Consider the following 72089-nt stretch of genomic DNA (forward strand, 5'->3'; position numbering starts at 1 on the left):
TCTCTCCCCCTCCCCCGCTCTCTCTCTCCCCCTCCCCCGCTCTCTCTCTCCCCCTCCCCCGCTCTCTCTCCCCCTCCCCCGCTCTCTCTCCCCCTCCCCGCTCTCTCTCCCCCTCCCCGCTCTCTCTCCTCCTCCCCCGCTCTCTCTCCCCCTCCCCCCGCTCTCTCTCCCCCTCCCCCCGCTCTCTCTCCCCCTCCCCCAGCTCCCGCTCCCCCTCCCCCCGCTCCCGCTCCCTCTCCCCCCGCTCCGGCTCCCACTCCCCCCGCTCCGGCTCCCTCTCCCCCCGCTCCCGCTCCCTCTCCTCCCGTTCCCTCTCCCCCCGCTCCCGCTCCCTCTCCCCCCGCTCCCGCTCCCTCTCCTCCCGCTCCCTCTCCTCCCGCTCCCTCTCCCCCCGCTCCCGCTCCCTCTCCCCCCCGCTCCCGCTCCCTCTCCCCCCGCTCCCTCTCCCCCTGCTCCCGCTCCCTCTCCCCCCGCTCCCGCTCCCTCTCCCCCCGCTCCCTCTCCTCCCGCTCCCGCTCCCCCCGCTCCCGCTCCCGCTCCCCCCGCTCCCGCTCCCTCTCCCCCCGCTCCCGCTCCCTCTCCCCCCGCTCCCGCTCCCTCTCCCCCGCTCCCGCTCCCTCTCCCCCCCGCTCCCGCTCCCTCTCCCCCCGCTCCCGCTCCCTCTCCATCTCCCACCCCCGCTCTCGCTCCCGCCCTCTCCCGCCCCCGCTCTCTCTTTCACTCTCCCCCCCCCGCTCTCTCCCGCCCTCTCCCTCTCCCCCCCCCGCTCTCTCTCTCCCTCTCCCTCTCCCCCCCCGCTCTCTCTCTCCCTACCCCCACTCTCTCTCCCTCTCTCTCTCTCTCCTCCCCCCCTCTCCCTCTCCCCCCCGCTCTCTCTCTCCCTACCCCCCACTCTCTCTCTCTCCCTTTCCCCACCCCAATCTCTCTCTCCCTCCCACCCCACTCTCCTGTCCCTCTCCCTCCCCCCGACTCTCTCTCCCTCCCCCTCTCCCCCACACTCACTCTCTGTCCCTCTCCCGCCCCCCCACACACTATCTCCCTCTCTCTCCACCCCCACTCTCTTCTTTCCCCCTTCCCCTCCCCTCCAAACTCTCGCTATCTCTATCTCTCCTTCTCCTTCTCTCCCTCCCCCTCGCCCCCACTCTTTCTCCCCCTCACTCCGTCCTCTCTTTCCAACCTCTCACATCTTTTATCTCCTCGTGCTTGTACGCAGACTTTTCCCCCCTATCCTCACTCTCATAAATACAGAATGTTTCTCCCCATTATGTCCCATAGTCTCTCTTTCTCCTTCTCACCCTGATGCAGACATCATCCCTCCCCCTACCTCCCTTTCGGATATATGATAATATCCTATAATTATCTCCATATATGAGCAATAGGTATACATGACCCATGCTATATCATCACCACACAAGGGCTTATTGGGATTGGTGACCATAATCAACAGTACTTCGATAAGGGAATAGCGATATGACAATAGCGTATATCAGCTCCACATAAGTGAGATAGGAATATATGACAATCTCTTACAGCCAAGGACAAAGTGACTCAGCATGGAGAGAAGTTTGAGTTGATTAGAGAGAGGCAATATGGATGTGTAGAGGGCAGGTCATGTCTAACGAAACTCATTGAATTTTGAGGAATTAGCTGAATTAGTAGACAGGGGAATGTCTGTGGATGTTTTGTATATGGACTTCCAGAAGGGATTCCATGAGGTTCCGTATAAGAGAATTTTAACTAAAATTAAAGGTCCTGGAATTGGAGGCAAATTATTGGCCTGGTTAGGAGATTGGTTAGGCGGTAGAAGGCAGAGAGTAGGGGTAATGGGAATGTACTCGAATTTGAAGGAAGTGACTTGTGTCCCACAAGAATCTGTGCTGGGGGTCAACTATTCACTATATTTATTAATGACAGGGATAACATAATAGAGAGCCATATATCCAGGTGTGCCGATGACACAAAGATAGGTGGCACAGTAAGTAGTGTTGAGGGGAGCATAAAATTACAAAGAGACATTGATAGATTAACTGAGTGGGCAAAACTGTGGCAGGTGGATTTCAACACAGTTAAATGTGAGGTCATCCATTCTGGACCAAAGAAAGACAGATGTGAGTATTGTTTAAATGGTGGAAAGCTGGGAGCAGTGAAGGTCCAAAGACATTTAGGGGTTTGTGTAAAGAGATCACTAAAATATAGTGATCAGGTACAAAAAATAATCAACAAAGCCAATGGAATCTGAGCCTTTATATCGAGAGGGCCAGAATACAAGGGGGATTGCTCGAGCTATACAAAGCCCTGGTTAGATCACATCTGGAGCACTGTGTACAGTCCTGGGCACCGCACCTTGTAAAGGATATCCTGGCCTTGGAGAATGTTACCAGGGCCCAAGGGTTAAATTATAAGGAGAGATTACATAAACCTGGCTTCTATTCCTGGAATATAGAAGGTTAAGGGGTGAGTTGATTGAGGTTTCCAGGATTCTGAAAGGGATTGATCGGATAGATAGAGAAAACCTTTTTCCACTGATGGAGGAGTCTCAGACAAGGGGACATAACCTTAAAATCAGAGCCAGGCCATTCAGGAGAGAATTTAGGAAACACTTCTTCACACAAAGGGTGGTAGAAGTGTGGAACCCTCTCCCACAAAAAACAGTCGATGTCAGCTCAAATAATAATTTCATATCTGAGGTCGAGAGATTGATCGTCGCCAAGAGTATTAAGGGATCTGGAGCTAAGTCGGGTGGATGGGGTAAGGACACAGATCAGCCTCAATCTCATTGAATGGAGGGACAGGCTCGATGGGCTGAAGGGCCTCTTCCTGTTTCTATGTCCTGTGTTTCTCATACCTCCACATCAGGGCAATAGGGATATATGACAATATCCTCCAATACCTCAATAAGGGCAACAGGGATATATGACTATCCTCCAATACCTCAATAAGGGCAATGGGGATATATGACAATATCCTCCAATACATCAATAAGGGCAATGGGGATATATGACAATATCCTACAAAGCTTCAACATGAGGGCAATAGGGATATATGATATATAAATGGAGGCACTGTTGTAATGTGGGAAATGTGGCAGCCAATTTGTGCTAAGCAAGGTCCCAAAAGCAGCAATATGATAATGAGCAGATAATCTGTTTTTTTATGCTGGTTGAGGGATAATATTGGTCAGGACACTGGGAGAACTCCCCTGTTCTTCTTCGAAATAGTGCATTGGGAGATTTCACATCCACCTGAGAGCAGACGGGACCTCGGTTTAACGTCTCATCTGAAAGACGGCACCTCCGACAGTGCAGCACTACCTCCGCACTACACTGGAATGTCAGCCTGGATTATGCACTCAAGTCTCTGGAGTGGGACTTGAACCCACAACCTTCTGACTCAGAAGCGACTGCGCTGCCCACTGAGCCACAGCTGACACCTCAAATTAAGGACAATTGGGATATATGAAAGATCCGATATACATCCAACATTAATTGACGACTGCGGCAATACTTGTTACATTCAAACAACTACATGTCTTAAGAGTCTGTGTTTACAACAGGAAAGATAGTTTGTGTGAGAGAGAAATGGGAAGACATTTTTTGAGAGGGGAGGACAGAAAAAGGGACAGAGTCAGGGTCTATGCAAGAGATGGTAGAGATAATCTCTGTCTACAGGAGGGGATGGAGGGCCTCATAGAGCGAGATTGAGGCAGTCTTTGTGAGAGAATGTGTAAGAGTGTGAGTAAGTCTGAGAGAGACTGTGTGTGTGAGAGTAAGTCTGAGACAGTGTGTCTGAGTGAGTGAGACAGAGAGAGAGTGAGTCTGAGAGAATGTGTGAGAGTCTGTGTGTGAGTGAGACTGTGTGGGAGAGTGAGTTTGAGAGACAGTGTGAGACAGTCATCGTCGTACGTGTCTTCACACTGTTCCCTTTGGGGAACTGTATGAAGTGGTGGAAGGATTTCTGGCCGCGATTAACGCTCCTTCTTTGACCGTAACCATCTTTGGACCAGCCACTAGGTTGGTTAGTCCTATGGCAGGAGGGTTTTACGGGCTCCCACAACCCATACGAGGCGGGGGGGGTGCGCACCCACACCCACACCCACACCCACAGACGCAAGTATCCCGCTGCATGTCAACCCAGAATTTAGAGCCAGAGCTCCGACTCCACTTGCCGGGACTGTCTGGAGCGGGGTTCAAAACCCTACGCCTTCTGACCCAGCGGTGGGGATGCTACCGCTACGCCAAAGGCCCACTCCTGTGAGACAGTGAGTCTGAGAGACAGCGTGTGTGAGTGAGTGTGAGAGAGTGAGTCTGAGAGAGACATTGTGTGAGAGTCTGAGAGAAAGACAGTGAGTCTGAGAGAGTGAATCAGAGAGAGAAAGTGTGAGAGAGTGAGTCTGAGCGAGAAAGTGTGTGAGAGAGTGAGACTCGGAGGCAGACGACGAAGTCCAACACCACCTTCAGTGTGCCAGTGCAGCCTTCAGTCGCCAGAGGAAGAGTGTGTTTGAAGACCAGGACCTCAACCCAGGCACTAAGCTCATGGTCTACAGAGCAGTAGTGATACCCCCCCCTGCTGTATGCCTCAGAGACATGGACCATGTAGAACAGGCCAATCAAACCACTGGCGATGTACCACCAATGCTGCCTCCGCAACATCCTGCAAATCCATTGGCAGGATAGGTGCCCCAACGTTCTCGCTCAGGCCAACATCCCCAGCATCGATGCTTTGACCATGGTCAATCAGCTCCAATGGACGGTCCACATGGCCGATACGAGACTCCCAAAACAAGTGCTCTACTTGGAGCTCCGACACGGCATGAGAGCCCAAGGTGGGTAAAGGATACATTTCAAGGGCACCCTCAAAGTCTCCCTGAAAACGTGCAACCTCCCCACATGGGAATCCCTGGCCCAAGACCGCACAAAGTGGGGGAGAAGTATCTGGGAAGGGGCCGAACACGTCGACTCTCTTCCATGGGAGCAAGCGGAAGCCAAGCGGAAGAAGCGCACGTCAACACAAGCACCCCACCAACCTGCCCCTTCAACCATCGTCTGCCCAACCTGTGACAGAGTCTGTAGGTCCCACATTGGAATCATCAGTCACCTCAGAACTCATTTTTATTTTGGAAGCAAGTCCTCCTCAGTTCCGAGGGACTGACTAAGAAGAAAAAGAGGTGAGAGTGAGTCTGAGAGAGACTGTGTGTGAGAGAGCGAGTCTGAGGGAGACAGTGTGTGAGAGCGAGTCTGAGAGAGACTGTGTGAGAGAGCGAGTCTGAGAGAGACAGTGGGAGTGCGAGTCTGAGAGAGATAATTTGTGAGAGCGAGTCTGAGAGAGACGGTGTGTGAGAGAGCGAGTCTGAGAGAGACCGTGTGTGAGAGAGTGAGTCTGAGAGAGACAGTGTGTGAGAGAGTGAGTCTGAGAGAGACAGTGTGTGAGAGAGTGAGTCTGAGAGAGACAGTGTGTGAGAGAGTGAGTCTGAGAGAGACAGTGTGTGAGAGAGTGAGTCTGAGAGAGACAGTGTGTGAGAGAGTGAGTCTGAGAGAGACAGTGTGTGAGAGAGTGAGTCTGAGAGAGACAGTGTGTGAGAGAGTGAGTCTGAGAGAGACAGTGTGTGAGAGAGTGAGTCTGAGAGAGACAGTGTGTGAGAGAGTGAGTCTGAGAGAGACCGTGTGTGAGAGAGTGAATCTGAGAGAGACAGTGTGTGAGAGAGTGAGTCTGAGAGAGACCGTGTGTGAGAGAGTGAATCTGAGAGAGACAGTGTGAGAGGGACGGGGTGTGAGAGGGACGAGGTGTGAGAGAGTGAGCCTGAGCAAGACGGGGTGCGAGAGAGTGAGTCTGAGAGACAGTATGTGAGAGAGTGAGTCTGAGAAAGTGTGTGAGAGAGTGAGCCTGAGGGATCCAGTGTGTGAGCGAGTGGGTCTGAGGGAGACAGTGTGTGAGCGAGTGGGTCTGAGGGAGACAGTGTGTGAGATAGTGAGTCTGAGGGAAACAGTGGGGTCGATTTTCCTGGAGCAGTCAGGCAGCGTTTCAAGCGTGTGCGGGGGGGGGGGGATAAATCGTAAAAATAGGGGGTCGCCTGATTCCCCGCCTCGTCTGACTTTCACCCCAGCGTTTCAATCCGACCCGAATCAGTCCTGCCCGCAGCTGGCGGCACTGATCATCGGGTGCCTAATCACAAATAATTGCCATCTATAATGCCATTTTAAGGGGCCCTTGCTATTTTTAGTCTTTTCCCACGCTAAACACGCCTGGTGGGAACCCTGCTGATGAAATCTGGCGTGAACAATATCGGCTCACTTTCTTTCAGCTGCAGGTCAATCAGGAAAAAAGCGATTTACTCAGACAGCATTTGTAGGTTGCAGGAACTTCTTGTTTCAGGCTTGGGGCAACTTGTTCAAGGCTTAGGCACAGCTGTGGAAGGTTGGATCCTCACGCACTTCTCCAGTGTGAGTTCCTGGGAAGCCCCTCTCACCACCCTCACTCAGCGCTTCCTCCACTGAGGCACCTACCAGAAGCATGGGAGCCCTATTTTCCTTCCCCTTTTGGCATTAGAGGACCTCCAGCCCCATTCACAAAATGACACACGCCTCAACTGCAGAAGTTGCCATCAGAAATTTTATTTAAATAACCAACTGATGGCATTTTTTAATTAACACAACATTTCACCCAAGTGACTACCCTTGTGATTAGTGGTGCTTTATTTTTCTCTTATGCGTGCTCCTACGTAGTGGTTCTCCTGTGGCTTCAGCAGATGTGGAGGCCCCTTGCTCACTTTCCTGCAGCTCCTGTCTCGACACCTTTGGCGGGCATCCTCTGGGGTGGCGAGACTGTGAGGGCTCGCCAGCTGTCTGCTGCTCCTGCATCTGTGCATAGAGATCCATCACCTCTTCTCTTGCTGATGGACCTAGAGGCAGAGGGTCGACATGCAGCAGAGCTGAGCTGGCAGAGTCCTGCGCCCTCCGACGAGGACTCTCCACTGCTGTCCCTGTCTCCACATTCTGCTGATGCTCACTTTTGAGCTGTGATACACCAGTTGACAACACTACTCTATCTCGCAAAGGTCCCACCGAGGTGTGAGTGTCTGCGCTGGTGCTGGGTGCGCTGAATTTTGCTGACGCTGTGCCCTCAGAACCTGGAGCTTCCTCTGAGGTGTCTGGCTGCTGATCCTCTTCCTCCTCCACAATGGGGATGCGGGCTTTGGATGGTCCTGTGGGGGAGTAAAGGAAAGAGTTAGAGATGTGCTGCCAAGGCTACATGCACATTGGATTTTGCAGATGCTCATAAGTCCAAATGATGTAGCTTCAGAATCATAACAGCGACTCATGCTATGTCAATGAGATGGAAACCTATTCTGTCACCAGCTTGCGGGCCTGCCCCTGTCTCACCTTCCCCAGCGTCCGCAACCACATCAGCCCCGACAATTTCCAGCACTCCTTCCTCCCAGGGGGTCGGGTGGGCCTCCTCCAGTCCTGGCTCGCTCTCTCCTATTGTGAGCTCTCTTTTCCTGCAATGAGGGAGACAAGTGGAGTTTGAGTGAGAATGAAGGAGTGAGTGTAGTGATTGCATAGCATAGATACTTAGAGGGAGACAAAGATGGTGTGAGGCTGCATGACCAAGGGCCCTCCCTGTGTGTTGTCAGTTGTGCTCAAAGCATCAGTGAGAGGGAGTGTGAGGGCTGCATGGTGGAATAGTTATGTGAACGTGAGGAGAGAGAGAGTGGGTAAGGGTGCATGGATGTGATTGTGAAGTGGGATGTGGAGGAAGAGAGTGCTAAAGCTGAGTGCTGGTGGGGAAAGGCAATGGGGATCAGTTTGAGGGTGATGGAAACTTCATACTTACTTTTCCTGTACGGTGAAGCTCATGGAATCGCTTCCGACACTGTATCCAGGTTCTTCTGGTGACTCCCAGCGAGTTGACATCTGCTGCTAGCTGCATCCATGCAGCCTTGGTCTCAGTGGGAGGCCTTTTCCTCCCTGACCTAGGGAAGAGGACCTCCCTGTGGGCCCTAAAACCATCCAATAATACCTGCAGTGAAGCCTCGTCGAATTTGACGGCAGCTCGGGGTCTGGCACTGACCGCAGCTGCTGCAGGCTCCTCTGCCATCCTGTGTGGTTCATATGGAAGCCTGCAGAGGTTGCAATGCTTGCTATAGACTTTTAAAGCACCACGAATGATGACATCATACTGTAGGGCTTTCTGACTGGAAATAGTCAATTAGCATGGGTGCCCACACGGTGGAAAGGAATTGGCCAATTGAGGGAAAATTGCATCAATCTGGCAGACCCATTTAGATTTGTGTGGGAACACCGACATTCGGGGAACCTGACAATTCCCCGCACTTGTGGGAAAATCGACCCCGGTGTGTGCGACAGTGAGTCTGAGAGAGACGGTGTGTGAGAGAGACAGTGATTGTGTGAGAGAGACATTGAGTGTGTGAGAGAGACAGTGTGTGTGTGAGAGAGACAGTGTGTGTGTGAGAGAGACAGTGTGTGTGTGTGAGAGAGACAGTGTGTGTGTGAGAGAGAGACAGTGTGTGTGTGAGAGAGAGACAGTGTGTGTGAGAGAGTGCGAGTTTGAATCTGAGACAGAGTGTGTGAGAGTGAGTCTGAGTGAGACAGTGTGAGAGAGAGTGTGTCAGAGAGTGAGTCTCAGAGAGACAGTGTGTGGGAGCGACTCTGAAAGAGACTGAGAGTCTGAGACAGAGAGAGATTCTGTGCGTGAGACGGAGCCTTTGCGTGAGATGATGGAGTCTGTGCGCGTGGGACGACGGCGTCTGCGCGTGAGAGGGTGGCGTGTGCGTGTGAGAGGGCGGCGTCCGTGCGTGAGACGACGGAGTCCGTGCGTCAGATGGAGCACGTGAATGAGGGACGGTTGGAAAGGGAGGGTGGGGGAGAGATGGTGTTAATACAAGAGTGAGAAGGCAAGAGACTACGGGGGACAAAGGGAAGAAACAATTTTTATTGAGGAGAGAGAAAAGGGGAAAAGTGTTTGTTTTTGTCTGAGAATTAAGGGATAAAGAACGTGAGAGGTTGGAAAGGAGAGGGAAAGAGAGAAATAGGATGGGTAAATAACAAAAAACTGAAAGTTGTTGTCAACAGCTGTTTTTTGGCACTGGAAGGATTTAAACAGTGGCTATCCCCTGGGGTCAGTGTGGGCACCATTGCTTTTCTCAATATATTTGGATATGTTTGACCTGAATTTGGGTGTTGGGAGCACAATATCAAACTTTGCAGCTGTCACAATGATAAGGAGTGAGTTTAACCATGAAGAGGACTGTAGACAACTTCAGGAGGAGAGAGACAGGTGAGCAGATTGAACAGGTAAATGTCAGATGGAAATTAATGTGGAGAGATGTGAGGTGAGAAGAATGAGAGGAAATAGACACTATACGGTAAAACTGTAAAAGGAGTGGAGGAGCAGAGAGATTCAAGGATTCAGATACACGAATCTTTAAAAGTGGGAGGCAAGTTGATAAAGCTGTTTTACAAAATTCCACATGGAATACAAGGAATTATAAATAAGGGCACAGAGTATAAATGGAGAGTTAATGCTACACCTGGACAAATCATTGGGTGGGCCACAATCAGAATATTGTCGCCAGTTTTTGGTGCATTACTTTAGTAAGAATGCCGAGGCCATGGAGAGGTGCAGAAGAGATTCACTGAGATGATCCCAAGGACGGGAGACTTAACATAACTTTTCTTAAGAATAGATAAGTTGAAAAGCTGATCAGTTCAAAATTTTGAGTTTTTTAAAATCAAGTAGCTGATAAAAAAAAAACTATCCCCACTTGTTAATGAGTCGGTAACCAGAGGATATCAATTTAAGACCAAAATAATTAAGTGACAGGTTGATTTTTCCTTTTATACACAATGTCTTCCTGAACACATTTACAGTCTCATTACTGCTTTTCAAACCTCCTACTTTTGTGCAATCAGCAAATGTTGAGATTGTGAAAATCCGAACAGTCTCTGTATAGGGAGAAGAAAAGTGGGCCCAGCACTGAGCCCTGGGGTAACCATTTCCAACACTTCATCAATCTGAGCAACTCCCATTAACACTAAGCCTCTGTTTCCGATCCTCAGCCAACTTTCTCCACGCACTGTTCCACTTCCTTTTAAACTGCCCACCTGGACAGAGTGGCCATTACCCCGGGGATCCCCAGTCACCTGAACAGAGTGGCCATTACCCCGGGGATCCCCAGTTACGTGAACACCGTTGGTCGCCATGTCCCTGATTTCACTCTACGTCCTTCACAGTCTCATCGAATTGTCTCGGTGCCTACCGGCCATGTGATCATCCAAAGCAGTTTCTAGTGCTAATGAAGTTTTCTCCGGAACATTTCTTCAACCCCGGGGCTGCCCTCCCTCGAATCTTAGCGCCCGCCCGCTCTCTCTGGCCGCAGACTGGAGCCGCCCCCTCACCCCTGACCCTCGGCCCCGGGGCAAACCGCCAATCAGCGGCCCTCTGACGTCAACGAGCATTGCGGCGTCACCCGCCGCCCGGCCACCTACTTGGTGCGTCCCAGCTCACTGCGCATGCGCGCTGTTAATGGCTATAAAATCGCGTAAGTAAAAGGAAAATTGACTTAAGTTTCCAACAAAATTACCGCTCGCTCCTAACCGAGAGACTGAAAGTTTGTCCCGCGCCGCAGAGAGAAAGCGGCGGCTCATCGGGTGGATGAGGGGTTGATGAGGTGCGCATGTGTGAACTCTGCTCCCAGATTGCCGCGCGGCCTGTGTCAGAGATAGGGGCCTTTCACTGGCGCACTGCATTGTGGGAGCTGCCATCTGCCATTGCGCCCTGGCTACAAATCCAATCGAGTGCGTTAGACTGAAGATCCAAAGGTTCCTGGTTCAATCCCGGATCTCGCCAATTTTGTTTAATTTATTTCTCCTTCACTTTCAGGGGAGTGAATCAGGAGAGATTTTCCGATTTGAACCCGCGACTCCCAGACCAATAGGAGTTAATTTCGTCCCCTCATCTATGATTTGGATGAGTAGTCCAAATATAATATATCCACGTTTGCTGATGATACAAACATGAGTGGGAATGTAAGTTGTGAGGAGGATGCAAGTGGGCTTCAAGGGGACAGAGAGGCTAAGTGGGTGGGCAAGTGCATGGCAAATGAAATATAATGTAGAGAAATGTGACGTTATCCACTTTGGTAGGAAAAACAGAAAATCAGTTTATTTTTGAATTGTTGAGAGATTGGGAAATGTTGGTGTTCAGAGGGTCCTGGGTGTCCTTGTACACGAATCATTGAAAGTTAACATGCAGGTACAGAAAGCAATTAGGAAAGCAAATGGCATGTTGCCCTTTATTACAAGAGGATTGGTGTATAAGAGTAAAGATTTCTTACTGCAATTATATAAGGCCCTGGTGAGACCACACCTGGAGTATTGTGTACAGCTTTGGTCTCCTTACCTAAGGAAGGATATACTTGCCATAGAGGGACTGCAACGAAGGTTCACCAGACTGGTTCCTGGGCTGGGTTGATTGTCCTATGAGGAGAGATTGAGTAGACTAGGCCTATATTCTCCAGAATTTATAAGAATGAGAGGTGATCTCATTGAAACATACACAATTCTTACAGGGCTTGAGAGGTTGGATGCAGGGAGGATGTTTACCCTGGCTGGGGGAGTCTAGAATGATGGGTAACATTCTCAGAATAAGGGGTTGGACATTTAGGACTGAGATGAGGAGAAATGTCTTCACTCAGAGGGTGGTGAATCTTTGGAATTCTCTACCCCAGGGGGCTGTGGAAGCTCAGTCGTTGACTATATTCATGTTAGAGTTTTGAATATTAAATTATTCAATTATGTTCGTATGATATGGGGATATTGCAGGAAAGTGGAGATGGGGTAGAAGAGCAGCCATGATCTTATTGAATGACAGAGCAGGTTTGAAGGGCCAAATGAACTATTCCTGCTCCAATTTCTTATGTTCTTGTGTTCTTATATGCAAACCACATCCGACCCTCTGGATCCGGCTCCAGGTTGCGTGTTCGAGTCCGGTTGTGGTGACAGCGGCTCAGGGTTGCGCCAGCTGGTTTTATATCAGGACAGTGTTTGAGGGAGGAGCTGTTCAGCGGTTGTGCAATAATAATTTTCAGAATGAAGTTTTCTAGATTAAAGAGCACTTTTTCTGCTACTTTTGATTTACGCTGTGCCCAGTTGTATATATGAACCTTTAACAATGTTTAAGAGATGTGCTTTGTTCAATGTTTGTGCAGTAACTCTCTCACCAAGTGTGAGCCTGAAAGACAATCCCCAGTCTGGGCTCAACCTTATCCAAGAAGCACTTTGTGGCCGGTTACCTCAGTTGGTGAGAGGGTGGTGCTAATAATGTGAAGGTCGCGGGTTCGATCCCTGTACGGGCTATCAGAATATTTTCATCATTTTTCGGTTTTTCATAACATTTGAAATACAAACTTTATAAGGGAACAAATCCATACCGAATCTCACAGGGGTTATTTGGATGAACATCGATTGCACCTTTGACACCGGGCTGGAGAGACACATTGATTATACTATCATAGATTGATATGGCACAGAAGGAGGCCATTCGGCCCATCAAGTCTGCACTGGCACATTGAAAGAACTCTCCAATTAGTCCCACTCCCCTGCTCTTTCCCCACAGCCCTTCACATTTCTCCTTTTCAATATTCCCTTTTTGAAAGATACTGTTGAATCTGCTTCCACCGCCCATTCAGGCAGCACATTCCCAATCACAACTCGCAGCATAAAAAAATTCTCCTCCTCTCCTCTCTGGTTCTTTTGCTGGTTATCTTCAATCAGTGTCCTCTTGTTACCGACCCTCCTGACACTGGAAATAGTTTCTCCTTATTCACTCTAGCAAAACCCCTTGTCATTTTGAAAACCTCGATTAAATTTCCTCTTAGCCTTCTGAGGAAACCAATCCCAGCCTCTCCAGTCTCTCCACATAACTGAAGTCCCTCATCCCTGGGAAAACTCTGTGAGGTGTCAAACCGAGGTTGTCACTCTGTGTTTCTCTGTCTCTCTCTCTGTCTCTATCTGTCTCACTCTTTGTCTCTTTCTCTCCCTCTATGGCCATATCTTCTGACTCTTTCTCACTCTGTTCACAGCTGGACTATTGCTCTGACAGACTCTGTATCTGTTAGTTCCTCGTTAGAATGGTGGTGAGTATCCTTGCCTGTCAAGCAGGGGACTGGGGTTCAATTCACCGACGGGGCGAATGCTTTTAAACATCCCCAATTTTAAACCTTTGGGCTCCTTTTTGAAGAGGAAAAAAAATTAATTAAATTAATTTTAAATGATGTAGTAGCATATGAAGAAATGTATAACAACTTTCTGCAACATTTCCTTCTTTGTATAGTTTGCCTCTCCCTTTTGTGTGGGACACGGAGGAGGGAGAGAGTGACGGAGAAAAAAGAATAACAAGGTTACGCACAAGAAGCTGGGGTTTGGGACTTAGCACGATGGCTCTGTCAGTGAGACTGCACAGGAACGACGGGCCGAATGGCCTCCCACTGTGCTGCAAGCCTCCATCATTCCATGAAACTCAGATGGATATCTGAGATATACAGACACAAAGAGAGCACCCACAGATGTCTGTGTCTGTGTGTGTTCGAGCATTTGTCTCAAGCACTGCATAACTACTTCCTCTACCAGGTCCTCGATAGTATGGCGGTGAGTGTTGAATTCCTCGATGGCTTCCTCTGTCTGTGTGTCTCTGACTCTCCCTCTCTGTCTCTGTGGTCCCTTAGTTCCTCACTCAGTGGCCTACTGAGCAGTAAGGAATAGGGCACACAGATTTAAGATTTTGGGCAAGAGATACAGGGGGATGTGAGGAAAAACCCTTTTACGCAGTGAGTGGTGAGGACCTGGAATTTGCTGCCGATGGAAGTGTTGGAAGCGGAGACACTCAGTGTTAAGTGGATAGTGGATAGGCACTTGAGGGAAATAAACTTGCAGGACTACGGGGATAGAGCGGGGGAATGGGACTGACTGGATTGCTCCACAGAGAACCGGCATGGACTTGATGGGCCGAATGCCCTCCTTCTGTGTTGTGCAACTCTATGAATCTATGACCTGCATTTGTAGACCGCTGTTCTCTTCTGTGATGTTCTTACTACAGCTCATGGAGCAGAGTTTCCGTAGTGTAGTGGTTATCATGTTCGCCTAACACGCGAAAGGTCCCCTGTTAGATACCGGGCGGAAACATTTTATAAAACATTCCCCATTAAAATTGAATTAATATGAAAAAGTTGTATTAATTGTGTGGTTAAATATGAATAAAATAATATATCTCATAAAACACGTGTATTTTCTCTGTGCAACTCTGGACCATCAGCAGCAGCAGAATTGAATTCAACCACAATCTGTAGCCTCCTAGCCCGGCAGGTCCCTCACTCTACCATTATCATCAAACCAGGGGACGAAACCTCGGGCAATGAGATGTGTAGAAAAGCAGGCCAGGAGCGGCACCAGGCACACCTAAAAATGAAACCATTCCAAACTGGTGAAGCTCGATATGGAACCAAGGCGGGCCAATGCAGTTGAGATACAGTTTATCCAGAATCTAATTGAATGAAGGAACAGGGCTGAGGGGCTGAATGGACTCCTCATGTTCCTATTAGTCTCTCAACATTAAGAAAATGTTACGAAATGTCTTTCTTGGATCCCAATGGATGTTGTCATACTCACCGACATTGTACCCAATGTTACAGTTTATCCCATCAACTTGGAGCCAAAATACACATTTTGAAAATGTGAAGCGCCATCTCTGGGTGGGCTCGAACCACCCACCCTTCAGTTAATAGCATAACGTGCTAACCATTGCGCCACAAAGACATGCTAAACAAATGATTACAACATATACTAAAGCCGGAGTTTTCTTCGATAAAACCTCAGGTCACAAAGAGCAAGATAAGAACTGTCCAGACTCTGTTTACTTGTCCATAATTAAAGAAGTGTAACATTCATTATCGGAACATGGAAATAGTCGCTGAAACAAAATCCACTAAACAAATTGATTTGATAATCTGCTTTGGGCCATTAGATCGGTGCATCAACCAATGGTGATGGTGAGATATTAACATGGTGTCTGGGTTTCTCACAACTGTTGGAATCTTCCCACGAGTTCTTTTGCTGTTGTATTTGTTCATCAATGTGGAGATCAGATATACACGTGGTCGCTTCACTGTGTGCCCCGGGGATCAGATACACCAGAGCACAGGCCAATGATGGGACTCTGCCCTTTCTGCTTTTTATGGGGGGCAGTAACACACCGAATGAGAGCAACGAATCTACCACAGGCCAGCAATGGAGCCTTGGGCCATCCATCTGTGTGGGGCTCAGTACGATTCTGGGTGAGATCAGCAAACTGAGTGCAGTCCGGGAACGGATCCTGATCACACCCTGCTATGAATGCCTCTACTGGGTGAGAACATCAGCACAGGCTGGATATGAAGTCTGGGCCCTTCCTACCCTGTGGGGCTCAGTGACACACTGCTTGAGATGGAGTAACACACCACAGGCTGGGGATGGAGCCTGGGCCCTTCCTACTCTGTGGGGCTCAGTAACGCAGTGCTTGAGATGGTGTAACACACCACAGGCTGGGGATGGAGCCTGGGCCCTTCCTACTCTGTGGGGCTCAGTAACACACTGCTTGAGATGGAGTAACACACCACAGACCGGGGATGGTGCCTGGGCCCTTCCTACTCTGTGGGGCTCAGTAATACACTGCCTGCAATAAACTAACAGGCCTAAGACCGAGCGGAGCCCCTGGGACGGAGCCATCAGCTGCCTTCCTGCAACAACAGACAGAGAGGAGGGACTGAGGCTGTTGTCTCAATTTTTTAAAGCTGATTTCACAGGCGATCCCCAGCTTTGTGTCCCCCAGCAGAGAATTCAAGGAGAGTTTGATATAAATGAGATTCAACATCAGTGTCTGAAGTAACCAAATTACATTTATACATACATTTTTATGTTAGAATATGTATAATGTAGCATCAATGTACAAGGTGGAGGTAATGTGTTAATTCATACCCTGAGTTAAACGATATATGGGTCTGTATATTGCATTTACCCAGCTAAGTTTTTAAAACATGATTAAGTGACTTCAAATGCTGAGAAATTAAACTGCAGAGCAACTCGTGGGAAGATTGGGGAGGATGTCTCCTCGGCCAGGCGAGGCAGCACATATACAAGATAACATACCTAAGAATTCATTCGTTCATAAACTCACAACAGGGTTCCATTACATCAAAGTATGGTGGGACTAATCAGAATGTTCTTGCTTTGCAGAAGTAACCTGAGAGAAGGTCAGAGTCTGTGCTTTGCAGATATTGAACGAGGACTGTTATCTTAAGAAAACATGTAACGAGCAAACCACCGGCCAGAGACAAATGGACGGTTGTAAAGCAATAGATTAAAATTAGGCCACAGTCATAGAAGGCCACGGGACCAACTGATAATAGGCCTGTGAATTTGTAGGCGGTATGAAGGATTAAATGTCATGGTTTATAATTGCCATTTAGCAATTAATCTGTATATGCTGATAAGCTTTGCACCTGCCCCTAGGGCAGGGGTTTGATTTTTATACAATTGTGAACGTTGCTTGGTATCAGTGGAGTCAGATTCAGAAAGTGACCTGAAAGGTTCTCCCCAGGCCTGCGAGTAAAGACCGTTTTGAAACATAACTCCAATTTTGTCATCTTTTCCGGGGATGGTGTGAGCATCGACCTTGCATATTACTTGGTCTGCAGAACACCTACAACAATTGGCGTAGTCGGCAGGATCACCAAACCTCTCCAAGTCGCAGTATCGTTCGGCTGAGAAGGGTGAGTACATTTTACCTTGCCACCCCATGGTAGGATTCAGATATGCTGTAAGATTCAGAAAGTCAGTGAAATAAGAACTAAAAGAAACAGACTAGGAGGAACTGGTGCGGTCTTGAGAAAAGGCCGGTGGGGGCGGCAAAATCCCCTAACACAGAGGGCGGGAAAATCCTCTTAAGCCGGGAGGTGGAACAACCTCAGTAAAGGAATGAATCTATGTGGGGAGGTGGCAAAATCCTCTAAATAAGCTGGGAAGGCGGCAAATCCTCTAAGCCGTGGAGGCAGCAAAATCCTCTGTGCCAGGAAGGCAGCAAATATTGGATCCTTGGGAGTCACGGGGTGATCGACACGGACAAGGGTGGTGGACTATTTCAAACACCTAGCCTGAGCCTGAGTTAAGAGGATGTAGTCCCACGTAGCGGCCAGGATCAAGTAGGTGTAGGGAACTATCAACACCACAGGATCATGATCCCGTGTCGAGTGAGTGTGCGCAAAGTAAGTGTGTGTGGGTGAATGATAGGGTAACATAAGAACTATTGTGAAGTAAGTCAGAAACTATATAGAATGCCTAAAAAGGATGCACAGATAAAGGAGGAGGGACCATCCCTTTGGTGAGATCCCGACTCCGTCACTCGCTATGTAGCAGACAAAGATCAAAAACTTATCAAAACTATGAAAAAGAAAGGGTGGGATCCCGAAGACAGTGCATTGAGCCAAAGGGCTTGGTGGAGGGGACAAAGCAAAGATTATGAGGGAAAAGGGGCAATGGCAATCTTAGCTTGTTACCAGAAACAATGTAAGGAATCGAAACAAAATGGAGAGATAAAGAAGGAAAAAGATCTAATTTGCAGGCTAACCAATTTCAAAAGTCAGCAAAGGAAGGAAAAAAAAACAGGGATTTGGAAAGCCAGGGAAAGTTGCTGAGTCACCAATTTAAAATGGAAATAAAAGATAAACTTAAAGCTTTACCAACGTGGAAGTTATTAACATCTGTACCGAGACAAATAAAACACAAGATTTGCTGAGTGAAAGGAACCTTAACAATATGCTGGAATTTTAGTTTGTGTTAAAGTGTGAAAGTTTTCCTGACTATGGAGGTTTAAGAAGTTACAATATTCCTTTGTCTGAAAGTTTGTTCTTAAAAAAAAAAGAAAAATGTCTGTTGTGTGTTTTATGTCCACCCACTTCTCTGTGTTTAAAAAAAAGCATTTAACCCTTTTGTCTTGTCTTGGATTTTGGAAGTTTCCAGAATGTGTGAATAAGATTGTGCCCCCAGAATTGGAACAAAAACTTTGAACTAATTTAAGTTAAGCTGGTGTGTAAAAAAAATGAGAAGAACAAAAAGTTTGTTTAACAAAAGATTAAGTTTCAATCTAAGATTTAACCTTGGAGTTATGCGGTAAATTAACCCATTAAACCCAGACTTTCATTGTGGCCACGGTGAAATTCTGGTTGGTGTAAATTGGTTTTGTCCAAATTGAAGAAGATAACTCCACTCTGCAAGAACATCCAATAGTGGCAGGTCCTCTACAACATTTGATTGACTATGGTACTGGGAGCCCTACAGAATGCGGGATTTAATTTAAACCCTAGAAAGTTACACGTAGGGAAGGACGAAGAAATCTACCTAGGATACATAATAACACAAGAGAAGAGACAAATGCCGAAAGACAGATGGGAGGCGCACTAGGACCAAGGTGAGCAGCACGCAATCACTGGCTGCGTTCTTTGATTTTTCACAGTCCCGTACTTACAAGCAGCTAGAGATGGCAGCAGGAAGGGACTGCACCAGAGAGGGGAGGGGGTCAAGCAAATATTAGGGTTATTTAATTATTGCCGGAACATTTTCCTAGAATATGCAGAAATGGCCCAGCCTATACAGGATTTGATCAAAGGGGGGAAAACATCCGATGAGCTGGTGGACTGGGGCCCCGACCAAGAAACAGCTTTTGTAAAGTGAAACAAGCCCTCATAAGTGCTCCTGCCCTGGGATTACCAGACCAGAATAGGCCATTCCACATCTATAACTGCCACAGTGAGAATCATTACAATGGCAACGGACAGGTTAAAAGGGAATGTTGGCTAGAAGGAAACCTATCGGCTCAGTTAGCAGACTTGCTGGCTCTCACCGAAGCCCTGAGGTTAGCCAAAGGAAAAAGTGTAAACATATACAGATAGTCGGTATGCCTTTGGGGTTGTGCCTGATTACATGGTAGCCTGGAGTAGGCGAGGAATTATGACATCAGGAGGAGGACCCATAAGACACGAGAATATAATCAAGGAATTAGTAGGAGCCTCTCTCCTACCCCAAAAGTGCACAATAATATATTAAAGCACACAAGAAGATTACTGACTGACACCAACAGAGCAATGGATGTGCAGACGAGGCAGCTAAGTGGACAACTGAGAAAGGGAATCTGACCAATGAAGCCCAAGTGTTCATGTTTAGTTAAAGTGTGAAAACCCAACTGTCTGTTTCGATTGGGAATGTTTTTTTTTAAGTTACGTGAAGTGACGCAATAATGTTTTGCTCCACCTTCAAAAGCCTGGAAAGAAGTTAACCCTTTCCACTGACAGCTGTTTAAGTTCACCAAGCAATAACTTCAGTATTACTGAATAAAATTTAAAGATATTGGACATTATTAAATTTAAGTTTCTTAATGTTAAGTTAATATTTCCCCACAGTAATAAAAGGAAAATTATGATTAGATAAATGGAAGTTATCTTGTAAACTAATTGCAGCACCACCTCAAACGTCCGGAAGGCTGCTTGGGAGGCTGTCTTGTTACCCAAAGATAAATCTATACAGATAGTTAGAGACATGAGCCAGAACCCCGCAGCTATGATGGGAATGGAAGGAGAGAATCACTGTTGCACCAGTGAAGAGGAATTAGAGTATGTAGACAGGACCAGGGAATTATCTTTGACAGAGGCAAACTTAGAGCTATATGTGGACGGGTCCCGTAAATATGTTAATGGTACACCACGAACAGGTTGGGCTGTGGTGAAGGGAGACGGCACCGTCCAGAGGGAAGGAAGATTACCGGGGATAGTTCAGCACAAGTTACCAAGCTAACAGCATTGAAAGAGGCATTAACATTGGCAGAAGGTAAATGGGTAAACATTTATACCGATAGCCGCTATGCTTTTGGCATAGTACATGATTATATGGCATCCTGGAGTAGAAGGGGGTACATCACTGCGGGGGGCAAACCCATACAGCATGAAGACTTAGTAAAGAATTTGGTAGCCGCTTCAGGGTTAATCACTGAAACAGCAGTAGTAAAGGTAAAAGCCCATCAGCGAGGGAATTCCCCCACAGCAAAGGGAAATAGAGCCGCAGATCATGCAGCCAGAAACGTGATAGAGCAACAGATTGCAGCGCCAAGCAGGAGCAACACATAACCAGAAACACAGATAGACAAAGCTGCTATAATTGCATTGCCAGAGAATATAGACATATCCAAAATACATAAGGACATATCCCAGGAGGAGAAGCAGCTATGGGAGCGAGGGGCGCAAGAGAAATGGCGGGGAGAATATGGAGGAAAGAGCAGCAAATATGTGCACCAAGCTGTATAAAAGAAGAATTAATGAAAATGTACCATGGTAGACACATACAGGTATATCCAATATGTCGAACAGCCTCCAGCGATGCTGGTGGTGGCCCAGAATGAAACAAGCTGTGGACAGATTCTGTAGACATTGCCCCATATGTGCAGAGTATAACATCGGAAAACCCATCAAGGTAAAGTGGGGACATCAGCCGAGACCAAGAGGCCCATGGGAGAAGTTGCAGATAGACTTTACTGGACCTCTACCTACTTTCTGGCTATTCCTGCCCAGGCACCTTTCCCGTGTAAAGCGAACGTGATAATCACTACACTACAGTAACCACTATGTACAAATCATCAACTGAGGGGAACTGACTCTGTGCTGATTGGTTCACCTTAAGCAGCATCACTCAATGGCCCAGAAATTCGGGTCGGGGGGCTTCCCGCGGGTTTAAGCCCCTGATCTGCACTTACCTTGTGGGCCCCCGTGGAATTCTGATCCTGGGCCTCCTCCAACTGCTGGCGCACAGTTCTTGCGTATCCCAGGGGTGCAGTTAGTTCGATGCAGCCCCCAGGATCACGTGGGCCATGGGGAGCCAATCGGAGCAGGGAATGCTCCATTCATAAGATTGACAGGAAGAGCTGTCAAAACTTATAAATACTACGGCCCCAAAACATCACTAAATCTTCAAATAAATTTTTTTTAAAGCACATTTTTTAAATAAACTATAAATTACATGAAATAACTATTTTAAACAATAATTTAAATTTAAAAAAAATGAATTACATTTTCTAACGGGGCTAAATATTACCTTTCCTTTCTTTAAAGTATTTATAAATAATAAACCTGTGGAAAAAATGTTTTAATTTTAATTAATTCAGCACTTACCTTGTAAAAAGCAGGCCTTGCGATTGCTTTTTAAATGTGTAACTTCTGGAGACTTGGCCTCCTGGGAAAACCTGTTTGATGCGCACGCACAGCCTCTCCCGCACACGTGTTTGACCTCTGAACTCCTTCTTTCAAGGGACCGGAAGTGCCGGTTTCCCGCGCATACGCAGTGCATGCATGAATCCGGCACTTCCATTGGGCTTACGGGTGAGCACCCCGTGCGTACACACCCGCGGAGACCCGAATTTCTGGGGCAATATAAAGGGTGAGCGCCCAAATATCAGGTGCAGTCTGGTCAAGGTCAAACCCTCTTTTCCTATTCAACACAGGAAGAAGAGACATGAACGGGAATCAGACGCCACAAACGTTAATAAAGGCACAAATACGAGTAACACATACTTCCAAATCGTTTCACTGAAAAATTATTTCACTTGGTGTAAAAGCTGACTGCGTTCAATCTGAAAATGAGCAACATGGGATATTTTGTTCACGATTGATTCTATGCTCTGTGAGCAGCGATGGAGAGGTTTCTGTTGTGTAGCGATTATCACGTTTCCCCTACACAAGAAAGGTCTCCGGTTCGAGCCCGGTGGAAACATTCCCTTTCTTAGGATTTTATTCTGTGCATTGACCAGTCCTGTTAATTTTAACAAAAGTTGCCCCAGATTTCTGCTTTCATAAGCAATGAACATTTTAAACAAGACTACTAAAATAAGTTGTGTAAAATGAGATATGGGTAACAGATCATATACAAAGGGCAAAATGCGTATTGAAGTGTGTTTCGCCTTTCTTTCACTCTGTAAATTATGGTAATCGTTTATTTAATGGTGATTCTAAAAAATTCAACTGCAAGTCCAATAGTGGTGGCAAAATGAGGACTCGTTTGTGATTTGAACTGCGGATTTCTCAGAAATTTAAACAACCACCGAAGCGAAAATCGGACGCCGAGAACGCCAGTTCAAACCTAGCCGAGTGAGGAGGTAACCATTGTAAAACCATCTAGTATGTGGCTATTCTAAATGAGCTGTTAGGACGTTAATGTATCCTGGCTACAGGAGGCCACCCCAGGCGCAGCAGAGGAGTCTCTGCATTAGTTCTGCGAGCAAACAGTATTTTCCCCTTCTCTCATCCTCTTCTCTATATCCTTGTGTTTTGATTTCTATAGTTATTCCCACTGCCTCAGTTTCCTGAATCATAACATGGTGCTGTCATTTTTGGAGACGCACTTTCTTTGTTACTTATTGAAAGGACACCCAGACGGACCGATTGAAACTGCAATTTGAATCCTGTCGCTGACCGAGTTTTCCGATTAATCTGTGTTGTTCTGCTTCCACATTCTCAATGAGAAAGTTCCGAGCCTCAATTTTTAAGTAAAGTAAGGCCCACCTCAACAAATAGTGACACGCAAGCGGGAGATTCCCTAAATAAGCGACACATTTCCCCAATTCCTCCTTACAGTGCCGCAAGCCAAACTGTGTCCTATATGGGAAATATCATTGAGAATTACTTCACTCACTGTAACACTGCCATTTGAATGCCATAATTCGCCTGATAATGCCCATTTTATTTATACTTAAACAAACATGCAAATTATTCCAGTTTTCATATTTACAAATCTTCAATGGGTAAAAGGCATTAAATTGCCTCTACCCACTTTCGAACCGTTGAGTTTTTGTGTGTTGGCGGAATGCGATAACCACTACAGCACTCGGGTGCATTGCATTGCATCGACTCCATAGGAACAGGAGGAGGCCATTCATCAACTCGAGCCTGCTCCGGCATTCAATTAGATCAGGTCTGGTCTGTTTCTTTACTCCATCTACGCACTTTGTATCCGTAACCCATAATCACCTTACCCAATAAAAATCTATCGACACCAGCGGCAATCTTGAGCCTGAAACCAGCTGCACTCCTGGATCCAGAGAGAAAAGGCTTGTTAGTAACGGTACCCCGGCAGGTTAATGGATTACATTTCTGATCTTCAGGGATTCAGAGATTCCATGTTATAAAAGGGAACAAAAGATGAAATGGGCCTCACTGTGGGTCAGTTTTCGCTCACTCAAAGGTATCTGATTAGTGAAGTGAAATAAAGAAAAATTAAAGAATAAGAGAGAAGCCGCTTAGCCCTATTGACAAGAGAATAATCTCACCATACATCTCTCCCATTCCCAGTTCTAACGATGGTTAATTGATCTGAAAGGTTCACTCTGTATTTTTATCCACAGATACTGCCTGACCTCTTGATAATTTCCAGCATTTTCCGTTTCTATTTCAGATTGACAGCAATTTTCTTTTGTCATTCGGAACAAACCCGCTGGCTGTTCATCCACAGCAAGTTTAAACATAATGTTCCTGCCCGGGCTCGAACCGGAAATTTTCGCGTGTAAAGCGAACGTGATAACCACTACACTACGGGAACGGCTGTACACAAGGCTACAACAGAGGGGAACTGACCAGTGAACTCCCACTGTGCTGATTGGTTCACCTTAAATAGCATCACTCAATATAAAGGATGTGCTCACAAAATCAGCCGCAGTGCAGTCTGGTCAACGACAGCCCTCCTTTCTTTATCAACAGAGGAAGAACAGACATGAACGGGAGTCAGACGCCACAACATTTAATTAGAGGCACAAATACGAGTAACACATACTTCCACATCATTTCACTAAAAAGTTATTTCACTGGATGTAAACATTGACTGCATTGTATCTAAAAATGAGCACCGTGTGATATTTTGTTCACTGTTGATTCTATTCTCTGCAAGTCGTGACGCATAGCTTTTCGTAGTGTAGCGGTTATCACGTTCACGTCAGAAGCGACAAGTACCCGGTTCGACTGCTGGCGGAAAAGTTACATTCGCCAGCAGTTTATGCTGTGCATTTACCAATCCTGTTCATTTAAAAAAAAAGTTGCCCCAGATTTCTGCTTTCATAAGCAATGAATATTTTAAACGAGGCTCCTTAAATGCAAAGTGCAAAATGAAATATGGTAAACGGTTCATTACTTACAAAGGGCAAAATGCGTTATTGAAGTGTGTTTCGCCTTTCTTTCATTCTGTAAATTGTGGTAATCGGTTATTTAATGGTGATTGCAAAAGATTCAACTTCCAATAGTGGCGGCAAAACGAGCGCTCCTTTGTGATTTGAACCGCGGACTTCTCGGAAATTTAAACAACCACCGAAGTGAAAATCGGACCCCGAGAACGCTGGTTCAAACCTAGCCGAGTGAGGAGCTAACCATTGATAAAATAATTTGTGTGTGTGGCTATTCTTCATGATCAGAGCATTTAGACGAGAAAGTGTCTTTGCCTTTTCGACCTGTCTTCTGAAGCGCCGCCCGGTCCCACTCCTACAGTTAATGAGCTGTTAGGGCGTTAATGTATCCGGGCTGCAGAGGAGTCCCGGCATTAGTTCTGCGTGGAAACAGTATTTTCCCCTTCCTCTTCTCTATATCCATGTGCTTTTATTTCTCTATTTCTATCCCCGTCTCAGTTTCCTGAATCATAACATGGTGCGGACATTTTTACAGATGCGCTTTTTTTATTACTTAATGAAAGGACACCCAGATGGTCCGAGTTAAACTGCAATTTGAATCCTGTCGCTGACCTTGTGTTATCCTATTAATCACTGTTGTTCTGCTTCCACATTCTCAATGAGAAAGTTCCCAGCCTCAATTTTTAAATAAAATAAGACCCACATCTTATGTTAGCAACACGCGAGGGGAGAATCCCTAAATCAACGGCAACATTCCCCAAATCCTCCTTACAGCACCGCAACCGAAACTGTGTCCTTCATGGGAAATATCTTTGAGAATTACTTCACTCACTGTGACGCTGCCATTTTGAATGGCATAATTCGCCTGTCAATGCCTATTTTATTTATACTGAACCAAACATGCAAATGATTCCAGTTTCATATTTACTAAACTTGAATGGAGAAAAGGCATTAAATTGCCTCTACCCACTTTCGAACCGTTGATTTTTCGTGTGTTAGCGGAATGCGATAACCACTACACACCGGAAACACTCCAGCACTCGGGTGCATTGCATTGCATCGACTCCATAGGAACAGGAGGAGGCCATTCAGCCCCTCGAGCCTGCTGCTCCATTCATTTAGATCAGGACTGTCTGTATCTTCACTCCATCTACCCGTTTTATTACAGTGAACCTTAATACCCTTACCCAATAAAAATCTATCGACAGTGGCGACAATCTTTAGCCTGAAACCAGCTGCACTCCCGGATCCAGACAGAAAAGGCTTCTTACTGACGGCCACCCTGCAGATTAATGAATTACATTTCTGAACTTCAGGGCATCGGAGATTCCAGGGATTAAAAGGGAATAAAAGATGAAATGGGCCTCACTGTGGGTCAGTTTTCTTTCACTCAAAGCTATCTGATTAGTGAAGTGAAATAAACTACAATTAAAAAGCCTCTTTAGCCCAATTGAGAGGAGAATAAACTCGCCGTACATCTCCCTCGTTTCCCAGCTCTAGCGAAGGGTAATCGACCTGAAACGATCACTCTCTTTTTTTATCCATAGATACTGCCTGACCTCTTGCGAATTTCAAGGATTTTTCCGTTTCTATTTCAGATTTACAGCAGTTTTCTTTATTCATTTGGAATAAACCCGCTGGTTGTTCATCCACAGCAAGTTTAATCATAATGCTCCCGGCCGGACACCAACCGGGGACCTTTTGCTTGTAAAGCAAACGTGATAACCACTACCTTATGGGAACCGCTGTATGCAGATCTTTAAGAAAGGGGAACTGAGCAGTGAACTCCCTCTGTGCTGATTGGTTCACCTTAAACAGCATCGCTCAATATAAAGAATGAGCTCACAAATATCAGGCGCAGTGCAGTCTGGTCAACGTCGGCCCCTCCTTTCTTATTCAACAGAGGAAGAAGAGACATGAACGGGAGTCAGACGCCACAATCTTTAATTAAAGGCACTAATACGAGTAACACATACTTCCAAATCTTTTCACAGAAAAATTGTTTCACTTGATGTAAAAGCTTACTTCTTTGAATCTGAAAATGAGCACCGTGGGAAATGTTGTTCACTACTGATTCTATTCTCTTTAGCCAATGCAGCAGAGGTTTTTGTAGTGTAGCGGTTGTCACGTTCGGCTCACACGCGAAAAGTCCTCGGTTCAACCCCGAGCAGCAACATTGCATTTACCAGGATTTTATTCTGTGCAGTGACCAATCCTGTTACTTTTAACAAAAGTTGCCCCGGATTTCTGTTTTCATAATCAATGAACATTTTAAACCAGACTCCTAAAATACATTGTGTAAAATGAGATATGGGTAACAGTTCATTATTATAAAGGGCAAAATTGCGTTATTGAAGTGTGTTTCGCCTTTCTTTCATTCTATAAATTATGGTAATCGGTTATTTAATGGCGATTGCAAAAGATGCAACTGCAAGTTAAAATGACGTGCAAAAGGAGCGCTCGTTTGGGATTTGAAAAGCGAAATTCTCGGAAATCTAAACAACTACCGAAGCGAAAATCTGACCCCGAGAGCGCCGGTTGAAACTTAGCCGAATGAGGAGCTCTCCATTGTAAAACCATTTTGTGTGTGTGGCTATTCTTAATGATCAGAGCACTTGAGACCGAGACAGTTTCTTTGCCTTTTCGACCTGTCTTCTGAAGCGCCGCCCGGTCCCACTCCTCCAGTTAATGAGCTGCAAAGCTGCAGAAGCCCACCCCAGGCGCAACAGAGGGGTCCCGGCATTAGTTCTCCGTGGAGACAGTATTTTTCCCTCCTCTCTTCCTCTTCTCTATATCCATGTGCTTTTATTTCTCTATTTCTACCCCCTTCTCAGTTTCCTGCATCATAACATGGTGGGGATATTTTTAGAGAACGCTTTTTTTATTACTTGTTGCAAGGACACCCAGACGGACCGATTGAAACTTCAATTTGAATCCTGTCGCTGACGTTGTGTTTTACTAATAATCTGTGTTGTTCTGCTTCCACATTCTCAATGAGAAAGTTCCCAGCCTCAATTTTTAAATAAAATTATGCCCACCTCTTATGTTATTGACACGCGAGTGGAGATTCCCTAAATCAACGCCAACTTTCCCAAAATCCTCCTTAAAGGACCGCAACAAAAACTGTGTCCTATATGGGAAATATCATTGAGAATTACTCCACTCACTGTAACGTTACCATTTGAATGGCAAAATTCACCTGTCAATGCCTATTTTATTTATACTGAACCAAACATGCAAATTATTCCAGTTTTCATATTTACTAAACTTGAATGGAGAAAAGGCATTAAATTGGCTTTTTAGCGAAATACTGCGGTTGCTGGAATTCCGAACTAACAACTGAAAATGCTGGAAAAATTCCGCAGGCCAGGCAGCATCCGTGGAGAAAGAAACAGAGTCGAAGACCTTTCATCAGAACTGGAAAAAAAACAAGAAATTGAATAGATTTTAAAGCAAGCTTAGGGGCTGGGAAAAGGCGGAGGGTATGAAAGAACAACAGGGAAGGTCAGTGATAGGATAGAAGGCGGGAGACAATAAGAGACATTGAGAGACATTGAGAGATATTCAAGGCAAGAGGAGGTGGTAATGGGTGAGGTTAAGGAAGAAAGGATGGATTTAGTTGAAGTGTGAATTGCCAGAATGATGGACAGCTGCCATGTGGGAGGGGAGAATAAAAGGCCAAACAAAGTGTGGATAAAATATATATATATATGATAGGGGCCGAGGTAATGATCTGAAGTTGTTGAACTCGATATTGAGTCCGGAAGGCTGTAAAGTGCCTAATCGAAAGATGAGGTGCTGTTCCTCGAGCTTACGCTGAGCTTCAGTGGAACAAAGCAAGAGGCCGAGGACAGCGAAGTCTGAGTGAGAGTGGAGTGGTGAATTAAAGTGACAGGCGACCGGAAGCTTGGGGTCTCCTTACGGAATGAACAGAGGTGTTCCGCAGACACGGTGGCATAGTGGTTAGCACTGTTGCCTCACAGCACCAGGGACCCGGGTTCGAATCCGGCCTCAGGCGACTGTCTGTGTGGAGTTTGCACATTCTCCCTGTGTTTGCGTGGGTTTTCTCCGGGTGCTCCGGTTTCCTCCCACAGTCCAAAGATGTGCGGGTTAGGTTGATTGGCTATGATAAATTTACCCTTAGTGTTAGGGGGATTAAATATGTGGGGTTATGGGAATAGGGTGGGATATGTGTTGGTGTTGGTGTAGGGGTTATGGGGATCGCGTGGGATATGTGTCGGTGCAGGCTCGATGGGCCGAAATGGCCTCTATCTGCACTGTGTGATTTCTGTGAAATTGCTTCTACTCACTTTGAAAAGGTTGATTTTTCGTGTGTTAGCGGAATGCGATAACCACTACACACTGGAAACCCTCCAGCATTGCATTGCAGCGACTCCATAGGAACAGGAGGAGGCCATTCAGCCCCTCGAGTCTGTTGCACCATTCAATTAGATCAGGACTGGTCTGTATCTTCACTCCATCTACCCGCTTTGTTTCCGTAACCCCTAATACCCTTAACCAACAAAAAGCTATCAACGTTAGCGGCAATCTTGAGCCTGAAACCAGCTGCACTCCCGGATCCAGACACAAAACGCTTTTTACTGACGGCCATCCTGGAGATTAAAGAATTACATTTCTGAACTTTAGGGCTTCAGAGATTCAAGTGTTTAGAAGTGATCAAAATATGAAATGGGCCTCTCTCTAGCACAGTTTTCTCTCACTCAACGGTGTCTAGTGAAATAAAGGACAATTGAGAAGCCGCTGCAGCCCTATTGACAAGAGAATAAACTAGCCATACACCTCTCACGTGTCCCAGTTAAAACGCAGTTTAATCAACTTGAAATGTTAACTCTATATACTTACCCACAGATACTGCCCAATCTCCTGAGAATTCCCAACATTTTCCCTTTCCAATCAGTCATTAATTATACAGAATAAACACGCTGGTTATTCATTCACAGCAATTATTAGACATATCGTTCCCCACCCAGGCTCGAACTGGGGACGTTGTGCATGTAAAGCGAACGTGATAACCACTACACTACGGGAACCGCTGTATGCATATGTTTAACAGAAGTAAACTGACTAGTGAACTTCCTCTGTGTTAATTGGTTCACCTTAAACAGCATCACTCAATATAAAGGATGAGCTCACAAAATCAGCCGCAGTGCAGTCTGGTCAACATCAGCCCTCCTTTCTTTATCAACAGAGGAAGAAGAGACATGAACGGGAGTCAGACGGTACAAACGTTAATTAAAGGCACTAATACGAGTAACACATAATATTTAAAATCAGGCTGCGTCGAATCTGAAAATGAGCACCGTGGGATATTTTGTTCACTATTTATTCTATTCTCTGTGAATAGTGAAGCAGAGGTTTCTGTGGTGTAGCGGTTATCACGTTCGCTTCAAACGCGAAAGGGCAAAATGTGTTATTGAAGTGTGATTCGCCTTTCTTTCATTCTGCAAATTATGGTCATCTGTTCTTCATTGGTGATTGCAAAAGAAGCCTTCTAATTTGGAGTCAGATGAGCTACCATTGCGTCATGAGGTCTAAACAACTTTCTACACATATTCAGGTTGATATATATACATAAATATCATAGCTGGTCCCTGATGTTCGACTGGCTCTCGCCCGATTTCAATTCCCATTCAAGGAACTCCTCGTGACAAAAAATTTGGGAACAGTTCATTGCATAACTATAATTCAAGACTGAGAGCCGACTAATAATTGCTTTAATCACAGTTAATGAACCCATTAGAATCTGTTACAGATTTAACTTACAGACTCTCTTTGAGGGACACTTGTTCCCGGTTTAATTTTACAAACTGGGTTTGATCGCTGATCGCGGGGAGACACGAGGAGACTCAGTAGCCCCACTGTGAGGGTGTGGAAGAGAACACGTTAGGGGTGTGAGAGGGAATCTGTGACATTTTTTTGTAAAGGGCAGCGGAGGAGAAGGACTGAGAGCATTCAGTGTGGGACAGAAGTTGTTTAAAGTGGGGCAACACATTACCGATCAGCACAGAGGGAGTTCACTAAGTCAGTTTCCTCTCTGCTAATAATATAGAGCCGGCGGTTCCCTCAGTGTAGCGGTTATCACGTTCGAGCCCGGGTGTAAACATAAATTGTGAAACTTGCTGTGGCAAACAATCAGAGGAGAGTTTAATCTCCTGGAAAAGTGCTACAGCTGCTTCTCCCTTATTCTTTAATTGTTCTTTATTTCACTTCGCTAATCAGATAACTTTGAGTGAGAGAAAACTGATCCACACTGAGGCCCATTTCATCTTTTGTTCCATTTTAAATCCCTGAAGTTCACAAATGTAAATCATTAATCTGCAGGGTGGCCGTCAGTAAGAAGCCTTGTCTGTCTGGATCCGGGAGTGGAGCTTGTTTCAGGCTCAAGATTGCCGCTACTGTCGATCGAGTTTTATTGGGTAAGGGTATTAAGGGTTATGGAAGCAACGCGGGTGGATGGAGTGAAGATACAGACCAGACTGATTGAATAGTGGACCAGTCGCAAGGGGCTGAACAGCCTCCTCCTGTTCCTATGTATAAGGCTTGAGGGGCTGAATGGCATCGTCCTTTTCCTATTGAGTTGTTACAATGCAATGCACGGAGTGCTGGAGGGATTCCGATGTGCAGTGGGAGACACACGAAAACTCAACGGTTCGAAAGTGGCGACAGGCAATTTAATGCATTTTCCCCATTCAAATTTAGTAAATATGAAAAGTGGAATAATTTACATGTTTGCTTAAGTATAAATAAAAAACGCATTGAGAGGCGAATTATGCCATTCAAATGGCAGCGTTACAGTGAGTGAAATAATTCTCATTTATATATCCCATATAGGACACAGTTTGGGTTGCGGTACTGTAAGGAGGATTTGGGGAAATTTGGCGCTGATTTAGGGAATGACCCCCTCGCGTGTCGCTACTTGAAGAGGTGGGACTTATTTTATTTAAAAATTGAGGCTCGGAATTTTCACACTGAGAATGTGGAAGCAGAACAACACAGATTAATAGAAAAACACATGGTCAGAGACATGATTAAAATTACAGTTTCAATCGGTCCGGCTGGGTGTTCTTTCAATTAATAACAAAAAAAGCTCGTCTCCAAAAATGTCCCCCACCATGTTATGGTTCAGGAAACTGAGACAGGGGAAATAAATAGATAAATAAATGAACAGGGATATTGACAAGAGGAAGAGAGAAGGGGAAAGGTACTGTTTCCACATATAACTAATGCCGGGACTCCTCTGCTGCGCCTGGCGTGGCCTCCTGCATCCCGGATATCTTAACGTCCTAACAGCTCATTAACTGTAGGAGTGGGACCGGGCAGCGCTTCAGAAGACAGGTCAAAAAGGCAAAGACACTGTAGCGGTCTCAAATGCTCTGCTCATGAAGAATAGCCACACACAATAAGTGTTTTTACAATGGTAATCTCTTATCTCCACTAATACTAGCCAACCGCTCGGGTAATGATTCTCGCTTCGGGGTTATTGGTTGAAATTTGTGAGAGACCCCGGACGAGCCTTAATTTTGCCCGTGGATTTTGAAATGTAGTTGAAACTGTTGCAATGAAAGCTTTGCTGTAATAAGCACTTTTCACGAACTCAGGACATCCCAAAGCGCTTTACAACTATTGAAGTAACTGTGAAGTGTTGTAATGTGGGGAAAGATTTGCCCAAAACGCCCTCAAATGAATCTGAACTCTTTGTGAAGGAGTTCGGTGCAAAGAATCAGACGCCTCAATGACTTGGACTTTGTTTCAATGAGTTCTGCTTGTAACTGCACTCGAGTTTGAAACAGCACCTGGGCTTCCATCTCACAGGAGCAGAGTTTGGTTGCTTTGCAGCGGTTACCGAGTCGGTGACGAGCTTGGGGTAGAGACGCACCACGTTCAATCAATGAAATTTCACCAAGGGCCAGAGAAAAAGATATGCTGAATGGAACTGTCCCTGTGAGCGATGGATTTAAGGGAACGGTGCTCCAAGCAAAGCTGGAAAATGCGCAGTGCACTAAAAGGGTTCCCAACATTAAATGTCAGAGTTATTAAGCATGCAATAAATAGTCATATAATTAACAACAGCATTTAGACAAATCATTGCGAATTTTGGCCGGAGAATTCAAATACATTATATTTTCAAGTTCGATATACAAGTTTGTCAAACATTTATTGGATTCTAAAGTATCTGTTGCAAACGTCACTTTTATATCTTTTCCTCACCTCTTCTACGTGATAATGTGCACGTTTAATAGTGTTACCTAACGCAACAGCAAACTTCTGATGGAAGGTCATCGACCAGAAATGTTAACTCTGTTTCTCTCTCCACAGATGCTGCCTGACCTGCTGAGTGTTTCCAGCATTTTCTCTTCTTATTACCCGACTTTGTTACCAGAGTATCAATTCCCTTATCTCCTAACGACACTCCTTCCTTACATGTTGCCTTGTCAGAAAAACTGGTTCCTTTCGCTCAACATGATTTCCTGCCCCAGATATTAACTGGAACAGTAAATTCTTATGGATAACAGTAACAAATTGCAACATCTCAAATGGATGTAGCTTCTCAAACTAATACAACACATCAAACTTACAAAGAATCTGAAACTGATAAAATACCTAAAACTAATTCAGCACCTCAAACGAATACAGCCCCTCCAAAAATGACAGCTGCTCAAACTAAGTCACCAACTCATAGAGTCATTCAGTTTTGCAGCACAGAAAGAGGCCCTTCGGCACATCGTGGCCACGCCAGCCATCAAGCCCTCTCTATTCTAATCCCATTTTCCAGCAGTTAGTCTGTATCCTTGTATGCTATGGGGATTCAAGTGCTCATCTAAATGCTTCTTGAATGTTGTGAGGGCTCCTGCCTCTACCACACCTTTATGCAGTGAGTTCCAGATTCCAACCACCCTCTGGGTGAAAAAGTTTTTCTCAAATCCCCTCTAAATCTCCTGCCCCTTACCTTGAAACTATGCCCCCTGGTTACTGACCCCTCAACTAAGGGGAAAAGTTCATTTCTATCTACCCTATCTATGCTCCAAGTAATTTTGTATACCTCAATCAGGTCCTCCCTCAGCCTACTCTGCTCTAAGGAAAACAACCCCAGCCTGTCCAGTCTCTCTTCATAGCTGACGCACTCCAGCCCAGGTAACATCCTGGGGAATCTCCTCTGCACCCTCTCCAATACAATTACATCCTTCCTATAGTGTGGCGACCAGAACTGCACACAATATTCCAGCAGTGGCTTAACAAGCGTTTTGTACAGCTCCATCATAACCTCGCTGCTCTTATATTCTATGCCTTGGCTAATGACGGCAAGCATCCCATATGCCTTTTAACCACCTTATCTACCTGTCCTGCTGCCTTCCGGGATCTATGTACGTGCACAGAAAGGATCCTCTGATCTTTTGACCTTCCTAGAGTCCTACCATTCATTGTGTATTCCCTTGCCATGTTACTCCTCCCAAAAAGCATCACCTCACATTTTGCAGGGTTAAATCCCGTTTGCCACTGTTCTGCCCATCTGACCAACCCTTCTATAACGTCCTGCAGCCTCAGGTTTCCCTCCTCGCTTTTTTACCACTCCACCAATTTTCGTGTCATCTGTGAACTTACTGATCATACCTCCTACATTCGTGTCTAAATCATTAATGCACACTACAAAGAGCATAGGACCCAGCAGCGATCCCTGCGGTACACCACTGGACACAGGCTTCCAGTCACAAAAGCAACCGTCGACCATCACCCTCTGCCTCCTGCCACGAAGCCAAATTTGGACTGGACATGCCAAATTTCCCGGGAAGCCATGGGCTCTTACCTTCTTGACCAGTCGCCCATGCGGGACATTGTCAAAACTCTAACTGAAGTACATTTAGACTTCATCAACTGCACTACCCTCATCCACAAACCCAGTCACCCCCTCGAAAAATTCAATCAGATTGGTTAGACATGATCTCCCCCTGACAAAGCAATGCTGACTATCCTTGATTAATCCTTGCCTCTCCAATTGGAGACAAATTCTGTCCCTCAGAATTTTTTCCAATAACTTCACTACGACTGATGTTAGGCTCACTGGCATGTAATTCCCTGGTTTAACCCTACTATGCTTCCTGAATAAAGATACTACTTTGGTTGTCCTCCAGGTCTCTGGCGCCTCCCCTGTGGCCAGAGAGGATCTGAAGAATTTGTGTCAGAGCCCCTGCAATCTCCCCCTTGCCTCACAGAGCAGCCTGGGATACATCTCGTCAGGGCCTGGGGATTTATCCAATTTTGAGCCAGTTAAAACCGCTAGTACCTCCCCCCTCTCAATATTAATTTGTTCAAGTATATCACAATCCCCCTGCCTGCTTTCTATGCCTACATGGTCCTTCTCCATAATGAACACATATGCAAAATATTCATTTAAAGCCTCAACTACATCTTGTGGCTTTACACACAGATTGCCACTTTGGTCCCTAATGGGCCCTACTGTTTCACTGTTTATCCTCTTGCCTTTAATATACTTATAAAGCACCTTGGGATTTTCCTTTATTTTGCCCACCAGTGTTTTTTCAAGCTGACTCTTCGCTCTCACAATTTATTTTTTTAATTACCCCCCCTGCACTTTCTGTACTCCTCCAGGGCTTCCACTGTATTTAGTCCTTTGTAGCTGCCAAAATACTCACTTTTTTTTCCAATTCCATTCTTGTATATCCCTTGACATCCAGGATTCCCTCGCCTTGTTGCTCCCACTCTTGACCTTTACATGTTGGCGTTGTACTTGCTCTAATTACTTTCTGAAAAACTCCCATTGCTCTGATGTGGATTTTCCTGCAAGTAGCTGATCCCAGTCCACTTTGACCAGATCCTGCCTTATCATATTAAAATCGGCCTGCCCCCAATTTAAAACCTTTATTTCCAGTCCAACTTTGTCCTTTTCCATGACTACATTAAATCTCACTGAATTATGGTCACTGTCACAAAAATGCTCTCCTACTGGCACTTATATCACTTGCCCAGCAACATTCCCTGGAATTAGGACCAGTACTGCCCCCTCTCTAGTAGAACTTTCTACATGCTGTCTCAAAAAGTCTCCTGGATGCACTTTAAGAATTCCGCACCCTCTAAGCCTTTCAAACTCTGACTATCCCAGTTAATATTGGGGAAGTTGAATTCCCCTACTATTATTACCTTATTATTTCTACGCTTCTCTGAGATTTTCCTACATATCTATTCCTCTATCTCCCCCTGACAGTTTGAAGACCTATAGTACACTCACAGCAAAGTGGTTGCCCCCTTTTTGTTTTTAAGTTCCACACATATAGCTTCATTAGAGGAACCTGCTAAATATCATCCCTCCTTACAGCAGTAATTGACTCCTTGATTAATATTGCGACTCCCCCTTCTATTTTAGTCCCCCCTCTGTCTCGCCTGAAGATTCTATACACCGGAATATTGAGCTGCCAGTCCTGCCCCTCCCTCAACCATGTCTCTGTGATAGCAAAAATATCATAGTCCCATGTGTTCATCAACACCTTCAATTCATCTGCCTTACTTGCAAGACTCCTTGCATTAACATAAATGACATCCAGCCTTGCCATACTTCCTTGTGAAGTTACATATTTGCCCTGTCTTCCAGGCTGACCTGTTTTTCCTTTATATTTGGCTGTGCATCGCCCTCTACTATATCTCCACTCCGTATCCCATCCCCCTGCCAAGTTAGTTTAATCCCCCCCCCAACAGTACTAGCAAGCCTCACCACAAGGATGTTGGTCCCATTCCTGTTCAGGTGCAACCTTTCCGACTTGTGCAGGTCCCAACTTCCACAGAAACAGACCCAATTATCCAGGAAACTATAGCCCTCCAGCCTGCACCAACTCTTTTGCCATGCATTCATCTGCTCTATCCTCCTATTCCTATATTCACTAGCACGTGGCACCGGGAGTAATCCAGATATTACAACCTTTGAGGTCCTGCTTTTTAATCTGCTACCTAGCTCTCTATATTCTTGTTGCAGGACCTCATCCCTCTTTCTAACCATGTCGTTGGTATCAATGTGAACCACGACCTCTGACTGTTCGCCCTTCCCCTTCAGAATGCCCTGTAGCCGTTCAGTGACATGCTTGACCCTGGCAGCAGGGAGGCAACATACCATCCTGGAGTCATGCCTGCGGCCGCAGAAACGCCTGTCTGCACCCCTCACTATTGTGTCTCCTATCACAATTGCCCTTCCACTCTTACTACTCCCGCCTTGTGCAGCTGAGCCACCCACAGTGCTGTGAACTTGGCTCTGGCTGCACTCCCCAGAGGAACCGTCACTTTCACCGTTTTCCAACACAGAAAAACGGTTGTTCAATGAGATGCACTCTGGGGCTTTCCTGACTACCTGCCTGCCCCTTTCTTCAGACTGGTGGTCACCCATTCCCTCTCTGACTGCACTTTCTTAAGCTGCGGGGTGACCACGTCTAAAATCGTGCTATACACATAATTGTCAGCCTCGCGGATACACAGCAGTGGCTCCAGCTGACGCTCGAGCTACGAAAACCAGATCTCAAGTTGGCCAAAGTGTTGGCACTTACTGCACAAGTGGTCATCCTGACTACAAGAAGCATCTAGGAATTCCCACATGCTGCAGGCCGTGCAATACACGGGACTGAGGTCCCCTGCCTTACTTTTAATTTAAAAGCTCTTAAATCAAATTTAAACTCTCGGATTCTCGCTCCCCTGAACGACCTTAACTATGAACTACCTTAAAAGAAATAAACATAAAATTGAAATAAAAGTGCTCACCCACTACTCACCAATCAGCTTCTTCCCCTGTGCCGGAGTCACTTTCTTTACTGTGACGTCGCTCTCGATTTCTGCTGCTGCTGCTCGACTGGGCCTGAAAATCACCGACCTTTATTTTCTCCCACTGCCGCTGCTCCCTCACAGGTCCACCGCTCCCGCTGCTGCCCAAGAAGAAGAACAAGTCGGCATTTCTGGCAAAAGCTGGTTGCAAACTCTTCAGCCTTGGCATTTGCACTCACACGGTGCCCTCCGCCACCATTGAGGATGGGGACACAGTAACCAGACATTGCTCTAAAGTCTGTCTCACTGTTTCCCCAGTGTCATGCACAGAAGCGCCTGATGCCCTGATTTTGATACTTGGTCTCCTTAGGCACCTTGGAATTCTGGAGAACATGCTTCGTAGTTTGCAGAAACGCAGCTTAGATCTGCTGTTGTGAACCGAGGCAGCACTGTAGGATCCTTTAATAATCTCTCACAAAACAAATGAAAGCACAGGAATGTGCAGCTTTGAGAGGGGCTTTCTGCACCATCAGGGCTGGAAACGGGAGGGAGCGAGCGACACTGTAGAGTTTTGATGTGCACAGAACTGTACAGAGAATCAACAAATGTAACAGGACTTTGTATATTGAATCACAAATGCAAATTGTTAAATTTTTCTACTATTTAATTGAACAAATTTTCAAAATGTTTTTGCTCATTTTCGAACCGGGGATTCTCTGCGTATTAAGTGAACATGATAAACACTACACTACCGGAATATTGTGTTAAGTAGCCACCTTTTGTGCTGAATGTATGAATCTATAAAAAATTATTAAAGTTTGACTGTCACCTGGCAAATATGTAAGCATTTCCTTCAGTGTGCAAGAAAAGTTGCGGGTTGATTAAAACAATTAATAACTGTCTCACAGACTATTTTTGTCAGAGCTGAATTCCCAGACTGAGGATCATAGCTGGGTCAGCGGTGAGAGCGCCGAATACGAGCCACTAGACCAACTGTGAAAACGTGAGTAAAATGTCATATCTCGCAGTTCTTTGCATTGTAGATGCATTGCTGGTCATCTTCCAGAACTCGATAGACACTGGAACAGCACCCATGGATTGGAGGGTAGATAATGTTACCCCACTATTCAAAAAAGGTGGTAGAGAAAAAGCGGGGAATTATAGACCAGTAAGCCTGACATCGGTAGTGGGGAAATTGCTAGAATCTATTATAAAAGATGTAATAGCAGAACACTTGGTAAGCAGTGACAGGATCGAACAAAGTCAACATGGATCTACAAAAGGTACATCATGCTTGACTAATCTACTGGAATTATTTGAGGATGTAACTGGTAAAATAGATAAGGGAGAACCAGTGGAGGTGGTGTATTTGGACTTTAAGAAGGCTTTCGATAAAATCCCACATAAGAGATTAGCGTGCAAAATTAAAGCACATGGGATTAGGGGCAAGGTATTGACTTGGATAGACAACTAGTTGGCGGACAGAAGGCAGAGAGTTGGAATAAACGGTTCATTTTCCGAGTGGCAGGCAGTGACTAGTCGGGTACCGCAAGGATCGGTCCTAGGACCCCAGCTGTTCACAATATATATTAATGATCTGGACGAGGGAATTGGATGTAATATCTCCAAATTTGCAGACGACACAAAGCTGGGTGGGAGGGTAAGCTGTGAGGAGGATGTCGAGAAACTCCAGTACGATTTGGACAGATTGGGCTGAAACATGGCAAATGCACTATAATGTGGATAAATGTGAGGCTATACACTTTGGTGGCAAAAACAGGAAGGCAGATTATTATTTGAATGGCAATAGATTGGGAGAAGGGAAAGTGCAAAGAGACCTGAGTGTTCTTGTGCACCAATCGCTGAAGGTAAGCATGCAGGTGCAGCAGGCGGTTAAGAAGGCAAATGGTATGTTGGCATTCGTAGCAAGAGGGTTCGAGTACAGGAACAAGGATGTCTTGCTACAGCTGTACAGGGCATTGGTGAGACCGCACCTTGAGTATTGTGTGCAGTTTTGGTCGACTTACCTGAGGAAGAACGTTCTGTCATGGAAGGAGTACAGTGAAGATTCACCAGGCTGATACCTGGGATGGCAGGAATGATATATGAGGAGAGTTTGTGTCGACTGGGCTTATACTCACTGGAGTTTAGAAGATTGAGAGGGGATCTCATCGAAACCTATAAAATTCTGTCAGCGGACAGACTAGATGCAGGAAGGATGTTTATGATGGCCGGGGAGTCCAGAACCAGGGGTCATATTCTAAGGATAAGGGGTAAGCCATTTACGACTGAAATGAGGTGGAATTTCTTCACCCAGAGAGTGGTGAACCTGTGCAATTCTCTGCCACAGAGGGCGGTGGAGGCCAGTTCATTAAATATATTCAAAAAGGTGTTGGATATATTTTTCAAGGCTAAAGGGATCAAGGGATATGGGGAGAAGGCAGGGACAGCTACTGAATTTGGATGATCAGCCATGATCTCATTGAATGGCGGAGCAGGCTCGAGGGGCCGAATGGCCTACTCCTGCTCCTATCTTCTATATTTCTATGTTTCATACCAGCAGATCTAAGCCGCATTTCAATTTTTTTCTCCTTACCTAAGGAAGGATATACGTGCCTTAGAGGTAGTGCAAAGAAGGTTCAACTAGCTGGATTTCTGTGATGATAGAGTTGACCAATGAGGAGAGATTGAGTAGATTGGGCCGATATTCTCTGGAGTTTAGGAGAACGAGAGGTGATCTCAATGAAAAATACAACATTCTAACTGGGTTTGACAGTGTAGATGCTGAGAGCCTGCAGGGTCCCCTGGCTGGAGAGTCTAGAACTATGAGGCATAGTCGTGGGATAAGGGGTCGGCCAATTAAGACTGAGATGAGGAGAAATTTCTTTACTCAGAGGATTGTGAATCTTTGGAATTGTCTACCCCAGAGTGTTGTGGATACGCATTCATTGAATATATTCAGGGATTTAGGTGTCCTTGTACACGAAACACAGAAAGTTAACATGCAGGTACTACTAACAATTTGGAAGGCAAAAGGCATTTTGGCTTTTATTGCCAAGTGGGTTGGAGTACAAGAGTAAAGAAGTCTTGCTGCAATTGTACAGGGCTTTAGGTTTCTATGGGAATCAAGGGATATGTGGATCGGGCGAGAAAATGGAGTATAGGTCGAAGATCAGCCCTGATCTTATTGAATGGCAGAACAGACTCAAAGGGCCGAATGGCCTACTCCTGCTCCTGATTCTTATGTACTTATGTAACAGGGTTAGGGAGTTGGGGTTAATTGGAGTAGGGCTTCCAGAGGTGATTGGGTCCCCAGTTTAAAATCCCCATACTGTGCTTTCCAACAGAGCTTGGAGTAATATGCAAGGACAGCTGCAGACCCGCCAAGGGCAATAAGGTCACTGAGCCTTCGAGCAGCATTGAACAAGCACACGGACTGAAACTGCCTAAATGCAAAACCTCTGAGTTTCAGAACGGGTGTTAACCAGTCAGGATGGCCAAGCAGTCTAAAATGTTCCACTCATTAGTTGTAATCTTCTCTGCAAAGCCGTGGGTTCGAATCCCAAATCTGATGTTCCCTATATTTAATTACTAAGTGCAACTCATTCCTTTTGACGCCACTGTTAAGCGCTTTGGGACATCCCCCAAAAGTGGGAATCAGCGGTTCACCTGCTCGCTGAACATTTCCATCTGACCTGGTACTGAAGGTGGGGACGGTTCTGCAGTGTTGGAGCTATCACGTTCACAGAAACATTTTGTGGTAAATTGTTCCTCATGCAGGTTCCTCAACATCCAGGGGTATTCAATATTCAGGAAAGATAGGCAAAAAGGAAAGGGAGGAGGGGTAGCATTGCTGGTAAAAGAAGGGATTAACACAATTGTAAGGAAGGATATTGGCTCTGATGATGTGGAATCTGTATGGCTAGAACTGAGAAATACCAAGGGGCAGAAAACGTTAGTGGGAGTGGTATATAGACTTCCAAACAGTAATGCGGAGGTTGGGGATGGCATGAAAAGGGAAATTAGAGAAGCGTGCAATAAGGGCACAGCAGTCATCATGGGTGACTTTACTCTACACATACATTGGGCTAACCACATTAGTAACAATACTGTGGAGGAGGAATTCCTGGAGTGTGTAAGGGATGGTTTCCTGGACCAATATGTCGAGGAACCAACCACAGATCAGGCCATCTTAGACTGGGTATTATGTAACGAGAAAGGATTAATTAGCAGTCTTGTTGTACGAGGCCCCTTGGGTCGGAGCGATCATAATATGATAGAATTCTTCATTAAGATGGAGAATGAAGTAGTCGACTCAGAGACTACGGTCCTAAATTTAAATAAAGGAAAGTAGAATGGTCTGAGGTGCGAGTTGGGTAGGGTTGATGGGGAATGCCACTCAAAGGGATGATGGTGGATAGGCAATGGCAAACATTCAAAGACCGCATGGATGAACTACAGAATTTGTTCATCCCAGTTTGGCACAACAATAAAAGAAAAAAGGTGTCTCAACCGTGGCTAACAAGGGAAATTAGGGTTAGCATAAGATCCAAGGAGAACACATAAAAATTGGCCAGAAAAAGCAGTAAACCCGAGGATTGGGAGCAGTTTAGGATTCAAAAAAGGAGGACAAAGGGATTAATTAAGAAACGGAAAATAGAATATTAGAGTAAGCTTGCAGGGAACATAAAAACTGACTGTAAAAGATTTTATAGATATGTGAAGAGAAAAAGTTTGGTGAAGTCAAGCGTAGGTCCCTTGCAATCAGAATCAAGGGATCTTATAATGGGTAACAAAGAAAATGCAGGCCAATTAAATACATATATTGGTTCTGTCTTCGCAAAGGAGGACACAAATAACCTCACAGAGATGTCGGGAACATAGGCTCTGATGCAAGGGAGGAACTGAAAGAAATCAGTATTTGTAGGGAAATGGTGTTAGGGAAATTGATGGGATTGAAGGCCGATAAATCCCCAAGGCCTGATAATCTACATCCTAGGGTACGTAAGGAAGTGGCCCTAGATATAGTTGATGCTTTGCTGATCATCCTCCAGCATTCGATGGAATCTGGAACAGTACCCATGGATTGGAGGGTAGCTAATGTTACCCCACTATTCAAAAAAGGTGGTAGAGAGAAAACGGGGAATTACAGACCAGTAAGCCTGACATCGGTAGTGGGGAAAATGCTAGAGTCCATTATAAAAGATGTAATAGCAGAGCACTTGGAAAACAGTGACAGGATCGGACAAAGTCAACATGGATTCACAAACGGTAAATCGTGCTTGATTAATCTACTGGAATTTTTTGAGGATGTAACTGGTAAAATAGATAAGGGAGAACCAGTGGATGTGGTGTATTTGGACTTTCAGAAGGCTTTCGATAAGGTCCCGCATAAGAGATTAGCAGCTAAAGTTAAGGCACATGGGATTGGGGGCAAGGTGTTGACTTGGATAGAGAACTGGTTGGCAGACAGAAAGCAAAGAGTTGGAATAAACGGGTCTTTTTCCGAGTGGCAGGCAGTGAATCATGGGGTAATGCAGGGATTGTTCCTTGGGCCCCAGCTATTCACAATATATATTAATGATCTCGACAATGAATCTAGATGTAATATCTCCAAATTTGCAGACGACACAAAGCTGGGTGGGCATGTGTGCTGTGAGGTGAATGCCATGAAACTCCAGGATGGTTTGGACAGGTTGGGTGATGGTGCAAAAGCATGGCAGATGCAATATAACGTGGATAAATGCGAGGTTATCAAATTCGGTGGCAAAAACAGGAAGGCAGATTATTATCTTAATGGCAATATATTCAGAGAAGGGGACATGCAACGAGACCTGGGTGTCCTTGTGCACCAGTCGCTGAAGGTAAGCATGCAGGTGCAGCAGGTGGTTAAGAAGGCAATTGGCATGTTGGCCTTCGTAGCGAGAGGGGTTGAGTACAGGAACAAAGATGTCTTGCTGCAGTTATACAGGGCCTTGGTGAGACCTCATCTTGAGTATTGTGTGCAGTTTTGGTCGCCTTATCTGAGGAAGGATATTATTGCCATGGAAGGAGTGCAGCGAAGATTCACCAGGCTGATACCTGGGATGGCAGGAATGATTATGAGGAGAGATTGGGTCGATTGGGCTTATACGTGCTGAAGTTTAGAAGAATGAGAGGGGATCTCATTGAAACTTATAAAATTAGGAAAGGACTGGACAGACTAGATGCAGGAAGGATGTTCCCGATGGTCGGGGAGTCCAGAACCAGGAGTCACAGTCTAAGGATAAGGGGTAGGCCATTTAGGACAGAAATGAGGAGGAATTTCTTCACCCAGAGAGTGGTGAACCTATGGAATACTATACCACACAAGGCAGTAGAGGCCAATACATTAAATAATATTCAAGAAGGAGTTGGATATATTTTTTAAGGCTAAAGGGATCAAGGGGTATGGAGAGAAAGCAGTGACCGGGTACTGAATTTGGATGATCAGCCATGATCGCATTGAATGGCAGAGCAGGCTCGCGGGGATGAATGGCCTACTCCTGCTCCTATCCTATCTTCTATGTTTCCAGGGGCGAGTTTGCTCTCCTTTGAAAGGACATAAGAACATACGAATGAAAGTATTAGGAGCAGTAGTAGGCCTTATGGCAACCCCCCCCCCCCGACCTTGCTCCGCTATTCAATCAGATAATGGCTGATCTTCCACCTCAACTCCACTTTCCTGCCTATCCCCATATCCCTTGATTCAACTACAGTCCAAAAATCTATTGATCTCAGCCTTGAATATACTCAACGAATGAGCGTCAACAGTACTTGGGGCAGAGATTTCCAAGGAAAGGGGCTGCAATCATTTTAAATCTAACAATGGCTGATGTCACAAGCACCGGACATTTTTAAGCAAACTCCTAAACTAGAGTGAGAAGGGGAAAAAATCATGACATGCAAAGCAGGGAAAGCAGTGTGTGAAATGGGACTTGGATAACCTTAATGTCAATATTTTTCTGCCTGACAGGTTTGTGGAAGCAGATTCAATATTAACTTTCAAAATGGAAATAAGTTGAAAAAGAAATACTTGCAGGGCTTTGGGAAAAGAGCAGGGGAGTGGGAATAATTGGATCACTCTTTCAAAGAGCCGGCACAGGTACTATGGCCGAATGGACTCCTTCTGTGCTGTCTGATTCTATGATTCTATAATAAGTTATTACAGTTTGTCTGTCACCCAATAAACTTGTTAGCAATTCCTGCAGTGAACAACACAATGTTGTGGGTTGATTAATGATGATTGAAGCAATTATAAAGAGTCTCACTGACTTGAATTATCCCATAATACCTTTGAGTAACAAAAATCTCTCGATCGCAGATTAACATGAACAATTGATGTAGCATATTTGAAAGAGCTATCCAATTAGTCCCGCTCCTCTGCTCTTCACCCATAGTCCTGCTGACACTCCTGCCAGTGGAAACAGTTTTCGCTACAATTTTGATCGCCTCTATTAAATCTCCCCTGAACTGTGATTAATGGAGTTCAACGTGGGCACGTGTCAAATCATCCACTTGGGACTGAAGAAAGATTGGTCAGTGTATGGTCTGAAAACACAATGTCAGAGAATACTTATTATCTGTGAAATAGCCGGTCCTGTTAAATTTAGCAAAAGTTGCCCCAGCTCCCTGTTTTCACAACCAATGAGCATTTTAAACCATTCACCTGAATTACAATGTATAAAATGAAATGTGGGTTAAAAGTTCAGCACATGCAAGAACAAATTAAATGACTGAAGTTTCGACTGCCCTCAGTAATCACATTTTAATATATTTCAATCTGAAAAGAAAGTTACTGGTTCAATAATGGTTGTTAAAACAATTCTTATTTTTTCACATTAGATGCATGTTATTAAATAATAAAATTACTTCACATTAATTAAATAAAAACGCTGATATCAGCATTAATTCCATAACTGGGAATCGAACCCGGTTCGCAGTTCTTACAGAAATCAGTTGCGAATCATTTAAAGTTGTCCTCTAAAAATCTTTCACTACTAAATTAAAATCACGGTTACAATTTGTTTCGGTGTTGAAGAAGGGGGTTGAAAATGACAATAAAAACACCAAGCAGCGCCCACGGTGAGACAGAGTTTGAACTATATAATTAAGTGGGTGTTGCGAAGTAACCGCTGAGCTAAAGCTGACATCGATCAAAGAGGGAGAAGCCGCTCAATATAAAGGATGAGCTCACAAATTTCAGGGCCAGTGCAGTCTGGTCAACGTCAAGCCCCTCCTTTCTTATTCAACAGAGGAAGAAGAGACTTGAACGGGAGTCAGACGTCACAAACTTTAATTAAAGGCACAAATACGAGTAACACTTACTTCCAAATATTTTCACTGTAAAATAATTTCAAAGCTGATTGCGTTCAATTTGAAATTCAGCACAATGGGATTGTTTGTTCACTACTGATTCTCTTTGCAGGTCCTGTTAAATTCGGCCAAATTTGCCCAGATTCCTGGCGTCATCAGCAATGCAAATTTTTAAACCAGACTCCTAAAGTACAGTGTGTAAAATGAGATATGGGCAACAGTACAAATTATTGAATTATCGACACTCCCTCAGTTAGCATTTCTTTCATTGTGCAAAAGAAGGTTTTTGGTTAATTAATGATGGTTTCCCGTGAAAGCAGCATAAAAGTTTAACAAAACTCTTTCGCCCAACGTGGGGCTCGAACCCATGAACCTCAAATTAAGAGTCTCACACTCTGCTGACTGAGCTCGCCGGGTCTGATTACTTTGAACCTCGCTGTCGCTGGTTGTAGCCAGGCACCTGGTGGCTCCGCTCCAGGGTTTTAACTTGTTCTGCAAACCACAAACCAGGCTCTCCTGAATTCCAAGGTGTGTAAGAAAATCAAGCATCAAAAGCCCTTTCATTAACCACAGGGCTTCAGGCAATGTTCTGATCGCAAAGCGCTTTTAGACACAAAACTACGGCATCTTTCTAGCAATCTGAGAAGCAGAGTTCTCATCTTCAGTTTCTTCAGGTAATCAACTCGCGAGGTGATTGCCTTCTTTATTCAGGGCTATGGGTAGAACCAAGTGCCGAGAAGGACAGGTGAGCTGGGAATATCAGCAATCTTTATAAACCCCAGTATATCCAGCTCTGTGTTGATAGTTTTTGATACAGGCTTCAGTTCTTCATCAATGATGACAGGTTCTGGTCTCGGAAACATCTGCTTGTCAATATCTCTTGCCTATTTCCCGGTGTTTCCCGATTCTGTCTGTCTCTCTGGCTCTGTTTATTCTATGTTTGGCCACCGACAGATTGATTTTGAACGAATAACTGTATTTGTGAATATTAAAATTACATACATGAGGGCATCAGGCGCTTCTCTCCCTGACATTTGGGAAACAATGAGACAGACGTTTGAGCAAGGATCTGGTTATTGTGAAAGAGCAAAGAAAATATTAACTCCGGGATAATCAAAAAGGGCAGTGACTGTGTCATGATTTGAACACGCAGCCTTCTGAGCTGGAATCAGATGCAGTACCGTTCCGCCACTAGGTCTACAATGCCAACAGTGATGTTTGTACGTATACACGTTCCTCAAACACTGTTTCATTTCTCCTGCCTTCGAGTACTTAAAGGGCTTTAAAATCCCCGCCCACTCGAGTCTCCCGGGTGTCAGACAGCATCAGAAGCAGCGCTCACCTGTCACTCACCTTGTCACACCCGCTTTCACTGCCTGCTGCCGGCGGACTGCAGCAAATCCAATGACACACACCGAGCCCCCACAATCATCACATCACAGGCAAATAAACTGGGAAACTGCTCCAAATACACAACAGGTCGAGCAGCTTCTGAAAAACAATTAAACTTTCGGCATGTGGACAATATTCAGAACTGCAAACAAGGCCACGTAAAAATATACCGAATATCTCCTTATGTGGCTCGGTGTCAAATTCTGCCTGAGAATCGCTCCTGTGAAGCGCCTTGGGGTGTTTTACTAATTTAAAGTCGCTATATGAATGAAAGTTGTTTTTGATGTTTTGTATATGGGTGTGGTGTTTATATATAAAATGAGTGTTTATAAAATGAGTACGATGCTGTACATGTGTGTTTATTGTAAATAGTGGTGAACTGTTATTTTTCAGACTGGAGGGAAGTATACAGTGGAGTTCCCCAGGGGTCGGTATTAGGACCACTGCTCTTTTTGATATATATTAATGACCTGGACTTTGGTGTACTCGGCATAATTTCAAAGTTTGCAGATGACAGGAAACTCAGAAATGTAGTAAATAATGAGATGGAAAGTAACAGAGTTCATGAGGACATCTACAGTGTGGTAAAATGGGCAGAGACTTAGCAGATGTAATTTAACACAGAGAAGTATGAAGTGATCCATTTTGGTAGGATGATTGAACTGAGGCAATATAAACTAAATGGTACAATTTTAAATCGTATGCAGGAACAGAGACTCCTGGATTTACCAACGATTTATCTATCTTTGAAGGTGACGAGCTAAGTTGAGAAGGTTGTGAAAAAGCATACGGGAACCTTGGTTAATTAATAGAGCCATAGAGTACAAAAGCCAGGAAGTAATACTAACCATTTATAACCGATTGGTTAGGCATCAGCTGGAGGATTCTGTGCACAACATTTTAGGAAGGATGTGAAGGCAGAAAAGATTTACAAGCATACTTCGAGGGATGAGGGAGTTCAGTTACTTGGATAGACTGGAGAAGCTGACTCTATGAATATGAACTATAGAGTAGTGCTAATGGGGGACTTCAATTGTCCTAATTTATCTGAGAATCAGGCTAAATATAGAAAGTTAAGAGGAGAAGTGAAAAGGGAAATAAGAGGGGCAAAGAGACGGTATGAGAACAGAATGGCAGCTAACATAAAAGGTAATCTAAAAGTCTTCTACAGGCATATATTCTTCTTCTTAAGCAGTCCCTCGGAACCGAGGATGACTTGCTTCCACGTTAAAAATGAGCTCGCATGTGACTGATTAGTCCAATGCGGGACCTACAGTCTCTGTCACAGGTGGGGCAGACGGTGGTTGAGGGGCGGGTGGGTGGGGTGCTTGGGTTGATGTGCGCTCCTTGCACTGCCTGCACTTGGCTTCCGCTTGCTCCCGGTGAAGAGACTCGAGGTGTTCGGCGCCTTACCGGATGCTTCGCATTCACTTTGTGTGGTATTGTGCCAGGGATTCCCAGGTGCTGGTGGGGATGTTGCACCTTTTCAAGGAGGCTTTGAGGGTGTCCTTGAAGCGTTTCCTCTGCCCACCTGGGGCTCTCTTGCCGTGCAAGAGCCACGGGTAGAGCGCTTGTTTTGGGAGTCTTGTATGGGCGTGCGGACAATGTGACCCATCCATTGGAGCTGATTGAGCGTGGTCAGAGCTTTGATGCTGGGGATGTTGGCCTGAGCAAGAACACTGACGTTGGTGCGCCTATCCTGCCAATGGATTTGCAGGATCTTGCGGAGGCAGCGTTGGTGGTACCTCTCCAGTGCTTTGAGATGCCTGCTGTACATGGCTTATATTACCAAGTTTAACGACACTAATTTGGTAGCAGAGTAATTAGTGTGGATGGGAGCAGAACGTTGCAAATGGACATTGATTGAGTGGGCAAAACTAGAGGCATCTGATTCAGAAGATTCGGGAGAAGGCATTTCGGTACATTAATGAGTTTGAAAGGAACATTTTTGACTTGTGCAGTTTAGTTCAGAGAATGTTAGTGATGGGAAATTAAGTCAGAATCTGGGCGTCAGCATTTCACGTTCTCCCTGAACAGATATTTCTGGATGCGATCTGAGTCAGTGGTTTCCGTAGTGTAGGGGTTATCACATTCGCTTTACATGCGAAAAATACCGGTTTGATCCCGGGTGGGGTTGTGGGGATGGGGTGGGGTGGGATATGTGTTGGTGTAGGGGTTGTGGGGATCGGGTGGGATATGTGTCGGTGCAGGCTCGATGGGACGAAATGGCCTCTATCTGCACTGTGGGGTTTCTGTGATTTCTGTGATTATGCTAGAGAATATTATTTATATGAAATAAATTAAGACACAGTGTGTAAAATCAGATAGCTGATAAAATTTCATTAATGAATAAAGTTTTGCAGATTATAAAAGTTAAGTTATTGGAAGTCTTGACTGTCCCTAAGTGTGAGCATTTCTTTCATTCTGCAAAATCAACGCTATCAGTTAATGAATGGTGATTAAAACAATTAAACCATTAAACTACCAGAAAAGACTTTAAGGAGTTTATCACAATTGCTGATATTTCTTAAATAAAGGAAACTATGATGGTCTGAGGAGCGAGTTGGGTAGGATTGAGTGGGGAATGGCGCTCAAAGGGTTGATGGTGGATAGGCAATGGCAAACATTCAAAGACCGAATGGATGAGCTACAGAATTTGTTCATCCCAGTTTGGCATAAAAATAAAACAAAAAATGTGACTCAACCGTGGCTAACAAGGAAAATTAGGGATAGCATAAGATCCAAGGAGAGGACATATAAATTGGCTAGAAAAAGCAATAATCCTGAGGATTGGGAGCAGTTTAGGAGTCAACAAAAGGGGACAAAGGGATTAATTAAGAAAGGGAAATAGAATATGAGAATAAGCTTGCAGGGAGCATAAAAACTGACTGTAATAGCTTTTATAGATATGTGAAGAGAAAAAGATTGGTGAAGTCAAGCGTAGGTCGCTTACAGTCAGAATCAGGGGAATTTATAATGGGAAACAAGGAAATGGCAGACCAACTAAATACATACTTTGGTTCTGTCTTCAAAAAGGAGGACACAAATAACCTCCCAGAGATGCCGGGGAACATAGGGTCTGATGAAAGAGAGGAACTGAAAGAAATCAGTATTTGTAGAAAATGGTGTTAGGAAAATTGATGGGACTGAAGGCCGATAAATCCCCAGGGCCTGATGGTCTACATCCCAGGGTGCTTAAGGAAGTGGCCCTAGAGAAAATAGATGCATTACTGGTCATCTTCCACAACTCGATAGACTCTGGAATGGTACCAATGGATTGGAGGGTAGCTAATGTTACCCCACTATTCAGAAAAGGTGGTAGGGAAAAAGCGAGGAATTATAGACCGGTAAGCCTGACATCAGTAGTGGGGAAAATGCTAGAGTCTATTATAAAAGAGGTAATAGCAGAGCACTTGGAAAGCAGTGACAGGATCGGACAAAGTCAACATGGATTTACAAAAGGTAAATCATGCTTGACTAATCTACTGGAATTTTTTGAGGATGTAACTGGTAAAATAGATAAGGGAGAACCAGTGGATGTGGTGTATTTGGACTTTCAGAAGGCTTTCGATAAGGTCCCACACAAGAGATTAGCGTGCAAAATTAAGGCACATATGATTGGGGGCAAGGTATTGACTTGGATAGAGAACTGGTTGGCGGACTGAAAGCAAAGAGTTGGAATAAACTGGTCGTTTTCTGAGTGGCAGGCAGTGACTAGTGGGGTACCGCAAGGATTGGTCCTAGGACCCCAGCTGTTCACAATATATATTAATGCTCTGGACGAGGGAATTGGATGTAATATCTCCAAATTTGCAGACAACACAAAGCTGGACGGGAGGGTAAGCTGCGAGGAGGATGTCGGGAAACTCCAGTACGATTTGGACAGGTTGGGAGATTGGGCAGAAGCATGGCAAATGCACTATAATGTGGATAAATGTGAGGTTATCCACTTTGGTGGCAAAAACAGGAAGGCAGATTATTATTTGAATGGCAGTAGATTGGGAGAAGGGGGAAGTGCAAAGAGACCTGCGTGTCCTTGTGCACCAGTCGCTGAAGGTAAGCATGCAGGTGCAGCAGGCGGTTAAGAAGGCAAATGGTATGTTGGCCTTCGTAGCAAGAGGGTTCGAGTACAGGAACAACGATGTCTTGCTACAGTTGTACAGGGCCTTGGTGAGACCGCACCTTCAGTATTGTGTGCAGTTTTCATCGCCTTACCTGAGGAAGGACGTTCTTGTCATTGAGGGAGTGCAGCGAAGATTCACCAGGCTGATACCTGGGATGGCAGTAATGACGTATGAGGAGAGATTGTGTCGATTGGGCTTATACTCACTTGAGTTTAGAAGATTGAGAGGGGATCTCATCGAAACCTATAAAATTCTGTAAGGTCTGGACAGACTAGATGCAGGAAGGATGTTTTCGATGGCCAGGGAGTCCAGAACCAGGGGTCATAGTCTAAGGATAAGGGGTAAGCCATTTAGGACTGAAATGAGGAGGAATTTATTTTCCCAGAAAGTGGGGAACCTGTGGAATTCTCTGCCACAGAGGGCGGTGGAGGCTATTTCATTAAATATATTCAAGAAAGAGTTGGATATATTTCTTGAGGCTAAAGGGATCAAGTGATATGGGGAAAAGGCAGGGACAGGGTACTGAATTTGGATGATCAGCCATGATCACATTGAGTGGCTCGAAGGACCGAATGGCCTACTCCTGCTCCTATCTTCTATGTTTCTATGTTTCTATCTATTTTCTTGTGTTTTTTCAGCACTTGGCCCTTTTCAGCTCCTGACTGCGGATATTCCCCTGTTTAAATGTGATCTAAATGAAATATCTCGCAGCCCTGGCCTCGGTTAATACCAATAGATCTAAGCCGCATTTCAGACGCAGAAACAAACCCATTAGTTACTCGCGTTTCCCCAGCTCCAGAGGGTTGTTGTCGTTCCCATGGCTGCAAGATACCAGGGACCCGGGCCAAACCTCACCATACACCGAGCACAGGCTCAGGAAAACCCCGGGGGAGATGATATCCCGGTCACTGAGCCTTCGAGCACCATTGAACAAGCACCTGGACTGAAACTTTTTAAATGCGGAAGTGAGAACTTACAATTACGTATTCAACAGTCAGGATGGCCGAGCAGTCTAAGGAGCTGTGTTTAAGTCGCAGTTTCTTCGCTGTGGGTTCAAATCCTACTTCTGACATTTTTTATAACTAAGTGCAAATCATTTCTTTTGACGCCACTATGAAGTGCTTTGGGACATCCCTCACAATTGCGATTCAGCGGTTCAGCTGCTCGCTTAACATTTCCATCTGACCTGGTACTGAAAGTGGAGACGCTTCCGCAGTGTAGGTGCTATCACGTTCGCGGAAACATTTTGTTGGAACTTGCTCCTTATGCAGGTCCAGCGGCGAATTTGCTCTCCTGTGAAAGGACATAAGAACATAAGAACGAAAGAATTAGGAGCCATATGGCCCCCCGAGCCTGCTCCACCTTTCAATCAGATAATGGCTGATCTTCGACCTTAACTCCACTTTCCTGCCTATCCCCATATCCCTACAGTCCAAAAATCTATCGACCTCAGCCTTGAATATACTCAACGAATGAGAATCCACAGCACTTTGGGGTAGAGATTACGAAGGAAAGGGGCTGCAATCCTTCAAATCTAACAATGGCTGATGTCACAAGCACCGGATATTTGTAAGCAAACTCCTAAAATAGAGTGTGTACAATGAGAAGGGATAAAAGTTCATGACATGCAAAGCAGGGAAAGTACTGTGTGAAATGGGACTTGGATAACATTAATGTCAATATTTTCTGCCTGACATGGTGGTGGAAGCAGATTCAATATTAACTTTCAAAAGGGAACGAAATTGAAAAAGAAACACTTGCAGGGCTTTGGGAAAAGAGCTGGGGAGTGGGAATAATTGGTTCACTCTTTCAAAGAGCCGCCACAGGCACTATTGGCCGAATGGCCTCCTTCTGTGCTGTATGCTTCTATGATTCTATAATAAGTTATTACAGTTTGTCTGTCACCCAGCAAACTTGTTAGCAATTCCTGCAGTGAGCAACACAATGTTGTGGGTTGATTAATGATGATTGAATCAATTATAAAGAGTCTCACAGACTTGAATTAACCTTTAATATTTTTGATTAACAAAAATCTATCAATTGCAGATTAAAATGAACAATTGATGCAGCATCTTTGAAAGAGCTATCAAATTAGTCCCACTCCACTGCTCTTCCCCCATAGGCCTGCTGAACCTCATGCCAGTGGAAACTGTTTCCCCCATAATTTTGAACCCTTCTATTAATTCTCCCCTGAACTGCGATTAATGGAGTTCAACGTGGGCAAGATCATCCACTTTGGGTCTAAGAAAGATCGGTTAGTGTATGGCCTGAAAACAATATGTCAGAGAATATATATTTTCTGTGAAATAGCCAGTCCTGTTAAATTTAACAAAAGTTGCTCCAGCTCCCTGCTTTCACAAGCAATGAACATTTTAAACCATTCTCCTGAAATATGACAGATACTGATTAAAAGTTCAGCAGATGCAAAGAGCAAATTAAATGACTAGAGTTTCGACTGTAACGACATTTTAATGCATTTCATTCTCCAAAAGAAAGTTATTGGTTCAATAATGCTTATTAAAACAATTCTTAATTTTTCACATTAGATGCATGTTATTAATTTAATAAAATTACTTCGCATTAATTAATTAAAAACAGTGATGTCAAAATTAATTCCCGAACTAGGAATTGAAACTGGGTCGCAGTGCTGACAGGAATCGGTTGCGATTCGATTAAAGTTGCCCTTGAAAAATCTCACACTGCTAAATTAAAATCACGCATACAATTTTTTTCGGTGTAAAAGGGGATTGAAAATGATAATAAAAATGCCAGACAGCACCCACGGTGAGACAGGGTACAAATTTACAATTAGGTTGCTGCTGCGAAGTAACCGCTGAGCTAACGCTGACGATGATCACAGGGTGAAAAACCGCTCATTATAAAGGATGAGCTCAGAAACATCAGGGCCAGTGCAGTCTGGTCAACGTCATACCCCTCCTTTTTATTCAACAGAGGAAGAAGAGACATGAACGGGAGTCAGACGCCACAAACATTAGTTAAATGCACACATTACAGTACCACTTACTTCCAAAATCTTTTCATTGTAAAATTATTTCACTTTATTTAGGAGCTGACTGCCTTGAATCTGAAAGTCAGCATCAGGGGATTTTATGCACAGTACTGATTCTATTTTGTGTGCACGGTAGAAATAACAAAAGTTACCCCAGATTCCTGGTGTCATCAGTAATGAACATTTTAGACCAGACTCCTAAAGTACATTGTGTAAAATGAGATATGGGTAACAGTTAACATGCAAAGCACAAAACAAATTATAGCAGTATCGACTCTGCCCCAGTTAACATTTATTAAATTGTGCAAAAGAGAATTATTGGCTAATTAATGATGCCCTGCCGTGAAAGCAACAGAAAAGTTTAACAAAATGCATTTATTCAATGTGGGGCTAGAGCCCACGACAAGGAGATGAAGAGTCTTGTATGCCCCCATCTCAGCTAGCTGGGCCTGGTGACATTTTATGCCTTCCTCACTGATTGCAGCCAGGCCTCTGATGGCTCCGCTCCAGGGGTGTAACTTTTTCTGCAAACCATGAACCAGGTTCTCCTGAATTCCAAGGTGTGTAAGGAAATCTAGCTCACCTGTCACTCACCGTCTCATGCCCGCTTTCACCGCCTGCTGCCGGCGGACTGCAGCAAATCCAATTACACACACCGAGCCCCCACAATCATCACATCACAGGGAAATAAACTGGGAAACTGCTCCAAATACACAACTGGTCGAGCAGCTTCTGAAAATCAATTAAACTTGTGGCGTGTGGACAATATTCAGAACTGCAAACAGGGCCTTGTAAAAATATAAACTGTTTCATAGAATCATAGATTCAATATTAACTTTCAAAAGGGAAATTTAGTTGAAATAGAAACACTTGCAGGGCTATGGGGAAAGAGCAGGGCAGTGGGACTAATTGAATAGTTCTTTCAAAGAGCCGGCACAGGCACGATGGGGCTTAATGGGTTCCTTCTGTGCTGACTGATTCTAAAAATAAGTTATTAAAGTTTAACTGTCACCTGGCAAACATGTTAGCATTCCCTTCAGACTGCAACAAAAAGCACTGGGTTGATTAAGAGAATTATTAATTGTCTCAAGACTTGACTTATTTTATAAAACAATTTTGTAAGAACCACGGGTCGCGGCGGTAAGAGCACCGAATCCTAACCACTAGACCACCAGGGAACACTTGTACAATTTACAATATCTCGCAGTTCCTTGCTCGCTTACAGCCAGCAGATCAAACCCGTATTTTAATTTGATCACCTTACCTGTTGAAGGATATACTTGTCTTAGATGGGGTGCGACGAAGCTTCACTAGACTGATTCCTGCAATGAGAGGGCTGTCCTATGAGGAGCGATTGAGTAGATTGGGCCTATACTCCCTGGAGTTTAGAAGAACGAGAGGTGATCTCAGTGAATCATACAATCATACAGCTACTTATGCAACTGCCTTTTGAAAACCACGATTGAATCTGCCTCCAGCACCCTTTCAGGCAGTGCATTCCAGATCCTACGATCGATAAACGCAAACCAAGTCTGACAGGGGCACAGTAATTAGTGTGGATGGGAGCAGGGAATTGCAAAGGGACATTGATTGAGTGGCAAAACTGGAGGCATCTGATTCAGAAGATTCGGGGGCGACGTGGAAATTCGAGAGTTTATTGACTTTGAAAGCAACATTTTTGACTTGTGCAGTTTAGGTCAGAGAAATGCTACTGAAAGGAAATTAATCCAGAATCTGGGATTCAGCATTTCACCTTCTCGTTGAACAGTTCTTTTTGGACATTTAGCTAAACAAAGGTTTCCGTCGTGTCGTGGTATGTCACGTTCGCCTAACATGCCCAACGTCCCTGAATCAATCCTAGGCGGGAAACATTATGTTTGAGAAATGGTCCATACTTCGAAACTGGAAAGAAACCTTCCCCATTAAAATTGAATAAATATGAAAAATGGAATAATTCATATTGTAATTATATATCAATAAAATAAAATATCTCATAGAGCCTGTATATTATTTGAGCCCGTACCATTCTGCACAGACTCAATCTCAGCACAGATACCGAGAGTGTCCATCCCTCACTCCCCTTTCCTGCCCTGACGGTGCAGAAAGCCCCTCTCAAAGCAACACTTTCAACTGGTTTCCGTGGATCTGTGGGAGATCTTGAAATGATCCTGCAGCGTCGCCTCTGCTAATAAAGATAGGTCGTCACCATACTTCACACACCGCAGCAAACCCGTCCATTTCAGACTAAGTCCCCTTTTTAACAGTCTTAATTACTGCCAAATAACCTCTCTGGCACTGAAAAGTGAGGAATCTCATTCCTATGATATAAATTGTTGTTGAATATCTTTTAAATAATAAAAATGCTTTTACATTTTTCTCTTTCTTTCTTCTCTCTGTTAATACAATCTTTCTTTTCCGCTCTTTATTTCTCTTTGTCTGATTTGACATAGAATTCACTGTTCTAACTGACTCTTCCTGGTTCAGACGCTGCGCTGCTGATTAATGATTCTTCAATCAATTATTTATGGGCTATGGCGGCAGAGTGATTATGTTACTCGACCAGTAATCCAGAGGAAAGGTGGAATGGTGGGTAGAAAATTGTCCAGTGCTTGCTGGTGGAGAGGTTTGCCTTGAGGGGGCAGCGATGAATCGCCATTGCAGTGCTGGTCCCGCCACAAACTGTTCCTCAGCCGCAGACTTCATGATGATCTGGAGACCTGAGCTCACAATCCCACCACGGCAGATGGTGGAAGGATTAAAATCGGGGATGTGTAAGAGCCCAGAATTGGAGGAGCGCAGAGATCACAGAGGGTGTAGGGCTGGAGAAGGTTACAGAGATAGAGAGGGGCGAGTCCATGGAGGGATTTGAAAACACGGAAGAGAATTTGAAAATTGAGTTGTGTCCTGATTGGGAGCCAATGTAGGTGAGTGAGACCCGGGGTGATGGGTGAACGGGACATGGTGCGAGTTAGGATACGGGCAGCAGAGGATTGGATGAGCTGAAGTTTATGGAGGGAGGATGATGGGACGCCTTCCAGGAGTACATTAGAATCGTCAAGTCTAGAGGTGACAAAGGCAAGGATGAGGGTTTCAGCAGCAGATCAGCTGAGGCAGAGGCGGAGTCGGGCGATGTTACGGAGGTGGAAGTAGACCATCTTGGGCAGAAGCTCATCTCGGGGTCAAATACCAAGGTTGCAAGCTGTCTGGTTCAGTCTCAGTGGCCAGTGATTGGGATGAAGTCGGTGGCTCGGGAACGGAGTTTGTGGCGGTGACCAGCACTGCAATGGCGATACATCACTGCCCTCTCAAGGCTACTTGCAAACCCCGTCCAGCAGCAATATTGGAAGAACTGGACAATTTTAACTCCACCATTCCATTTTGGTCCGACCTTTTCTCATCCACACCTTCAGCTTCTACACCTTTCAGCGACTGAGTAGCCAATCACACAGCTGCCAACAAAAGTAGTTTTATTTGCTTGTCCCAAAGTTGACAATAGCTGGGATAAGAGGGAACGAGGCTCCAACCGATATTTGATTTCGGGTCGTTGGATTCAAACTCCAGAGTGGTCACCGTTAAGCTAAGGAACCCTCATTTCAAATTCTTGGACTGGTTTCACAGGCGATCCCCAAAACCAAATCCCCCGGCACCTCTCGGTCAATGGCTTGTTCAAAAAATGCGATTCAACAACATTGTCAGGAAATCTGAAGTGTTTATAAACACCGGAAGCTGACACACCAGGGAAGACCTCACAGTGTTGGACACAGAGTGAAATACACTGAAGTTTTTATAAAAAGTTACAGAACACAACACGTGTGTAAAATCCCCCGTTGTTTTCTCGGGCCTGATGGGTTGTGAAGGGAGAGACGGGCCGAAGTCCCACTAAGCCGCACTGACCCCGAGCCAAGGTGAAATTAAAGTCAGTTCAATCTTTAGCAGCGGGCGGCTGGAGAGAGACAAGATTCCGGAATCAAGGAGAGATTTTCTTACTTTGTTGAACCGCATTTATATGAAACACTCATTGACCGAGCTGGGAATCGCCTTTAAAATCAGCCCAAAAATTTAAAACGCAAATTCCCCAAGGTGGGGATGAAGTATCCGACACTCCACCGACTGGGCTAGCCGGACTGGTCTGTCGCAAGGACCCTGCCTGTGCTCCAGTTTCCTCTCAATTCCCCGGTTTATCAGTAAATCCACCAGCAAAAGCCCGAGGGAACCTTATTACTGATTCATTGTCCAATTACTTGAATAGAAAGCGAGCGGAGGAGAAGGATTGAGAGCTTTTAGTGTGGGACAGAAGTGATGTTGTTTGACGGAGAAGCGACACAATCTCAATCAGTGCAGAGAGAGGTGAGTCAGCGGGTCACCTTCTCCCTTAACACATCCTTTTGACTCGCAGCTGACAAACTCAGCAGAGGTTTCGGGACTGCAGCAATTATTATGCTCGCCTTGCACGCGAAATGCCCCCGGTTCCGCTCCAAGGCGGGATGAATGATTTTGGAACTTGCTCCAGGTGAACCTCCAGGGCTGAGTTTCTTCCCCTGTGTAAAAGCGGCGACAATTGTCTGTTCCAGTTAAACTGAACAACGGCTCACCAGATTCCTGGTGTGACAAACACTGAACATTTTTAAACAACTCCTGGTGAAAATTCAACAGAAGCAAAAGAAAAAACACTTATGAAAGTTCTGCCTGTCACTCGGTGACCGTGTTAGGATTTCCTTCAGTCTGAAACAGAAAGTTGATTCATCAATCAGAATAATTGTTCATCTTTTTACAGAGTTTTATGAGCTTTGTCAAATTCAGGTAATAAAATGTATTTATACAAAAGTTAATCCCGGACCTGCCTGTGTAAACCGCATTTCTCTTCTGTGATGTTCTTGCGGCAATTAACGGCGGCAGAGTTTCTGTAGTGTACTGGTTATCCCGTTAATTTAGCATTCGAAAAGTCCCCAGTTCGAAACCAAACATTTTGAAAACCTTCCGCATTAAAATTGAATTAATACAAAAATGGAAGAACTGATTTTGTGGTTAAATATCAATAAAATTTAAAATCTCAACGAACCCGTATACTGGACAGTTGCTATCTTGCTCTCTGTGACCTGAGGTTTTATCTCGGTAAAATTCGGCTTTAGTATTTGTTGTAAATCAAATTTCCGTTGATACTTGTAGCGCAATGGGTTAGCACGTTCGGCCCACCCAGAGACGGTGCTTTAACGATTCTAGGTTTTCAAAATATGTATTTTGGCTGCAAGATCATGGGATAGACTGTAGCACTGGATACAATGTCGGGGATTATAAAGCACTTTAAGTATTCCAAGTCATTGAAATTAAACAGTGTTTGAGGAACGTGCATATATACAAACACCCCCGCTTTCGCGGTGGACCTCGTGACGCAACGGTAGCGCGTCTGAATCCAGATTAGAAGGTCGGCGTGCTCAAATCACGTCGGGGTCACTGGCCTATTGGATAATCCCGGAATTAATATTTTCTTTTAAGTTTCACCAGATCTTGCTCCAAAGACGGTCCCACTGTTTCCCCAGTGTTAGAGGGAGAATCGCCAGAATTCCTCATTTATTTAATGTGACAGGACATAAACACAGGTATTCGTTCAAAATCGACCTGCAGGTGGCCACATTCAGAATAAACAGAGCCAGAGAGACAGACAGAATCGGGAAACACCGGGAAATAGGCAAGAGATATTGACAAAGACTAAAAGCGCTTTGCGATCAGAAAATTGCCTGAAACCCTGTGGTTAATGAAAGGGCTATTGATGCTTGATTTCCTTACACACCTTGGAATTCAGGAGTGTTGTTGTTTGCAGAACAAGTTAAACCCCTGGGCCAGAGCCAACGGTGTGCCTAGCTGCAATCAGAGACAAGGACATGTACATTTATCAGGCCCGCTGAGCTCAGTCGGTAGAACATGAGACTCTTAATTTCAGAAGTCGTGTGTTCGAACCCCACGTTGGGCGAATGCTTTTCGTTAAAAATATATGTTGCTTTTCGGGAAAGCGTCATTAATTAACCGATAACCTTCTTTTGCACAATGAAAGAAATGCTAACTGAGTGAGAGTCGATACTTCAATCATTTTATTTGTACTATGCATGTCAACTGTTACACATATCTCATTTTGTCAAATTGAACAGGGCCGGTTATTTCTACCGTGCACAGAAAATAGAATCAGCAGTGAACATCAAAAGCACAGAAGGAGGCCATCCGGCCCATCGAGCCCAGGCCTGCTCGCTGCAAAACACTTCAGCTAGACCCACTCACCCCGCCCTTTCCCTGTAGCCCTGCAATATTGTTTTCCTTCAGATACTTATCCAATTCCCTTTTTGAAAGCCAGGATTGAAGCGGCCTCTACCATGCTTTCAGGCAATGCATTCCAGATCCCTATCACTCGCTACGTAAGCTTTTTCTTTCCCTCAAGTCGTCTTTGGTTCTTCTGCCAATCACCTTAAATCTTGATCCTCTGGTTTTCGCCCCTTCCACCAATGGGAACAGTTTCTCTCTTTCTACCCTGTCTACACCCCTCGAGATTTTGAACACCTTTATAAGATCTTCTCACAATCTTCCCTTCTCTAAGGAGAACAACGACAGCTTCTGCAGTCTATCCACGTAACTGAATTCCCTCATCCCCCGAAACATGCTTGTAAATCTTTTCGGCCTTCACATCCTTCCTAAAATGTTGTGCCCATAATTCTCCAACTGAAGCCTAACCAGTGATGTATAAAGGCTTAGCATTACTTCCTTGCTGTTGTACTCTATGGCTCTATTAATAAAGCCAAGGATCCCGTACACTTTTTAACAGCGTTCTCAATTTGTCCCGCCACCTTCAAAGATAGATAATTACATCCCCAGGTCTCTCTGTTACTGCACCCGATTTAAAATTGGACCATTTAGTTTGTGTTGCAACTCCTCAAACGTCCTACCAAAATGGATCACTTCACACTTCTCTGTGTTAAATTCCACCTGCTATATCTCTGACCATGTCACCACTCTGTAAATGTCCTCATGAATTCTGTTACTTTCCGTATCAGGCCCAGAAATTCGTCTTTCCACGGGTGAGTACGCACGGGGTACTCACCCGTAGGCCGAATTAAAGTGCGGGTTTTCTGCATGCATTGCGCATGCGCGGGAAATCGGCACTCCCGATCCTCTGAACGAAGGGGTTCAGAGGTCGAACGCGCGTGCAGGGGAGGCTGCACGTGCGCTTTGAACTTAGGATTTTTTTTGCAGGTTTTCAAGCGAAGTTAAACCTGCATAAATTACACATTTAAAAAGCAGGTGTAAGGCCTGCTTTTACAAGGTAAGTGGTCAAGTAATTAAAATTAAAACATTTTTTCCACAGGTTTATTATTTTTAAATACTTTAAAGCAAGGTAAGTTTATTTTTAGCCCCGTTTTTTTATAAAATTATTTTTTCAAAAATTTAAATTATTGTTTAAAATCGTTATTTAATGTAATTTATAGTTTATTGAAAAAGTGTGATTTAAAAAAAAATATTTGAAGGTTTACTGCTATTTTGGGGCCCATATTATTCATAAGTTTTGACAGTCTTCCTGGCAATCTTATGAATGGGCTTTTCCCTCCTCCGACTGGCTGCCCATGGCTCACGTGATCCCAGGGGACGCATCGCACTAACTACAACCTTGGGCAGCAGGGCCAGGCCCCGGAGCGGAATTCCACGGGAGCCCAGAGCTCAACGCTGGCGCGTTAGGTAAGTGCAGGTCGGGGGCTTACACCCGTGGGAAGCCCCCGACCCGAATTTCTGGGCCATTGTTACTACATTTCTGAGTCTCCTGTCATCTGCAAACTTTGAAAATATGCCCAGCATACCCAAGACCAGTTCATTAATATATATCAAAAAGAGCAGTGGTCCTGATACAGACCACTGGGGGACACCACTGTATCATCCTCTCACCACTTTCCTGGCCTCTTGACTTGCATAAAACCTGTTACATCTCTAACTTTTTTCAGTTGTGACGAAAGGTCAGCGAGCTGAAACGTTAACTGTGCTTCTCTCTCCACAGATGCTGCCTGACCAGCTGAGTATTTCCAGCATTTTCTGTTTTTAATTAAGACACAAACACAGGTATTCGTTCAAATTCAACCTGCAGATGGTCACACAGATTAAACAAAGAGGGACAAACAGAATCGGGAAACATCGGGAAATAGACAAGAGATATTGACAAGGACGAAAAGCGCTTTGCTTTCAGAAAATTGACTGAAACCCTGTAGTTAAATTGATGGTTAATTTCCTTACACACCTTAGAATTCAGGAGAACCTGGTTCTAGGGGATACATGGCCTTCCCTGTTGCTTTCTTCCCATGTGTAAAGTCTGGATCAATTTCTGCCAATCTCACAGCCTTCCTAAATATAGCACCGCAATTCTATTCTTAAAATCAAGTCCTGAAGTATACGCCAGCTGTGCAGTTTAAAACTCTAGTTATGTTCCGAATGTAACAAGTAACTCAGCGTTTCCGTGGTGTACTGGATATCACCTTCACCTAACGTGAAATGTCTCTGGCTCAAAACTGGGCGGGAGCTTTTTTAAAACTTGCTCAAAAATTATTAGAATATTAGTATCATTCACATTTGTGGCACAATATCAAAACTGTTACATTTGCTGTTCCTCTGTACAGTTCTGTTCACACTCAGGAGCAAAGAGATGGTATGAAAATAGAATAGCAGTTAGCATAAAAGGTAATCCAAAAGCCTTCTACAGCTATATAAATAGATAAAGGTTAGCAAGAGGAGGGGTGGGGCTGATTAGCGACCAAAATGGAGACATGCGCATGGAGGCAGAGGACAAGGCTGAGCTACGAGCTGAGTACTTTGCATCTGTCTTCACCAAGGAATAGGATGCTGTCACAGACATAGTGAAGCGGGAGGTAGTGGAGACATTTGATAGTAAAAAAATGATAAAGAAGATGAATTAGTAAGGCTGGCTGTGCTTAAAGTAGTTAAATCACCAGGAGCGGAGGGGATGCATCCTAGGATGCTGAGGGAACTAAATGTGGAAATCGCGGAGGTACTGGCCATAATATTCTACTCCTCCATAGGTACGGGTGTGGTGCAAGAAGACTGGAGAATTCAAATGTTAAACCATTGTTCAAAAAATGGGGTAAAGGTAAACTCAGCAACTGCAGGCCAGTCATGTTAACCTCGGTATAGGGAATCTTTTAGAAACAGCAAGCAGGGTCAAAATTAACAGTCACTTGGATAGCTGCGGATTAACTAAGGAAAGCCAGCACGGATTTGTGAAAGGCTAATCGTGCTTAATCATCGTGTTTTTCGCTGCAAAACGGCCTATACCTGTTCCTGTTTCTTATGTACTTATGTTAAGATTGGACCCCACTTGAGTAATAACCAAACTTGGCAAAATAACAGCAAGTGCGTCAGGTTATACATCTCAGCCCGATCGAACACCTGTGAGGTAAAACCTTGTGCGTGGTTCTTCCATTATAATTGCTTTAATTATTTCCTTTTTAATCCAGTTTTAAACCTTAATAACCACAATAAAGTCATCTCCTACACAAAACCATGGGAAAATTGCAAGTTGATTTGGTAACTTTTCCTGCATTACATAGGAATACAAAGGATTACACAGGATATACAGCGTATAAACAGGTCTTTCGGCCCAACCAGTCCATGTCGGCGTTCATGCTCCACTCGAGCCTCCCCCGGTCTTTCCACACCTAACTCTATCAGCATAACCCACTATTCCCTCCTCCCGTCTGTCCACATCTAACTCTATCAGAATAATCCACTACTCCCTCCTCCCGTCTGTCAACATCTAACTTTATCACCATAAACCATTATTCCCTTCTCCCGTCTGTCCACATCTAACTCTATCAGCATATCCCACTATTCCCTCCTCCCGTCTGTTCACATAGAAACATAGAATTATAGAAGATAGGAGCAGGACTAGGCCATCTGGCCCCTCGAGCCTGCTCCGCCATTCAATGAGATCATGGCTGATCATCCAAATTCAGTACCCTGTCCCTGCCTTCTCCCCATATTCCTTGCTCCCTTTAGCCTTAAGAGATATATCCAATTCCTTCTTGAATATATTTAATGAACTGGCCTCCACCGCCCTCTGTGGCAGAGAATTGCACAGGTTCACCACTATCTGGGTGAAGAAATTCCTCCTCATCTCAGTCCTAAATGACTTACCCCTTATCCTTGGACTATGGCACCTAGTTCTGGACTCCCCGGCCATCGAGAACATCTTTCCTGCATCTAGTCTGTCCAGGCCTGACAGAATTTTATAGGTTTCGATGAGATCCCCTCTCAATCTTCTAAACTCCAGTGAGTAAAAGCCCAATCGACACAATCTCTCGTCATACATCATTCCTGCCATCCCAGGTATCAGCCTGGTGAATCTTCGCTGCATTCCTTCCACGGCAAGAACATCCTTCCTCAGATAAGGTGATTAAAACTGCACACAATACTAAAGGTGCGGTCTCACCAAGGCCCTGTACAACTGCAGCAAGACATCCTTGTTCCTGTACTCGAACCCTCTTACTACGAAGGCCAAAATACCATTTGCCTTCTTAACCGCCTGCTGCACCTGCATGCTTACCCTCAGCGACTGGTGCTCTAGAACACCCAGGTCTCTTTGCACTTCCCATTCTCCCAAGCTATTGCCATTCAAATAATAATCTACCTTCCTGTTTTTGCCACCAAAGTGGATAGCCTCACATTTATCCACATTATAGTGCATTTGACATGTATCTGACCAATCACCCAACCTGTCCAAATCATGCTGGAGTTCCACGACATCCTCCTCACAGCATACCCTCCCACCCAGCTTTGTGTCGTCTGCAAATTTGGAGATAATACATCCAATTCCCTCGTCCATATTATTAACATATATTGTGAACAGCTGGGGTCCTAGGACCGATCCTTGCGCTTCCCCACTAGTCACTGCCTGCCACTGGGAAAACGACTCGTTTATTCACATCTTTGCTTTCTATCTGCCAACCAGTTCTCTATCCAAGTCAATACCTTGCCCCCAATCCCACGTGCCTCAATTTTGCAAGCTAATCTCTTATGCGGGTCCTTATCGAACGCCTTCTGGAAGTCCAAATACACCCCATCCACTGGTTCTCCCTTATGTATTTTACCAGTTACATCCTCAAAACAATCCAGTAGATTAGTCAAGCACGATGTACCTTTTGTAAATCCATGTTGACTTTGTCCGATCCTGTCATTGCTTTCCAAGTGCTCTGCTTTTACATCTTTTATAATGGACTCTAGCATTTTCCCCACTACCGATGTCAGGCTTACCGGTCTATAATTCCCCACATTTTCTCTACCACATTTTTTGAATAGTGTGGTAACATTAGCTACCCTCCAATCCATGGGTACTGTTCCTGAATCTATCGAGTTCTGGAAGATGACCAGCAATGCATCTACTATCTCCAGGGCCACTTGCTTAAGTACCCTAGGATGTAGATTATCAGGCCCTGGGGATTTATCAACATTCAATCCCGTCAACCTCCCTGATTTCTTTCAGTTCCTCCCTTTCATTGGTCCCTATGTCCCCCGACATCTCTGGGAGGTTACTTGTGTCCTCCTTTGTGAAGACAGAACCAGAATATGTATTTAGTTGTTCGACCATTTCTTTGTTCCCCATTATAAAATCCCCTGATTCTGACTGTAAGGGACCTACGCTTGACTTCACCAATCTTTTTCACTTTACATATCTATAAAAGATTTTACAGCCAGTTTTTATGTTCACTGCAAGCTTACTTTCATAATCTATTTTCCCCCTCTTAGTTAATCCCGTTGTCCTCCTTTGATGAATCCTAAACTGCTCCCAACCCTGAGGTTTGCTGCTTTTTTTGGCCAATTTATATGTCGTCTGTTTGGATCTTATGTTATTCCTAATTTCCCTTGTTAACCACGGTTGGATCACCTTTTTTGATTTATTTTTATGCCAAACTGGGATAAACAAATTCTGTAGTTCATCCATGCAATCTTTGAATGTTTGCCATTGCCTATCCACCGTCAACACTTTGAGTGACATTACCCAATCAATCCTACCCAACTCGCGTCTCATACCATCATAGTTCCCTTTATTCAAATTCAGGACCTTAGTCCCTGAGTCAACCACTTCACTCTCCATCTTAATGAAGAATTCTATCATATTATGATCGCTCTGACCCAAGGGGTCTCGCAAAACAAGATTGCTAATTAATCCTTTCTCATTGCATAATACCCAGTCTAAGATAGCCTGATCCCTAGTTGGTTCCTCGACATATTGGTCCAGGAAACAATCCCGTATACACTCCAGGAATACCTCCACCACAGTATTGTTACTAATTTGGTTAGCCCAATCTATATATTGATTAAAGTCAACCATGATGACTGCTGTGCCCTTATTGCACGCTTCTCTAATTTCCCTTTTAATGCCATCCGCAACCTTTACATTACTGTTTGCGGATCTATACACCACTCTCACTAATGTTTTCTGCCCTTTGTAATTTCTCAGTTCTACCCATACAGATTCCACATAATCAGAGCTAATATCTTTCCTTACAATTGTGTTAATCCCATCTTTAACCAGCAATGCTACCCCACATCCTTTTCCTTTTTGCCTATCTGTCCTGAATTGTGAATACCTCTGGATGTTGAGTTCCCAGCCTTGGTCCCCCTGGAGCAATGTTTCCGTAATTCCAATCATATCATATTCATTTACCCCAATTTGCGCTGCTAATTCATCCACCTTATTACGAATGCTCCTTGCATTAAGACACAAACCCTTCAGGCTTGTTTTTTTAACGCTCTTAGACATTTTAGAATTATTATTTACTGTGGCCATGTTTGTTCTAAACCGTTGATTTCTCTGATTGCCTCCTTTGTTTTTCGTCTTCCTGTCTTTTTCTTCTATCCTTGTTTCCCTTTCCTTTCTCTCCCTGCTCAGGTTCCCATCCCCCTGGCATCATAGTTTAAACCCTCCCCCACAGCACTAGAAAACACTCCCCGAAGGACATTGGTCCCGGCCCTGCCCAGGTGCAGACAGTTTGGATTGTGCTGGTCCAACCTCCCCCAGAACCGGTTCCAATGTCCTTGGAATTTGATTCGCTCCCCCTTGCACCATTCCTCTAGCCAAGTATTCATTTCATGTATCCTTCTATTTCTACCCTGACTAGCACGTGGCACTGGTAGCAATCCTGAGATTACTACCTTTGATGTCCTATTTTTTAATTTACCTCCTAACTCCCTATATTCAGCTTTAAGGACCTCATCCCTTTCTTTACCTATGTCTTTGGTACCTATATGGACCACGACGACTGGCTGTTCACCCTCCCTTTCCAAAATGTTCTGCAGCTTCTCCGAGACATCCTTGACCCTTGCACCAAGGACGCAACACACCATTCTGGAGATCGTTTGCTGCCGCAGAAACGCATATCTATTCCCCTGACAATAGAATCCCTTATCACTATAGCACTACCCCACTTTTTCCTCCCGTCCTGTGCAGCAGAACCACCCCTGGTGCCAGGAGTTTGGCTGCTGCTGCCTTCCCCTGTTAAGCCAACAGTATCCAAAACGTGGTAACTGTTCGTGAGTGGGATGACCCCAAGGATTCCTGCACTACCTGCCTGCGCCTAGTATTCTGCCTGATGATCACCCTTCCCTTTCTGCCTGTGCAACTTTTACCTGCGGTGTGACCACCTCCCTAAACGTGCTATCCACAACTTCCTCAGCCTCACGAATGCGCCAATATCAATCCGTCTGCTGCTCCAGTGCCACAATGCGGTCTGTCAGCAGCTTCAGCTGGACATACTGTCCTGATTTCCCACATAGTGCAGGATGAGCTAACTACGGGGCTGACCTGTCCTGACATGAATTACCCATTACTTCCTTTAAATGATGTTAAATTTTTGGTTACCAGCATCCCCCGCTACACCTCAGAGCGTAGAAACTATAAACCACAGATTGTAAGTTTGGAAAAAAAAGGAGAAAGAGAGAAATACTCACCAGCCAATCACTTACCTGCTTTCTGCTGACGTCACACTTTGATTACTTTTTACTTCTCTCCCGCTGCTGAATTGGTAAGCCTTGCCTCGCTGCTCACGCCACAACCAGATCGGCTCCACCGCTCTGGTCTTGCCTCGCTACTCACTGCTCCTTTTATGCCGCGCTCCTCACACCCAGGTCCGCTGCACCACACTAAACCTATCAGCATAACCCACTATTCCCTCTTCCCGTCTGTCCACATCTAACACTATCAGCATAACCCACTCTTCCCTCCTCCCGTCTGTCCACATCTAACTCTATCACCATAACCCACTATTCCCTCCTCCAGTCTGTCCACATCTCACTCTATCAGCATAACCCACAATTCCCTTCTCCCTCATAGGCCTACCAACCAGCTCTCCCGCAACTGGTGCGGTCTCCCTTTGAGCCTTTCGGTGCCTTGTCTGTGTTGAAGTATTCTGATTGTCCCGAAGCCGGTATTAGATTTTAATTACTGATCTGCAGAAATGAGAATCCATTAAATGTCTCTGATCAGTTAATTTCACCGTCAACACCAGAGTAAATGTTCCAGCATCTTAAACCAGGGAAACCTGCCTTGAGCGTCTCTGGTCATTCGGGCAGTTCAGCTCATCATTCTCCTCTCATTCCATTTGCAAAAGCGTCTCCAAAGATTCATAAAACTGTTCACTGTATTTTCTTGTTTGGTTCTTTTCGATTTTTCATGCTCACAACTGGTAATGTTTTCCAAATCTCGTCGCTATCCTCCGCCTTACATCATGTCCAGGGATGAGGGACTTCAGTGATTTGGAGAGGCTGGGATTGTTCTCCTTATGGCAGAGAAGGTGAACGGGAGATTTAATCGAGGTGTTCGCCATTATAGGTTGGGTGGGGCGTTGATAGAGCAGATACAGAGAAACTGATTCAACTGGCCGCAGGGTCGGTTACCAGATGACACAGATTTAAGATTATCGGTAAAACAAAAAGCCAGGTCGAGGCGAGGCGATTTTTTTTTACGCAGCTAATTTTTATGATCTGGTATGCACTGCTTGAAAGGTAGGTGGAAGCTGATTCAATAGTGTCTTTAAAAAGGGAATGTAAAAAGAAAAGCATTGCAGGGCTAATGGGAAAGTGTAAGCGAGTGGGATTTATTGGGAAGCTCTTTCATAGAGCTGGCACAGGCACGATCGGCCGAATGGCCTCATTTAGTGCTGTATTATACCATGTTTCTATGTCCCATCCTTGACAGCAGCTCCTACCCGCACAAAACGTTACCCCGCCTCTCCCATGTGTGAGCAGTAAAATGTACTGGAGGAGATGGATTGAGAGCTTTTAGTGTGGGACACAAGTGATGTTGTTTGAGTTGAACCAACACACACCCGAGCAGCACAGAGGGAGTTCACTGGTCATTTTCCCTCGGTTGAACCATCACTGCCAGCGGTTTCCGTAGTGTAGAGGTTTTCATATTTGCTTTGCACGCAAAAAATTTCTTGTTCGATCCCGATCAGATTCAATTTGTTTAAACTTGTTGTGGCTGAACATCTCGAGGAGAGTTTATTCTCCTGTCAAAGGGGCTACAGTGGCTGCTCCCTTTTCCACGTATTGCTCTTTATTTCTCCACTAAATAGATAACTTGTGTGAGAGAATACTGGTCCACAGTGACGCCCATTTCAACCTTTGCTTCCTTTGGGAATCACCGAATCCCTCCCCAGTAAAGTTCAGAAATGTAATCCATTAATCTGTGAGGGGCCTTCAATAACCACAAAACTAGAAGTTATAGACTTAAACAAATTGGCTTTTAATCACTAAGATCAGAGCTAACATCTCAACACGCCGACTGGTTCACAGGAATGAGTCATACAGATCCTGGGATCTTTATGTAAGAGAAGTCAGGGGCAGAGCCAAGAGCCAAGACCTGGAACCCCCCAGGTTAGTCGGGAAAGAGGAAGTGAAACTATACACAGTGGGGGAGGGTAACATACATGAGTGCAAAACGAATACAGGATCAAGACAAACAGATTTCATTACATTCACCCCTTCTATAGATTTAGTCCATCGGGGTGATGTTTCTTAAAAGTTGGTATAAGTGAGTCTGTCAGGAGGTTTTGCAGTTCTCAGTGATCGGCGCAAAGCCGGTTGGGGTGCCTCTAGGGGAGTGGATTCTGGTCCCTCCACTGTCCGGGCCTCCACAGTGTCTTCCAGGTTATCTGCAGTGTCCTCCAGGTTAAAGTTGGGTATTGATACCACTGGGCGTCCTTTCTCTTTGTAGTGTAGGTCTTCATCGGGTAGTCTCCCATCGTTCTCTCCGCTCCCCGAGGGAGCGAGGTCTTTTATTGAAACAGTGCCCTCTCGCCCGTCAGATTATTCGATATAGGCGTACAGAGGGTTTGCATGGAGGACCTGTACCTTTTCCACAAGGGGGTCCTTTTTATGGCCTCTCACGTGCTTCCACAATAGTACTGTCCCCGGAGACGTCAGCCACGCGGGTAGAGATATGCCCGAGGTGGATTTCCGGGGGAAAACGAACATCTTTTCGTGAGGGGTAGCGTTAGTGGCAGTACATAACAGAGACCTTATGGAGTGGAGCACATCTGGGAGGACTTCCTGCCAGCGGGAGGTCGGAAGGCCTTTTGACTGTAAGGCTAATGTGACAGCCTTCCAAACAGTAGCATTCTCCCTTTCCACTTGCCCATTACCCCGGGGGTTGTAGCTAATGGTTCTGCTAGTGGCTATCCCCTTCGAGAGCAAGAATTGGAGCAGCTCATCACTCATGAATGGCGCCCCCCTATCGCTGTGTATGTAGTTCGGCATGCCAAACATGCAGAATAGATTACAGAGACACTTGATGACCGTGGCACTGGTCATGTCTGGGCAGGGAATGGCGAAGGGGAAGCGGGAATATTCATCAATGATATTGAGGAAGTATACGTTATGGTCGACAGAGGGAAGGGGTCCCTTGAAGTCCAGACTTAGGCGCTCGAATGGCCGTGTGGCTTTGAAAAGGTGTGCACGGTCAGGCCTGTAGAAGTGAGGCTTGCATTCCGCACGGATGCGGCAGGCTCTGGTCATTGCCCTGACCTCCTCGATGGAGTGGGGCAGATTGCAGGACTTTATAAAATGGTATAGTCGGGTGACCCCTGGGTGACAGAGGTCGTTGTCGAGACCCTTTAATTTGTCCGTATGACTCCTGGCACATATTCCCCGCGATAGGGCGTCTGGGGGTTCATTAAGGGCTCCTGGCCTGTAAATAATATCATAGTCGAACGTAGATAGTTCGATGCTCCACCTGAGTATTATGTCATTCTTGATTTTCCCCCTTTGTTTGTTATTAAACATGAAAGCCACCGACCGCTGGTCTGTGAGCAGGGTGAAATGTTTGCCGGCTAGGTAGTGTCTCCAGTGCCGCACTGCCTCCATTATAGCCTATGCCTCCTTCTCGACAGAAGAGTGCCTGATTTCAGATCCCTGAAGGGTTCAGGAGAAGAAGGCCACAGGTCTCCCAGCCTGATTGAGGGCCGCAGCTAAGGCAAATTCTGACGCATCGCTTTCGACTTGAAAGGGAATGCATTCGCATTCGTCCACTGCACACACTGCAGCCCTTTCAAAGTCCTGTTTAATACTGGTGAAAGCCTCCCGAGCTTCAGCTGATAGTGGGAAGGACGTCGATTTAATGAGGGGTCGGGCCTTATCAGAGTAATTGGGCACCCATTGGGCATAATACGAAAAAAATCCCAGGCACCTTTTTAAAGCTTTGGGATTGTGTGGCAGGGGCAGTTCCTTTAGGGGGCGTAATCAGTCAGGGTCCGGTCCAATTACCCCATCTTCCACCACACAGCCGAGGATACAGAGACGGGTTGTGTTGAAGACACATTTGTCTTCGTTGTAGGTTAGATTCAGCTTTAAGACAGTTTTTAAAAATTTCGCAAGATTTAGATCGTGGTCTTGCTGGTTGTGCCCGCAGATAGTGACATTATCCAGATAGGGGTAGGTAGCTTGTCGATTATTCTCATCAAGCATGCTGTCCATCTCACGTTGGAAGACCGAGACCCCATTTGTTACTCCGAAGGGCACTCTGAGAAAATGGTAGAGGCGCCCGTTCGCCTCGAAGGCGGTGTATGGGCAGTCCTCTGTTCTAATGGGGAGCTGGTGATACGCGGATTTGAGGTCGATAGTCGACAAGACTCGGTATTGCGCAATCTGGTTGACCATTTCTGATA

At 45.0% G+C, this 72089-nt stretch overlaps 2 non-coding genes across 2 annotated transcripts; one reads left to right on the forward strand and one right to left on the reverse strand.

Moving 5' to 3' along the window:
- The first annotated feature begins 14125 nt into the window (after positions 1-14125).
- trnav-aac (transfer RNA valine (anticodon AAC)) lies at positions 14126-14198 on the forward strand. Its single transcript has one exon. It is a non-coding gene; the product is annotated as a tRNA-Val (tRNA).
- Positions 14199-23606: 9408 nt separating this feature from the next.
- On the reverse strand, positions 23607-23678 carry trnav-uac (transfer RNA valine (anticodon UAC)). The gene has a single exon. It is a non-coding gene; the product is annotated as a tRNA-Val (tRNA).
- Between the last annotated feature and the right edge of the window lie 48411 nt (positions 23679-72089).

This window comes from Somniosus microcephalus, unplaced genomic scaffold, assembly GCF_052327205.1.
Source record: "Somniosus microcephalus isolate GS21.2 unplaced genomic scaffold, FLI_Smic_1.0 scaffold82, whole genome shotgun sequence".
Taxonomy (NCBI): domain Eukaryota; kingdom Metazoa; phylum Chordata; class Chondrichthyes; order Squaliformes; family Somniosidae; genus Somniosus; species Somniosus microcephalus.